Source organism: Dermacentor andersoni, chromosome 2, assembly GCF_023375885.2.
Source record: "Dermacentor andersoni chromosome 2, qqDerAnde1_hic_scaffold, whole genome shotgun sequence".
In the NCBI taxonomy this organism is placed as follows: domain Eukaryota; kingdom Metazoa; phylum Arthropoda; class Arachnida; order Ixodida; family Ixodidae; genus Dermacentor; species Dermacentor andersoni.
The window spans coordinates 90,471,892-90,543,980 of NC_092815.1; the positions used below are offsets into that span (position 1 = coordinate 90,471,892).

Below are 72,089 nucleotides of genomic sequence, written 5' to 3' on the forward strand. Positions count from 1 at the left end.
TTGTCATGTGACACACGACTCTCAGAAATTATCAATGATTTACTGATGCGTGCGGATAATAACCTAGACATCGACTGCATATTCATTGGCTTTTCTAAAGCTTTCGATCGCGTTCCCCATTGTCGTTGAATATCTAAACTTCCGTCCCTTAATTTAGATTCCTTAACTGTATCCTGGGTGAGAAATTTCCTTTCCTTCCTTAAACAATGCACCGCTACTAATTCCTTCTCATCTCCTCTTAGTGAAGTCACCTCCGGCGTACCCAGGGTAGTGTTTTGGGTCCCTTGTTATTTTAAATTTACATTAACGATCTGCTAGCGAGAGTCTCCTCTAACATGCGAATTTCCGCAGACGGTTACGTAATCTACAGTAAAATCTCTTCTTCAGCTGATCATCTCGCTGAAGGACCTGGATTTCGTAACTAATTGGTGCTCACGCTGACAAATGTTTCTTAATACCGATAAATGTAAGCTAATGACCTTCACCCGCAATAAGTAAGCTTCAGCATCTAAGTACACTCTCAATAACTGCCACGTAACACGCACAACGTCTTACAAGTACCCTGGCGGGCATATTTCACCCAAACTTTCTTGGACAACCCACATAGATAAAATCACAGCGCAGGCATCCCGCGCCCTCAGCTACCTTAAACGAAACCTTCACGACGATCCTACTTCGACCAGATCACTAGCATATCTAACATTCGTTCATCCACAACTTGAATACGCGTCATATAAAACCTATCTAATCAACGCCCTATCATTCCAGTGTTACTAATATTAAATCTTCTCTGTCCTTATCCTCCTTAGAATCACGCAGAAAGATTTCTCTAATCTGCTTATTTCACAAAATAACAAACCGTCAGCACCAAACCGCTCTGCCTCTCTCCCAACCGTTACGAACGTCTCGACGTTTGCAGAACAACCGCTCCTTCAAACGTATCTTTGGGCCCACAAACGCCTTCAGTTCATCAGGGTTATCACTAGCAATTGAACTATGGAATAGTCTCCCCGATAATGTTCGAGTGTGATAATAGCTCGAGTGCATAAAACTGCATCCCATGAAAAGCCATTGTCGGCGGTCAAACAAGTTCCCCTGCCGCTCCTTGGGCTTCGTGGCGAATCTGTGGGTCATTGACCGCGAATTCTTGCTTATTCTGTTGCTGGTCGGGCATATATGGTTTTCCAGCTGGAAATTAAGAGTCGCATAAGTACTTTTAAAACAGACAGGGTATAGTCATGTTCACTGAGCACAGAAAAGCTGAAAATATTGGAATTTTCACTTCATCCGCAGCAATATACTATAAACGAGCGGCATATGCTACAACGAGCCCGATCAGAGGTCTCGCAGTGGGAAAATTATTTTTCTTGTTAGGAGTGTACACCGTTCTTGCCTATAAATAACGCGAACACAAATACAACGTGATAAGGGACTTTTGGACTAGCAGGAAAGGACTATCAGGACTATCACGGAAATATATCTATTACAATAATAACGCGACTTTATGCTATTTGGAGAACGACGCTTAAAAGCGGATGTCCGCAGGGCTTCATTCAACGTTACTGCGAAGCGCCGTCGCAAAATGAAGTGAAAGGACCAGGGCTGACGCCTTTGTCGCTGTCGCCGAGGACAACGGCATCGTCCCACTTGACACCCACCAAGGTTATTGGACAAACGCCAGTACTGACGATGCCTGCGATACACTCGTACGCGCGCAAAGCCTTTCACGGATCGCGTGGTGGTGCACCGCTCGCTTGACGCACCTGCACAACAGCGCCGGTCGCATAGCTCAAGGTTGCGATTAAGACGCCGTAATCACATTGATACGCCACCAGCAGCGTTCTGAATCATGAGAAGAAATGCACGGCCTCACCCTACTCGCCGCGCTTGCTCGAGGCGAAGTGGCAGCGGGCACGGAGAGCACGGGGAGCTGGCGAATGCAAAATTAAAAAAAGAAAAAGTTTATTATTCATGTTGTAAACGAGAACAAAGCGAGAGGCGCGTTCCGACGTAAGAAATTTCTAAAGTAACCGCATTATATTCGTGGCAATTTTCTACTTGAGCGCAATAAGCAGGTTAAAACACGTTGGCGGGCTAGTTGGTTAGAATCCATGGTAGGTAGAGTGTATAAGCGCGACTGGACGAGGACGTAGAAAGAAACTGTGTATCTGTGTCTGTGTATCTGTTTCTTTCTACGTCCTCGTCCAGTCGCGCTTGTACACTCTACCATGGACAATAAGCAGGACAATTCAGAGGAACAACACTCCCGCGTTAAAGCTTATTAAACAAGCACGAGGCTGACTATTCATTTTGATCAAAAGCTACTGTTAGCGCAAAAAAACCCTCGCTTTCCACTAAAAAAATGCACCACTGAGGCAAATTTCGCACCGCACATGATATACAAGCAGACACAGGAAATCGTGACAAATAAAAAGTTAGACGCCATTTAATGAGAGCAAACTGTTATTCGTGTTCTTACCCATACATTCCCATCGTCCATGAATTGAAGGTGAGTTGCCGCAATATATGTATCACGCCCATGCAAATGCTGATCCCGAGCCGTCAAGCAGCGGTTGATATTCTCTCGTAAACTCTGCACAGTCGCACTCTGTATGCGATGCTTGCACCACCCGCGTAGTACGCCAAGAATGTCCGTAGAATCTTAGAATAGACACAAACTTTGACAATTACACGGAAAGCTGTGTTATGCAATGAGCGGACGTCCTGACAGTCCGCCGGAGAATCCGCACCAAAAAATGGCCGACAGCAGTCTTCAAAACACCACGGTTTTCGTAAGCATCCCCAAGAAAAAGTTTCGTATTCCCCGCACGGCGGTGAGATGGCGAGAAGGCGCAGACCGTTCTTCTTTATTGCTTTCGCTCCGTGCAGATCGACGGCTTCCCTATTATGATTTGCATATGCACGATGGCAAAATTTCGAGGACGCTTAAGCTTTGCCTTTAACAGTGGAACGCGATAGCATTCAAAGATCCGTGACTGCTTCTCGCCAGGGTTGCCAGGATGGTCCCAACAAAAAATAGACAAATGCTCTCAAAATATAGCCAAAAAATAGCCAGACCCAAATTTTTCGTGAGGGGAAAGTAGCCAAAAGCATAGCCAAAACGTTTGATGATGTTCTGCAGGTGTCTAATAGATGGCGTAGATGGTGTCCAAATCTCCCCGCGTACTTTTCCGGCTCCGAAATTACATCCGCCGCACGCAACCGGCACAACACTGTCCTCGAGATCTGCGTAAAGAATTCTAATGAGGCAACCACTCAGACATGGATTTAGACACCGCTTATTGTTACAATGAACTTCTTTTCCGATTTATTCATGACGTTATTGCTATTTACTCAGCCACGTTCTGAGTTAACTTTAGTTCACGCCTCGCTTTACCCTAGGCACTTTTCTATAAGAGCCGGGCAAAATATTGCCAGTTCCAACCTCGAGGATCAGATTCGGCTGGTCACGATCGAGTGCCCAAGAGGCGGCCCGAACTCAAGGCATTAAAATAGGGATGCCTGTCCTATAGGCCTAATTTATAAAATAAACATGCTATTTATCTCCAGATCTCTCGCCTTCTCTCTCAATTTACTCGAAAGCAGCTCGACGTTGAGTTAGCAAATGCTGCTACTTCGAGGCACACTGGACTCCGGATAAAACTTGAAACCTTCTCGCATTTTCTCTCGTGTGAAGAAGCGGCAGCTGTGACTGCAATTCGGCTTTGAATGGGAACAAACAGAACGACCTGCTGGCCCATAACAGAAGAGGGGAACTAAAGTTTATAGTTTTAATTGCCAACTGGATTACGGCGCAGCCAATAATCCAGGTGTTATCAGTGTAGAAAAGAGTTGAACTGCGCAATTTGTAAACATGGGTTCGCTGGCAAGATTCGCGCAACGTGAAAACGTGTACGTAAGTTTGTGTGAATGCAGGCACGAATGCGTGTGCTGCCATATTTCCGAGGGTGGCTGTGTACGTTACTTTGAGTGTGATTTAAAAAATAAAGAAATGTAATTCCGCTGGGGAACACACAAAATCTATTTTATGGGTCGTGTAAGGCTCTAATTAAGTTAATTACAACTTAAACCCCTTTGTCTAACAAATTCGAGCACTAAAAATCAGAATAGGAAGTCAGTAGAACACGATATATACCTTGCAAGCTGGCAAGAACTCTTTGCCCAGCCACCACTGCGATGTGGGCAAAAAGAGTAAAATATGGGCGTAACAGTACCACAAGCACCTATTATGTATATCGAAAATAGTTCATTTTTTATTCATCACAGCTCGAAAATGCGCGTGAGCAAAGTACAATCTAATGAATAGCAAGACGAACAAAGAGGAATTACGATGGTTCATAAAGTACGTGCGCATAAAAAGTAAGCCATAATCGCAATCACTCGCACGCTCATAGTTTAAAGGGAAAAAAAATGCCTGAGGAGTACGGTATGAAACACGACATGTTATCATCCTCACGTTAAAAAGGCAATCACTCACCGACCTTTGGTGAGCAATTGCCTTGCAATCTTCACTATGGACGAACATAATTTTTATGTATTTACAAAAGTTATTGTAATGATATGCAACGTTCAAAAATTACCATGAAACAATCGCAACTTTCAGTAATACAAAGCTGCTTAATTGACTAAAACAAAGAATGAAAAAAAGAAGACATTGCGTAGAGTCCCAGTTGAAGGGGCACCCCCTTCACCCTCAGAAGGGGGTGCCCTTCTCGTGTTGTAATTTCGACTGGCAGCGTTTCCAGAGGCTCGAGGTTCCTAACGCCCTGCCTCGACTCTCTGTAGAGGAGTCTGCATAGATTGCGTGGCCTCACGCTTGTGCGTGCTCACGCTCGCACAAGACTGAACCGAGCCACGCTGTCTTCTCCTCACGCTTACATGGAGGAATGTCACGCATATTTTCGGTCACGTGGTGCTTGAAACGTCATCCACGCCTCATTTACATGCGCGTGACGCTTAGACTTACACTCTAGCGTGAGGTTAAGCGTAGGATTTTTTAGAGTGTAAGGATAACAATAATGCTTGTAGCTGGTGGAAAGTAGCGAGTTTTTTTTTACCTCTTAGCGTCTACTAAAGTTGATATTGATACCTAAGGAGCAAGACTACCAAAGATAACCTAACAGTATTTATGAGCATCACACGCACGCACACGCACGCGCACGCAAAGCTAGAAACCAACTGTTTTCTTTTGTGGAAGGAAAGCTGGTCTACAATCTAAGCGTATTGCCTATATCGACGTATTAACGCGTTGTCGGGACGATATATGAAAAATGCACCAGGGATGGTATATGAAAAATGCAAAAGGAGCATATTTTTCTGGCCAAAATGGACACGGAGAAGGAGGAAAGCGCGAGGAGCGGCTTCCGAGCCCCCCACTTAGCTCTTGCTTGGCACAACTGTTCATATCTTCTCTCGCACTTTGTACCGTACATGTCACTTGACAAGAACAAACGAAGAAACGAACAGACAAGCAAAAAATAAAAATTAAATAAATATGAAACGAAGGAAGGAGGAAAGAGTGGAGCAAGTTTTACCGTATTTGTTCTCTATAGTCCTACGGTGATTTCGATCCCATTTTATCAGAAGAAAAAAATGTGTTTTCGTTCGCCGCACTCATCTCATTAAAAGAAGAAAAAGAAACACGTAACTGGGGGCTTGGGGAGTTCTAGAGATTATTCTTGCGAAAGGAGTTCAGCTTGCCGGCGTTCTCCGCGAAAGTACCTGAGAGGTCCACCAACGTCACTTGTTAATCCCGCGACTTCTGCCAATTTCCTGAGGACCTCCATCTTTTCAAACAATTAGAAGAGATCTTTTTTCGACGGAGGGATTACGAGTCTTCCTCTTATTGATCGAATGCGAAATGTACCGTACTCCACGGACGTTACTCACCTTCACATGGCTTAGCAGCGGATGTCTGACAGGGAAGCTGAGAACCAGAAAGTCTGAGACGTATCGGAATGTTCCGAGAAGTCCACAGTGGTCAAGATGGCATCATGGTAGTAGGAAAAGAAGCAACTGGAGCCTCTTCCATTCGAGGCGTCCGGTCAGCTACAAGTATACGCGTCTCAATGATGGTGATGCTCAAGATTCAACCAAATGTTAATTTTTTCATCCCAATTACTGTCTTTCGCTTAGCTGCCTCAGCCTGTTCAAGAACCTTCGCAGTATCCGTTATAAGCTGATATCATATTTAGATGCTGAACTCTGGTCGTTCTCGTGATTCACTTTCGCGCGGTGGTGGTGTAGCCCTTTTTGTTCATAACAGTTACACCTACTCAGCATTGCCCAATGTCTACTGCAGCACATCTGATATCGAAGCTTTATTTATCAAACTGGACAACTCTGTTATCATAGGTGTCGTGTATCGACCACTTAATTCAGCTGTAGCTTTATTTCTTCAAAAAACTTGAATCTGTATTTTTCACTCGTGTCACGACACAAAGGTGCGGTTATAATTAGTGGTGACGTTAACATAGACACCAGTCATACAAACCATAGTGACTATACGTATCTGGTAGAGTCCTTTAATTTTCAAAATCTGTTCACTGTCCCCACTAGAATAACAAGTAGATCCGCAACTGTCATTGATCATGTTTTAACTAATATGACCTCGAATATTAATGCCCGGGTATGCAACCAACCCATCTCAGACCATCTCCCCACCTATGTAACGGTCAAAACCGTCATAAAACAGAAATTAACGCCCGCCAAAGTAAGTACGAGGATTGACTACGCTTTGCTGAGATCGAATATCCAGTTAATCGACACTAGTACCATATACCACGATGACGTCGACATAGAATTCTCCAATCTAATCGACATCCTGACTTGCGTTAAAACTAGCAGCAGTATTAAAACATATGTTCGCTTATATAAGTTGCCCGTCTCACCCTGGATGCGGAGCAGATCTTAGCAGTATTGCAGCAGAAGGACTTTTGGTATCATAAATGGAAACAGCATAAGGATAACAGCTATTACTTGGGTCAGTACAAAAAGGTACGCAATAAATGTGGGGCAGTTATGCGTACACGAAAAAAAGAATACTATACACGTTTAATCGAACAGAGCTCCGGTAACACTAAAGAACTCTGGGAAATCGTGAATAGTGTTATAGGCAAGCCACATAAACGTTTCCGGACGTGGTTGATCAGAATGTTGTAAACGGCTTTAATTCATATTTTACTACCGTTGGAATTTCTTCAGGTACTAATGTAAATAATACAGATATAAACTCTTTGTTACCAAGCCCACTCTCAAACTCCTTTCGTGTGGATGACATTGAACTTAACGAGATACGCTCAACATTAGCAACTATGGATAATAATAAAGCTGCAGGTATAGATGAAATTACAGTACGTATGTTAAAAGAAAATATTGATATTCTAGGTCTAATATTATGCCACGTCTTCAATCACTCACTTGAAACCGCCACGTACCCAACGTCACTAAAAAAGCCCGAGTTGTCCCAATATACAAGGACGGCGATCGCTCATGCCCTTCTAGTTATCGACCAATATCCGTGCTCAGCGCCATTAATATACTTTTCGAGAAAATCCTTGCGAATCGAATCAATAGCTTTGCACACAAATACAACATAATTTGCCCACAGCAACATGGTTTTCGGCGAAACCATTAAACCTCATCAGCGGTGCAGTTTTTAGCCCACATTATAAACTGTGCTTTAAATAACAACAAACTTGTAGCTGTAGTCTTTCTCGATTTAAAGAAGGCTTTCGATACGGTCGACCATTCCATCATTTTGTACAAGCTAAAGCACTACGGTTTTCGGGAATGGATTTTCGACTTGTTTTCTATTTACTTTAATGAACGTCGTCAGAGAGTTGTCATAAATAATGTCTCATCGTAACCACAACGTATTCATACAGGCGTGCCCCAAGGGTCTGTTTTGGGACCCATACTTTTTTCTATATACGTTTCCGACCTTCCACTTGTCTTAAAATTCGGAGAAATGCTGATGTATGCAGATGACACCGCTATAATAATTACAGGCAATAGCATCGAGGAAATACAGTCCAAAGCGAACGTGGATTTGGCAAACGTTTCTAAATGGTTTTCAGCCAACAAGTTTACTGTAAATGTCAAGAAAACAAAATATATTATATTTCACTCCCGTAGAAAACAAGTAGATGCCAACTCTGTAAACATTAGTATTGACAACTCTCTACTAGAATATACTCCGTGTTTTAAATATCTTGGCGTAATCTTTGATAGACACCTGCACTGGCAAAACCATTTATTAGCAGTGGGGGTGAAGGTGGCATCGGGTTGCTATAAACTGCTTCAAGCACGTGACTTTTTTGACACAAGTACATTACGTATTTTATATTTCTCCTTTATCCACAGTCATCTCTCATACTGTCTGGAATCATGGGGATGGACCTACAATAGTTATCTCTAGCCAATCAGAAAATTGCAGAAACGATCATTACGAATCATAACGCAATCTAAGCAGGATCACCCCAGCAACCCATTATTCCACGACCGACGGATATTACCTGGAATCTTCGATATAGGTATAGCTCCAACGTCTACGGTAAAGCTATAACGTTAAAAACCAGAGGCTACAGAACATATTATTTTGCCATTAACTATCCACGCTCTTTCTTCATGGGGTTATTCGCATTCATCTGAAAGAAGAAGAAGAATGGTGGCCAGCACGCTAATGCGCTGCCACGAGCACGCATTCTATCACGCGCAGCGCCTTAGCCCGATAGCTCGGCTTGATTGCCTTTCTGCGCACACGTTTTCGCGAGTCTGCTCACCGTTACCAAAATAATCATGTCGGAAAAGCGTCACCCGAACTCGAAGAGAAATCTACTGGCCAAACTGAGTGAGATGTCTCCGGCGGCCAGCGGTCAGGGGCCGAATGAACATTCTCAACACATCGCTCAACAGCAGAGTGACGGTGCCCGCGAGCAGTCCGTCGCTACCATCTCGCCGGCGAGCGACAGCGAAGCACCCTTCAACCGGAACGGCATCTCCAAAACCAACACTTGCCGTCCCGAGCTCCCATCTACGGAAGCACCGCAGCTACCGCACAGCGGGAATGACGTAGCCGCCAGTCGCTCGCCGAGTACGTTGGACCCGACGCTCACGCTGGCCGTGAGACACCCTTCGTCCGCGACAGCAGGTGGCGGCGCGGAGCGGAGTACGAACCGCTCCTCGAGCGTGTCACTCAGCGGAAATAAGGCCAAAGCGCTCAAACAACGGTGCGATAGCGAGTCATCATTGACGTCTACGGCACGGCGTGCCTTCAAGCCTCAGGTCTTCGTCGTTGAGTCACCCTCCTTGGACAACGAGCAGACGCAGGCAGAAGGGAGCGACCCAAAGGCGACGCACTGCTGCAAGACTTCGCCGAAGCGAGCGCGTAGTGGTACAACACGTTTGATGAGCGTGTCTGAGCAGCTGCCGTTACCCGGTCCTTCAGATGTGGTACAGTGTAGTGACTGTTCCCCGCCCGATTCACGTCTTGGGCAACAGACAACGGCCTCTAAACGAGAGTTCCAAATCTCGCCGGCCAGAAAAGTTTCCCAAACTGCGTCCCAAAACGCGGCCAGTCCGTCATCCACTAGGCGCCTGGACTTAAAGCCTCCTATAGTACAAGCGTCTTTCGGACGCGGAGTATCCGTGAATCGCCAGAAATTGTACCCACATAAACCATCGAAGGACGGAGCCGATAACGCCGCCGCCGCTGGCATCGCCTCAACGCCGCAATCTCAAACGGCCTGTCGAACGAACAGTCGGTCTAAAATGGCGCCCGTGTCTCTGAAGGAGGACGCTGCGTACGGTACTCCGCTCCTGGGGCCTCGATACATCACTAAGCGCCAGTCCGCAGCCAGCCTTCATTCGCTTGCACCTCAGACATCCGGCACGACCAGGACGCAACTGGAACTTTCGAAAAGTGACCCCCGAGCTGGTGCCGTGGTTGCCAGGGAGGATCCGTTGCTGAAAGCCAGTGCGGTGTCTGGTACCGTGAAGATTCTTTCGCCACCGCCTTCGAGCCCGAAAAGTGTCGCGCCGTTGCTTTCGTGTTCGCAGCTCACGCAACAAGGTGAAGCCGGAAGTTCAAGCACCATACTGAACTCGGAAGGGGCGCAAACCGACGTACGCGTGAGCGTGATCCGGGAGCCAAGCCTGCGTTCTGGCATCAGTCTAGGAGGGCCCGTCGACGTCTCCAAGGCAGGATGCTGCATTTATTTGGCCGTTAAATGCATGGGTGGTGGCACGTGATGATTCGTGAAGCACGTGGTCAGAATTAGGCGCATGCGTGAGTGAACTACATTGGCACGCTACTGAAAAGGCCGAGAAGAGTATCTTGATGATGAGGCCTACTTCGCTCCTGCATACCCTGCCTTTAGTCAAACGCGTGTTACGTCCTCGTATTGTGTAGTGACGTAGCGATACAGTTGAAGTACGGTGCTGTTGTGCGACAGCATATTTTTACTCTTCGAGCTTGTAGCTTATTATGATACCAGGACGTTAAAATGTCAAACCTATCTGTTTAAGGACGAGAATCTGCTTAACACTTATGCTCAGGTAAAGCCAAACGTTCAGCTTCTGGCAATGTTTCCTGGTTGAGTACAAGGACGCATGATTGGATTAGAAGTAGTGTGTCAAGGGTTGCGTGCATATGCACTGTCTCTGACCGAGGTGCACCACCTGCGCTTTGTGAGCCATGAACGATTAAAATATTACATTGTTACAACAATACTTTTGACATGCACATCTCTGAGAAATTATTGCTGCGAGGAGTTAAATCGTGTATGGTATTCTAATCAATGACGTAGAGAGCCGCTGTTTTCTGATTTATTCAGTGACACGGAAAAAATGTCATGGAAGCTGCATGCTGGACGATAATTTTGAAAAAATCTTCAATAGTGTAAGTCGACAGCGTTGCATTCTTCTCGTAGCTACAGGGTGATAATTTTTAAGTTAGTCGGAATCTTAAAAATCGCCTGTTGCAGATAATTCTAGCCTTTGAGCTTGATTATTCACAGGCGGACATTATCTGCAAGAGAAATCGAAGAACATGTTCAAGTAATGAACAATAGTTCACTAATTTGACTTCTTAATTACTTTACGCACATATGACAATTTACGAATTGTAGCCAGTGAGATTGCAAGACGTATTCACTTAGAATGAATTTCCAGAATGACTCCAGTTCGGAGATATGCACCACCAGAATCGCCGTAAAAAATGCACTGTTGTACTACTTACTTTTTTAACACGATATTTTATGCATTGAATCCCAGAAATAACTGGAACGCCCATGTATGTTGTCGCACACTTTCGAAATAATATACCAAAACTGGTGTCATCCTGGAAATCCTTTCAAGTGGATATGTCTTGAAAACACACCAGCTACAATTCGCAAATTGCCATATGTGCGGTGAAGTAATTAAGCTCATCAGAGAACTTTTGTTAATTATTTCAATATGTGTTTCCATTTCTCGTGCTAATAATATCCGCCTCTTCGAGTAATCAAGCTGAAGGACAATAATTATGCTAACTTCCACAGGCGATGCTTAATGATGCAAAATTTAAAAATGATCACCCCGTATATAGTACGTTACCCGCCGTGGTTGCTTAGTGGCTATGACGTTGGGCTGCTAAGGACGAGGTCGCGAGATCGAATCCTGGCTACGGCGGCCTCATTTCAATGAGGCGGAAATACGAAAACACTTATGTACTTAGATCCAAGTGCACTTTAAAGAACCCCAGTTAATCCAAATTTCCGGAGTCCCCGCTACGGCGTGCCTCATAATCAGATCGTGATTTTTACACGTAAAACCGCATAATTTTCTTTAGATCGAGCACGTTGAGTGATACTTTAAGACAGTTTTAATTTCAAGCCATATATTTTTTTACGATATTTAAGGAGGTAACAAGTGCTTTGGTCGTCGCAGAGGCGAATCACCGTGTTCCTATCACGTTAAGCTCTTCAAAGTTTACTAAGCGAAAAAAAGTACTTGTAATCCATGGTTACCGGCAGCAATTTGCTCATTAGTGCTCCTATGAAAGATCTACCTGCCGTCGTTCCTAAAACCAATCCAATGCTAAGAGCAATTAGTCACTTCAACACATTGCCATCAAATTCATTGACGGCAATTTCTATCCTCGTACACATGTCCTTCGGGTGTACGAACTATACGTGCCCGCCCCATCAATAACGCAGCTGTTTTTGTGCCGATACCTCTCCTGCTTATATGCTGCGATAGCCTTGACGTCACGCTATTGTTCACGGCGGGCGTTTTAATCTCTTCCGCATTTCGACATCTGCGCCGCAGCACTGCACCCTTATGGGTTTGTTTAAAACCGCTAAGTCCGTTTCTGTTGCTGGACGCCGAAAAAAACTACGGAAGGTTAAAAAACATTAGATTATGGGGTTTTACGTGCCAAAACCACTTTCTGATTATGAGGAACGCCGTAGTGGAGGACTCCGGAAATTTTGACCACCTGGGGTTCTTTAACGTGCACCTAAATCTAAGTGCACGGGTGTTTTCGCATTTCGCCCCCATCGAAATGCGGCTGCCGTGGCCGGGATTCGATCCCGCAACCTCGTGCTCAGCAGCCCAACACCATAGCCCCTAAACAACCACGGCGGGTTACGGAAGGTTAGTCATATACAGCTTTCGCTGTAAAATTCACCGGCTATTACGATACTCCCTAATGTGAAATTTGAGCGCAGCTCTATACGTGTTTCCATTTCGCGATATCTTGACTGGCGCGGACGATCTGTCTCGTGCGGCATGTTGCAAACGGAGCGAAGTGTGGCGCGATTCACAGCAGCCGCCGCCGACACACCTCGCAGGCGACGCGCGCTACTCTCGCGCCATCTCGTAGCCATCGTCGCCGCACTACGCCTTCTTTCTCACGCTATCGCCATACGCTCTTCCGCTTTCCGCCTCATGGTTTCGCTGCACCCGCCTCTCCGCTTTCCTACTTGCGTTTTTCATCCACCGCTGCTCTCCGTGTTCGCTTTCATCTTTGTGTTCTTTCGCTTGGTTACGCCACCACCGACGCCGACGCAGGAACGGGTGCCTAAAAGCTGCGCTCTAAAAAAGTGCATGAGAGGCCAACACTTTAGCAGTGACGATGAACTCATGCAGGTCACTGAGTTCACTGAGCGGGTCAGCAGAGACGACGATGAGGTTCATAAATGCGACCCAAGGAACAATATTTCTATGCTGCCGGCATCTATTGGCCGCTGAAACACCGGAATAAGTGCATCAGTGTCAAGGGGATTTAACTTCAAAAATAGTGTCACTTCTTCATGTCTAAACATGTTTCATTATACTCAAAAGCAAAAGTCCATGTTTAACTTGAGCACGCGTCGTATGTGGGTCACCGCGTACTCTATGGCTTACTCGGAACGCAACTGTGGGTAGCTGTCACTTGATTACGGCGGCTCGCTGATGTCGGTATGCCGAACACACGCGAGATGCCAACAGCATGTTAGCTTGGGCCAGTTGGCGATTGCCGAGACTCATTTTCTTTGGAGCAAAAACGACGGCGTGCTAGGACACAAGAAAACACAAGTCGTCATTGGAAGTAGTGCATCGTCCGTTGTGTTCGTGTTTTCTTTGTGCCTCCGTATTTCGTCGGTTTCACGCTAAATAAACTTTCAGTGATATGTAACAATGTCACATGCGTAATCTTGAGCACGCTTGAGTCGATATAAGTGTAACTAAATCCAGATCGAGCGCTTCGCCACATCCTTTTCCAGCGTGCTTGCGTTCGATCATGTTGAACGCTTTGCAGGGAAAGGAAAATTCGTCCTGCTACTGGAATACAACCTGGCACCATCAACGCCTTTACGTGGCAGTCGCTCACCATCTGAGCTCACTTCACACACGCCCAACTGCGGCGCTCGTCCTGTGTTTCTTCCACCCCGTCCGTCGTATTTTTTTTTTTTTTTTGCACTGTAACCACTATGGGCACACGATCACGCTAGCTACGCCCGCATTTACGGCCCAACAAATGTCTTTAACCACTCTGGATTTCTCCGTGCCATCCGCTTATGTAACTGTCTACCGGACTCCCAGTCTAACTACGATAGCTTCCGTCAAAATCTAGAAAGTCATATTGCAAACCCAAACGACTAAGCACCCTACATGCTCACCGTGATATCCATCGTAGCTGTATAATATTTTTTTCATCGAAGTGATGGTATTGATATTGTTATCCTTGGTATTATATTTTGGCATTATATAACTTTGTTGCTGTTGTACTATTGCATCATATAACTTCGTTGTACTTTACTACTCTCTTTACTGTACTACTACTGCACCATTCTCGCTTTTCTTCTGTACTATATTTCCCCCACATAATTGCATGTATTGATGTTAGATGACTAATTTGTTATTATACTACAATGAAGGACCTTTGCAGCTGTTTTACTTAATTCAATTGTATGTAACATATTTTTTTTGCTCGTACGGTCTCCCTTAAAGAATGCCTCCCACGGAGCCTGTAAGCTGTTTTAATAAATAAATAAATAAATAAATAAATAAATAAATAAATAAATAAATAAATAAATAGGGTACTATAGTAGTTGGCAGCCCGCGGTCCAACTGATCGACGTTTCGAAACGCAAGAACAGTTAACGAGCAAGTCAGACTTGCAGAAACCAGCAAGATGGAGGAAACGTCATGGAAGAAAAAAAAAAATGTGATTCATCAGAAGATACAAATTGTGCATTTGTATATGAAAAGCGCACGTGCTTCAATCGCGCTCTCGAAGTTCCAATGGAAGACCAAGCTCAACGAGCATAAATTATGCCCGCGTAGCAGCCGCGTAAACAAGTTAGCGTGGTTGAGACCCGTCTGGCGCGCTCTCGCAGGCTGAGACGCCGGCCTCTTTACTGTGGGAAGGCGGGCCGGACTCCGTGAACACCTGTTGCGGCTTGCCGATGTTGCCGACACCGGTGTCGCTGCCCACACCAATCGCCGTGCAGGCGCCGGGCCTCACCAGTCCGACTACAGAGAAAAGCGTACGTGCTCCGCCTGAACTTTCTAATACGGTTGCTACCTCTGCCAAGAAGAAAGAAAGAAGCAGGAAAGAAAGAGCCGGCATCTAGGGAGCAAGTGGAGAAGGCGCGCGCTTTCTGCGACCAGAACTGCGTTTAAAAGCTCAAATTGGATTGTAAAACTTTATTTGTCCAACAGATGTAGGGAAGGCTTTAAGCCTTCCCACCTAGACGACGGCCAGGAGTCCTTGGACCCTAGCGGCGGTTTCGGCCAGTTGGACAGAAAATAACAAAATGAAGTAGCAATACGCTGAGTGAAAATCGCGCCCGATTGAAGTTTATTGATAGGATTTATATATAGAATCTGGTACATAGTTACAAATATTAAACGAGACCAGCGGGTCAATAGCCCGCTGAGCGGCCCGAAGAATGATCAATGTGCCTCCATTTAGCTCACGTGGCCCAAACTGGTTGGTTCAGCTGACGCGATAAGCGTCGACGGAGGGCGTCGGAGAGAAGCAGAAGTAGCGTGCGGACTCGTAGGAGAAAGCTCAGAAAGAAAAAAAAAAGTAAAGGATGGACCGCTCAGTCTGGCAACTTGGAATAACACATATTACGGACTGCTTTCAGTTGAAAAAATTAGGAATGAATATGCTTGTTACAATTCAATTGTTTGCTATATGTATGAACGCCCGACAGAGCGCTTGCGATGCAAGTCATGTGCCGATTTAGAGAGAACTGAAAAAAAAAAAAAAACGGTAATTGGCGTGACAATGGAAAATGGCGTGTTGGAGTCGAACCGGCAGCCAGTACAGTGAAGGAAAAACCGGCCAGGCCCATACTTTCTGAGTTCCAATATAAGACCAAGCTCAGTGAGGACCAATTCCGCCGGTGTGGCAGTGGCACAAGGCAGCGCGGCCGAGGCCCGTCTCACGCTCTCGCAGGTGGTGTCGCCGGCTGCACCCCTGTCGGAAGGCGGTGCGCTTGGCGGACCGGACAAGGCCTTTTCACTCCGATCCATGACGTCATGTTACCTAGCCCGGCTGCCATAGAATACAATGGGGATGATCCCGAGTAGGCAACAGTGATTTTAACGTCACCGCTTTCGTCACCCCAGCCTTGTCAATGGGAATTTAGGGCCATGTTTGTGACGTCATGGATCGGAGTAAACAGGCCTTGCGCTATCTAGGTGGCATTGGCCGGACCCCGTGGACACCTGGCGCCGCTCGCCGAAGTCACCGACAGCGCAGACGCCGCCGTCGCTGAACACGCCGGCCGGCGTGCAGGCTCCGGTCGACACCAGTCCCGTAGGAGAGAAAACCGTACGGGGTTTGATCGCGTCTCGTGAAGTTCCAACGAAAAGCTAATTTCAATGAGGACTGACAGTGCCAGCGTGGCAGTGGTACATCAAGGCAGCGCAGTTTTGCTGGCGCTCTCGCAGGTGGCGTTGCCGACCTTTTCCCTGTCGGTAGGCGCCCCGCCTTCGGGCGAAGCTGGCTCCAGGGGCACTTGGTGCGGCGTGCCGAGGTCGGCGTCTTCGACCACTCCGCTCTCGCAGCACACGCCGAGCGCCGCGCAGTCTCCGGTCATCACCAGTACGAGCAGGCAATGGCAGGCGCGCCAGCACAAGGTGCTCCACGGTCTCCGAGAAATGGTATGCATCGCGGGCATTCCCAGATGGTGAACGTCGCCTGATGCCGTGCTTAGGGCCAGATGTGTATTTTTTTTTTCCAGCGTTCGCTGTGCATGTGCAACGTGTTTGTGAACCTGTGTCCTTAAAGCGAAGCTCTCTTTACCTCCTTCCCCTGGCTTGGCGTCCGTTATTTTCTTGTCGAGTAGACTGGGCCGATCCCGCAGACGGCGTCATGGTAAGCTGGGCCGTTCCTGGAAACGATATCTACCAAAACTCGGCTGATCTCGGAAGTACTGCAATGGGGGGCCCCATTCTGATACCAGTGCACAAAGTGCCTTTCTACTTGTTTTGATGTGGTTTGTTACGCGAGCCGATTCTGAAGGCAGTGCAACGAAAAGCCGTGGGTGAGCCGATCCTGACAACGCTATCCCATTGCAGTCACTCAGCTGCAGCATGTGACATAGGCTGTGGAATTCTTCGCCTCTTGCTCCCGAGTTCGGCGTCGCGTGCCCCACCGAAGAAGCGCAGCAGTGTGTCTCGCACAGCTGTCACGCTCGCGTTGGAGTGGCGAGGAGCAAACGTCTCGTGGTGCGGGGGCTTCGTGGAAGGTTGGGGGACGGGGACGGGGAGTAAAGAAAGAAGAAAAACCAGCGTCGTAGCGCCTTTGCAAGAATAGCTCTGAAGGTGGCCTGAGTGAGCGTGGCATAAAAGCACCTGTGTAGTGGCTTATTCTTGTGCAGCGCTCTCAATTATACGAAGGACGAAGAAGGTACACACAGGACAGGTGCTGACTGTCAACTAACATTTATTTCGGAAAGCGTGAAGAAGGGAAGCAACCCGTATGTCTTGAAACAAACAATATGCAGATAGCTTACGCTGCCGCACGGATATACGGAAATATCCGTGCGGTAAAGATAAGAGCCACTGATGCGCTTCAAAATTGAGAATGTGCCCAGAAGACAGCAACGTTCCGGGTGGCTTCGTCACGTGTTTCAGTATACGCATTGCTTTCTTTCTTCATGTTTTCCAAAATAAATGTTGAGAGTCGGTGCCTGTTCTGTGTGTATCGTCTTCGTCCTTTGTCTAATTGCGAGCGCTGCGCTTTTTGAAAATACACCATGAGCGCTTGCCACCTCGCCCAGTTTTCTATCCTAATCTCGTAGTGGCGCTGATTTATACGTAGCATATCATGTTCGAATATTTATTTATTTATATATATTTATCGATTTATTAATTATTTTATCTTATTTATTTATTTATTTATTTATTTATTGTATCCTCAGGGCATACAATGTATGCCCTGAGCGTACAATATGTATGCATTGTGTACACTGAACTATGCATACATTGTATATTTCAGTGCAATCCTAAAGGAGGCTTACCAACGTCTCTGTAGGCAGGTGCAATAGGTCATGCCTCTGCAAGAGGATTTGTTGATTGAAAGCATATTTTATTGTCACTTTTGGGCTGTTGGCTGCGGTGACCTCAAAATTCTGAGAGGAAAGGAGAGGTGGAGAAACGTTAAACGTCAAGCGTTGCGTTTCGTGCTTCTCAGTACCCATACTTGATATTATGTCTTCACCGCGAGACCGACACGTCTCGGTATTGAGAGAGCGATGGAAGCCATCGCGCGAATAGATATGCTCGAAAGTGAAGCAGGGACCCTCATCCACTTCGTTAAAGAATGGAAAAAAAAATTCACTCTCGCGTATTGCTTCAACATAAGCAACATCATCACATGCAGGACATCAGTATAGCATTTACATAACGTAAACATGACACATACATAACATAGTACGCCCCACTGATGTAACATCAAACAACGTCAACACATTTAGCACTATTACAAGTATCTGCATATAGGAGCTTCTGCATAGTCTGCGTTAGAACCGAACACGCGCCGTTGCAAAGGGGCTCTCGAGTCCCAAGGAGTAGCGTACGGGAGAGAGCCCAGGCAGAGAACGACATGTAACGAACAACAAAAGTTTAATTAAGTCGATACCTAAAGAGCGGTCAGCTCGACTACATGGCTGCTTGTAATCAAGAGCGAAGGCGAAGGCTCATGCTGTTGCTTGTCATGGGCGCTTTTTATTAAAACGCGTTGAATAAGAGGGCTTTACTCTTTATTAGCCCCGAGCACTACCTTCAGGGGCGCTGTGAACATCGTGCAACTATTATATGGTGCTCTTTGTTAGCTCTAGTTAACTGTACTGGTCGTTTCAAATAGCTTTTTAGCTTGTTTTCGTTCGTAAAAATTATAAGACGGGCTCTATCCTAGACAACATTCTATTTCTCAAAAGTGTCCAGTGACATGCATTACCTCTTCAGACGAATGCAGGAAGCGATAACTTTGCTATTGGCTTGAAATCGCCAAGCAAAAATTTCCGCCATTACTGTGTGCGCTCATGCGTCAGCGCACACACGGTCAGTGTGGGCTAACTGTCAGTGTTGAGTGGCCAGTGTCGACCGAACCTGTCGGGAGCGGCGCTGATTGTCGTTGCTTCGACGCGGCGCCTGGGCACTGTTCGAAGCCTTGTCTTCCGACTGACGTCGACCGCCACGCTGGACCAGGCGGATGCTGCAAGAAAGCACGTTGCTGCACTTAACTCGTCTAAATGCAGCCTCTCACATCGTATAGAGATGGTGCCATTACTTGGCCGTCGCCAGCCTATTCGTGCCGGTGGCGGCACACGTGCATGGAAGTTTTCCTCCGTGGTAGATCTCAGCCCACTACGGTGGTGCGGTGTCGTGGCAGACGCTGAAGGAGTGATCGAACCATCCAACAACCCGTTAGCGGTTGCCGCCGCAAAATGAACTTTGCGAATGAAATTTTTTCAGTGCATTTGTAGCGACAACTGTACACTTTTTGCACAACCTGACTGCACAAAACGTGCTTTTCCGCGCAGGCTCAAAGCGCACTTCAGCTGCCCGGCGCCCTGTCACAGCGCTCTGGCGATCAGCTTGACAAGGTTGCGAAGCAGTCGCCGGGCGTAACTGTCCCGCTTTGCTTGATGCTCATTATGGTGCTGGTAGCGGCGCTGGTCGTATTGCGGCTTCTGTGGTCCTCGGCTGGGCTAGTGCGTCGCGGCCAACGCTGCGAGACTTACGCGTGCCGCGAACACGCGTCCCAACTGGGCGCCCACCGTGAACGCGAGCCCACGGCTGAACCCTGTGAGGACTTCGGACGCTTCGTGTGTTCTGGCTGGCCCCGCAAGTAAGATACCGGCCTTAAACGTGTTCTCAGTCTTGCGCAACAGGAACCGTTGGCAATTGCGCACCCATGCCCCAAAGCAAAACCTGCTGAAGGGGTCGCATATTTGCATAATAGCGTTTGGTCTTAAAGGGAAGCTGAAACACTTTTCGAGAAAAAATGAGTTCCCTGCGGCATTCTACAGTTTTGAGTCCACCGAACACGAATATCTCGTTTAAAAAGGGCGGAAACAAACGCAAGCGGCTGTTTTTTGCAAGAAAACGCGCACCAGCGCCTCAGGGCATCGCGCGAACGCCGCTGCTGCCCGTTATTGGTCGGGACCGCTTTGACGTCATTCACGGGGATCGCCGGCCGGCGCCGCCGTTTCAGAGCGTAGCACGCTGTTCTGTTCTGGCTTCATAGCTGAGTTGTAAGCATTATGGAACGTTCTCGCTGTCTCGGAGAGCTTGTATTTTCGCCGTACATGTTCGAACCGACAGCCGATACAGAAAACGATGGCGGCAACGGGGGCAACGACGATGTTGAGTGTGCCAACAGCGAGAGCGATGTGTGCACCTTCTCGCGCGTTGGAAATCTTAGCTGGTACATATGTCTTTTCATGAAGCTGCACGTTCCAATGACGGGAGAAAAAACGCGCTAAAGTGTCACTGGGAACTTGCTGCTGGAAGAATGCCGAAGCACTAACATCTCATTAGATTGTAAACACGGGTGCAATTCCGCGATGTCATGCAGCTTGCCGCTGCTTGTCTAAAGTTCCGTGGTTTTTTGCCTGTTGATACACGATCGCGAACATAAGTGCCGCGTTTGGCTACTTCAAACTCTTCAACATTATTTGCCTGTGTCACACTGGCTGCTTCAACCTCTTCGATTGGTGATGGTAGTGGAACAGGTTCATCAGGGGCTCGGTTCTCAAGGTGCTTTGCTAGAACCTGAAAGAGTGCAAGGCATGGATGTCATGAATTTCAGCATATCATGCATATCAACAAACATGACAACAGTTGGATTACTTACAGTAATTGAAATACTTTTTCAGTAATTTATGTGATGGATTAGTTGTCTAGTGATATAGTAATGTGAATTATTTGATGTCTGTAATTTTATGGCTAAAGTAATTTATTAATTGCGTTAAATATGCACCAGTAAACTGTGTACGGCGCCAGAACTTTGGTAGTGTCGTGAGGTGGTCGTGGAGGCACATGGGGGGGGGGGGGGGGAGGGCATGAAATGTTGGCAAGTGTATGTTACCTTGAAGAAAGGTTGGCATCCCTTTATACTTTGCTTTTTGTCTCTTGTATGCATGAAAACTTTTTGGAAGCAATCGTAAAGTAATACCATTACTTTTTTGAAAGCGGTAATTGGTAATGTAATTCAAATCAATGAGCGTAATAAGAAAGTAATGAGTAATGTATTATATTTACTTTCAAATAATAATTTTACCATGCGTGATGCATAGCTAGTTAAAGACGAGAAAATATTTTTTGTCCAGCAGCGTTGCCTGTATTGGGCTAGACCACGTAGAACGCTGACAAGTTCAATACCTCACAACGTTACTCCATTATTTGAGCCCGTTCACCATGCCACGGGCGCGGCTGAACCGACGCTCGTTTTTGCGGCATTTCGCTGCTGGTAGCAAGCTATGAGTGCGAAATCTACGGAACGAAGTTTTCACACGACGAGTTCAACTACTCTAACGCGAGCACAAAAATATTACCGTAACGCCTTATGTCGTGCGATTTGAACACGAATGCTGAACAGCTAAACCTGCGGGACGTGGGAGGACGAATAGCAAATATCACTGAATGCGCAGGCGTACCCCTGGCCAGTTATTTCACCGTACCAAAACAGCGCCGAACAAACAGCCGTAGTACAGTGTTCCGTGACAAAGCGGACTGGAAACACAGGATGAAAACGGCAAGCACTTTGCCCGCATGTGCATATTCCCGGCTGTGCATCCACCTCGCTTCGTCATAGGCCGCTGTAAGGCTGTTTGTTCGACACTCAGGTGATCACCCGTTTAAAAAATTGCCCGTGTGCACATTAAAACCCTTACCTCGCCCTTTCTCCCCTTGGCGAAGGCCGCTCTTGGAAGTGGCGAAGTTTTTCTCTTGCGGGAGAATATAGACGGAACAACGCCGGCCTTCAGTCGCGTCGATTTAGTTGGAATACCGATTGCCCGCATCGTTGTCAAGCTCCGATGATAATCACTGTCGCGGAAATGGTCCGAACACAGCACAGTTGATTTCGTCGGCAAGAAATTATCTCTCCACACCGCACGGACCCACTGCGATGCAAGTTTCTTGACCTTCGGGAACATGTGAAACACCACATCGTCACGCCCGCCTGTGCTCGCACAGCCGAATGCTGCACAGAACGAGGGCATGTTGGGCACCCTTGGCTGTAGGCACTCACGCAGCACAGAAAGGAAGCACAGTTCACGAAAATCGCAAAGGAAAACAAACGTGAGCGGCGGCAGATCTCTCGTAGCGTCGTTTAGTAAAGCGCAGGACGGAAAGAAACATGCCAGCACGCCGGTCCGGCAGTACGGTCCCCGGGAATGACGTTACCCTCGCTGGTTCTCTCCTCCGGCTGCCTCCTTACCCGGCGCTCCGGGAAGCGACGGGGGCGTGTCTGCGGGGGGGGGGGGGGATTTAGAACGCGATTTCTGCCCCTTATATTGACAATACAAAGAAAAAAACATTCAGAACCGTAAATTAATAGGTCTGTTCTTCCCAACCCTAGCAATTCATGGAAATTGAAAACCGTTTCAGCTTCCCTTTAAGAGGAAGCTTTAGCTCGGGCCCAACTCCGACGCGGCCTATTCAAATACATGCAAAACGCAAAAACGTTTTTCTGAGATGATCCCTAGACCGATCTTAATGAGAATTGTTGCATTTGAGAGAGAAAGCTAAATTCCAGTGACTGTTGGCAGCGTAATTTCGATTTAGGTCCTGAATTTTGTTAAAAAATGATTTACAAAAATTTGAAAGTTTGTAAAAAATAGAAGGACGAAGTTTACAGATTCATAGCTCTGCATAAAAAAACAGATATCGCGGTTCTGTGAACGGAATCCATTAGACCATCGAAAGCGGACAAATTTGATACGTCATTTTATATCTTACGTGAATTTGTTACGTTGTTTACAAGGGCTCTGCAAGAGCTGCATTTCCATATTATTAAATTTTTTGAGATTCATGTGTAACATATCAATTTTGTCCGCTTTAGATGTACTATTAAGTGCAATTCACGGGATTGTATTATCAATTTTCGTTGCTGAGTTACAGAGTTGTAAACTTGATAGTACCGTTTTTTTTGAGAATTTTCGATTTTTGCCAATTTTTATTAAAAAATTGACGACCTAAATCAAAAATTCGGAACCAACAGTCACTATACTTTAAGTTTTTCTTTTAAATGCAACAAGCCTTGTCAAATTTGGTGCAGTGGTTGCCGAGAAAAACGAATTCTCCTTTTACATGTATTCAGATGGGAGCACTCGAGCTAAAGCTTCCTCTTAAGTATATATTGAACTTGCATATCTCTACGATACAGGGACGATTATGAACAGCGCGGGCTGAAGCTGACGGCGTAGAATTATGTGCCAGGGTTTCCTATTCCTGTCCACACTGATGAAATATTCCCCAATCGCTCCAATTTGAGATAAATAAGAATTTTGCAGCTAACCAGCATATAGATAGCGTAAAGTGGCGCAAGCGCTTACACCGAAGGAAAACAGAAGCACGTCGTGATGTTTGCTGCGCTCTACTGTTACACAAAGAACAAATACAAGAAACTGACACACATGTGCGCACATGTATATCAGTTGCTTGTATTTTGTACTTTGTGTAACAGTACAGTAAAAAGAACGATGTTACAACAACTAGTCCCAGTCGCAACTTTATTGAAAGGGGCTACGGGAACTTTGTGGATGTTAGCTTAGGTTAGGCGCCGGTATAGGTTGGGTTAGGAGGTTAGAGTTATGCCAGTTGTCCAAGTGACTCACCGTGTATTGTCGTGCGCCAGTTCTTAGTACACTTGTCCCCTTTAACATGAACGACGTGTTCTCGAGTGAAGTTCATGAGTGGGGCGAATCCAATACCGCCAGGCCATCGTTGCGCTCGAAGACGGTGCTCTGGATAACACTTGCGCAGCTTGAACTCTCATCGTCGCTCTGCGGAGACCTGCAGCGCCGTAGAGTTAGAGCATGCGATCGCCAGACGGTACAGTACAGGTGACATCTGCAAGTGACAGTACCTTGTCCTATGACAAAACGTTTGTTCACAGCTCACTGCGAAGTGAGTTGCTGTCAAGAGCGCGAATCACGTAACGTGGGTGAATTTATACAGGGGCAAAATGCTTCGTGTAAGCAGCCCTATCGTCACTCGCTAAATAGCTTGCCTTTAAACTTTCGACTAAGAGCAGGGTTCGTTTTAATTTGTTGTTGGCTTCTAATCTTCGTAGTCGCACTCACGCGCTGCCTGCGATGCAGATACGAGATTGCGCAGTCTGTGCGTGAGCAGGCGATAATTGAGTGGATGAACCGAGTCGGCGATCCAGCACGCTCGTATCCGTCGGACGTCAACAAGACGCGGTCCGTTACCTACCGGGCCCTGGCCATGGTTTCCGCGTGCATGAAGCCCGACAAGCTCGAGGACACAGACATTATGGTGAATTTCATGCGGACCCAGGGCTTCGCGTTTCCCGACGAACAATGGCAGCTGAAGCGAGCCAGCTACCGCGAGCAGCTGCGCACGCTTGCTGTGCTGGCCGTCCACTGGAGGTTGCCACTCTGGTTCGACCTGAAGCTCGTGACGTCATCCCGAGGACCAGGCGAAACCAAGGGAACGCGAATCATCTATGTGACGCCGTCGAGCCTGGCCTACATATTCAACCGGTGCGTACTAACTAAGCCGAGGGGAGAAGGGCTGTTTTGGTCTAGTTTGCAGCTTATGGTAACAGATTAACAGCGCGAGTCAAAGGTAAGGACAAAGAAAATGACAGGTCGAGCGCTGACATCCAACTGTATTCTTTAGGACTACGTCGCCGTCGCCGCCGCCGCCGCCGCCGCCGTCGTCGTCGTCGTTGTCATCATCATCATATTTTATGTCCACTGCATGACGAAGGCTTCTCCCTGCGATGTCCATTTACCTCTGTCCTCTGCCAATCGATTCCAATTTGCATCTGCGAATTTCCTAATTTCATCGCACCACCTAGTCTTCTGTCGTCCTCGACTGCGCCTGCCTTCTCTTGGCACACATTCTGTAACCCTAATCATCCACCGGTTATCTAAGCCACACATTACATGGCCTGCCCAGCTCCATTTTTTCTCTTTATGTCAATTAGAATATCGGCTTTCCGCGTTTGCTCTCTGATCCACACCGCTCTCTTCCTGTCTCTTAATGTTACGCCTGTCATTCTTCGTTTCATCACTCTTTGCGCGACCCTTAACTTGTTCTCTAGCTTCTTTGTCAGTTACGAAGGAAGCATCAAAAACTATATACAAGATTAACATGTAAACACGCAAGTAGAACCAGCAACCGAACATACAAAATGACATTTTGTTACAAGGTATCCACGTGTGACATTGAAAACATTCCGGCAGAAACCGTCTCAGGATGATGGTTAACGTTAATGTGATTAGCATTTAAGCAATGTAGCGATAGACAATATTGCCGCCTTCAATATGCATCATGTATCCAAACTGCAACCGGACTCCTCTATCGCGATTCTCTCTGGACACGCTGCGCCATCCAGTGATACCGCGGCAAAGTACACGCATGACTGAATGTATATATAACGTGGGTTCGATTCCTACCAGCACTGGATAAATTTTAAAGGATTTTTTTTGTCGAGCTGCACATAGCTGTTGTCATATATCCAGTGATCCATGTAACTCTCAGCACAGCAGCCCGGTGCTCTGCCCATTTACAACCGTGGATTACCGAGTTACCCAAGTTCGAGTGAAAGTGGTTAGATAGGGACAAACAAACAGACAGATAGACATACGGCAAACTGGTTTAAGTTACCGAAGAATGCTAATCACATTAAAAGTTGTAAGTCAGCTCTTGTCCTATCGTTTTCTCTGTCCTTGTCTCATGCTCACGCTGTTAATCTGTTACTCAGAACGTGTGTTGAGGCACGATATTAATACAGAAACAAGGAAGTATGGGGAATAGATGACGAGCTAGTGATTGGTGTTTAATGGAGAATTCATAGGAAAAAGCTGACATGGCAAGACAAGCGATGTCTGTGGATGGATGTTAAAGTCAATGGACTCCAGGGTAGGGAAACGTTGTCGCGGGTCCTCGCATGTATATAGTGCCGTCTTCCGTCGCGCGCAAGGCGCCGGGGGGAGGGGAGGCAGGGGGGGGGGTGTCGTTCGTTCTACTGCAGCGGCTGCTACTGACCCTATCTTAAAAGCGATCTGCGATAGCGACAGAGTTTGGGCGTCTGGGCGCACCGAGGCCCGATAGCTTCGTGTGCACTGTGTTCTCGCCGCTTAGAGTTCGCGTTGAAGCGAGAGGCAGCACGAAGGTCAATTCGCTCGCTGCTGCTGCCGCACTTCCTCACTTCAGCGTCTTGACAGCGAGTTTCCGCGGTCATCGAATGAGATGTGTTCATGTTTTCTTGTGCACGCGTGACACCATGCTTCTTAATTTAACTGGTAAGTGAATGTTTACAAGTTTATATTGCCGATAAACCTGCTATCCTTACTTCGTATACCTGTCTATTAATTTGCTATCGCAATCGATGCTATGCCTTTTGGGCGAAACTGCGACTTCTTTTTTGGGTTCTACAAGTTTTCAGTAAAATCCCCGTAAACGGACGACTTTCTCAAAACAAGTGCTACTGCTATCATTCTAATAATCATTCGGTGATCAATGAGTACAACAGAACGCACACGATCGTTGTTTTTATTTTCGCACGAGCGGGAAGGGGCGTCCTCATTTTGCATCGTCCTTGGGGTCTTCACGACTTTCCCGAAAATACTGGACCCACTTGAACACAGTTCTTCTCTTAAGGGCATCCTTTCCGTAGACATCTTGTAACATTTGATAAAGTTCTGTACCATTCTTGCCCAATTTTGCAATAAATTCGATATTGACTACTTCCTACATCTGTTCATCGACCTGCATTTGAACAGACGAAAGTTAGGCTCCTCAAAAAGTGCAGGCATAATTTCTGCCTTGTCATACAGCAGTCTGACTCTTACTATAGAGGTCAAACAGGTCCTTTCGAGTGAAGAGAGAGAGAGCGGCAACACTACACGCTCTCCCACATTTTTGCTGACTCACTAGAGAGACTAGTTAGTGCTTCTTCGTAGCTTTCGCAGCAATGCCAGGAACATTTCTTGCCTAGTATAGTGAAGTAATTGAAGACAAAAAAAAAAATGGACAGCAAAGCGTGTACATAAACGAGGCGCCGTTTCCTTCTGTCTGTGCCGCGAAAGAAAGATAAGCTTGTGGTATAGGTACGGGGAAAACAAGCTAGATGGGGGGGGGGGGGGGCGAGTAGTCGGGTCGCAGTACGTTGTACTTTCGGCAGGTTGCGAATGTATATCCGAAATTGCCATGCACTGGACAGTTGGCGTTGGTACTGACTCTAACAACACCTTCACCTGCGGTTTTCTGCCACAACAGTATTGAACTGCGTATTCTAAGACGTGTGTCTCGCCAACGATTTCGCAACGTTGTCGCCTGCTTGCTGCTTGACACCTGCGCGCTAGCGTACATGCCCACATTCTACATCGTGCGCGTGGTGCGGGCTCACGCAGGATGCATGTTCGTTTGATAAAAGAGGCCGTGCACGGCAGGTACGCCCGGATAGTGTCCTCGGCGGTGTTCAACAACGAGACTTGGCAAGGCGGTCTCTTGGAGCGAAGCATGTACGTCCAGTCGAGCATTCTGGGCAACCTGAGCAACGCGGCCGTAGAAACGACGCACTCTACGGCGGAGCCGTGGTTGGGTGACGTGAAGCACCTGGCCAGATTTGTGACTCAGCTGGACCCGGACGACTGGCGGTACGCTTTCCAGTCCGCCTTTGGCGCCGCTGGCTCACCGCCCATTAGTTTGGACGACCCGGTCTTCGTCAGCGACGTCAGGCTCCTCGACACCATCGAATCGCTCTTGGCGGCGCACTCGCCCTCAGACATTGCTGCCCACACGAGCTGGTGGTTTGCCCAGGTAGGTTCATTGCAGTTGTAGAGAATTAAAGTGACTGAAATATGAATTAAGGTGACCTATGCGTGGCGATTTGAAGGGTATCTCATTTATTTGGGCTGCTTCGTGCCAACGTCATCGTTGTCGGCGCAGCGGCACGATCGAATCATTCAATGCTTGAACTCCGATGGATGCGGACTGGTAGTTTTGACAGAGAGAAATGGTACGAGAGAGTTCAGAAGTCGGGGAGGATGAATTCCAGAGGCTGAGATGTGCAGAAGATCGGACTGGACGCCAAGCGGCACACAAATTATAGGCGTAATGGTTATAAAATGCGAGAGGTGAGGGTGAGATAACAATAACTATAATAAAAAAGACAACACACTCCAGCGATTCCTTCGGCTTTCGACTCATTTACTGCAACAGCAGCCTTCTCCCACAGCAGTGAACAAGTGGCTAGAGGTTGTATAGGGCTGTTGGTTGGGGTCAGTGCGGTCGTAAAATATGTTAAAGTAAGGATTTGAAATAAAAATGACATATTTAGTATCTGAGCGACAATATATATATATATATATATATATATATATAATATAGTTATATTACAGAAAGAAGAGTGTTGTTTAAGTAAATATGCTGTGTCTTTGTCTTCTCTGTGGTGCACTAAACTTCCTTTCCATATTGCATAGCAATGCATTTTGTGGAATTCCAAGTGTGTACAACGGGATCCACTGTAAAAGGAAACAATCTAATGTACGCCTCTCAATCTGCGGGCGCTGAAGCTGCAAATGCCTGCTGAAACTACGCCAATGCACTGCGCAGGTGTGTACGGACAGATACCAGCGTCACCAGTCATAAGTGTACTGCTGCAAAGCTAGGGAACTGTGCACTTGCCGAAAGGAAAAATTCGCCCTTTCTCTACACTCATGTGTTCCTTTCAAGTTTTGAAGCTTTTCACGTTCAAATAAGGTATATTTATTTACTTGAAATGTACAGTTTTGTTGAACCTTCTGTTCGCAGCTGTTTGGCCAAAGGCTTGTGGTATTCTTTTTCGAGGCGTTTCAACATTTTACTATCTCAATATGCGTATAGGATTGCGTTGAACTAACCACCTGATTGTCAGAGTATTGTGGGTATGTGCTGTGTCCGGGGGGGGGGGGGGGGGGGAGGCTGATCCCCATCATTGTCAGGAAGACGCTTCCTTTGTGCCGCCGACGCTGTTTGCACGAGCATGACGACGGATAACTGCAGGCCAACGCAGCGCGATCCTTTCAAGGACAATTTTGATGTGATGCACATAGTGCCATCCTCTTCCGATGCAGTTAGGCTTGTTCCGGCCTCCGAAGTACACCCGTGAGCAAAGTATACGGACAAGGGATTGCGTGATAAAAATAATTATCTGAATGCAACTTGAAAGTAAAGATTGCAGTCCAAACTTGGCATTACGAATTTTCTAGTGCAGTCGTCAGTTTCCGTTTACGCGTGTTAATTACGAAGAAATTCTGTTTTCTTTTGGCGACCCTGTGGTCCGCACACTTTTGCTCATGGGTGTACATGCGTAGGAACCATCGCTCTCAGATTATGTGTGGGGGCGTAACACCTTGCCGTACTGGCGCTGCGCTCTGATTGCGCGATAGCGCAGTGGGCAGCGAGCCTGACAGTGGAATGCACATTACTGCAGTGACACGGGTTGGAATCCCAGTTATGGCCATCGGGGATAATGCTTTATTTTGATGCGCGCTGTGGCGATGGTGACGCTGGGGATGACGAGGCGGCCTGACGACGAAAAATTAACTTCGGTGACGACAACGGTCCTCGTCAGCCTAACAGAACAGACAAGGCAAATCTAGTTTCAGACATTCAACTGCTATCGTTGTTAAAAAAAAAGCGCGACCATTTGTTTGCAGTTGGTTTATGCATCTTGGTTTGTTTATTAATACTATTATTATTGGCTGAGTGCTTGAAGCCTGCTTTGCCTCCGCCGCGAGTCGGCTCCGGGATTGGCCCACGCTTATCTTTCTTTATTGACTCAAAATCACATGGAACCTTAGCTGTGTACAGATTCGCCGCAAAAAGGACGTTCGTTTCGTCCGCCCCAATATCCTTGCAGGTTCTGTCTCCCTTGGCGTACCAGGTTGTAATGGACTCCGTGCGCTCTACCGAGTTCCTCGGCGCCATGGTGCACGTGATTATGTGCGCCATGCAGGTCGAGTCCGTGTACAACGTGCTTCTCGCCGTGCTCGAGCGCAACCGCCTGACGACGGAGACGCGCACTTCGCTCGTGCTGCTCTTCGAGCGACTGCGCAGTGTGGCGATCACGAAGGTCGCCTCCTCGTGCAGGCTCGACGGCGATGCGCGAGCCGCATTTGCCGAAGTCGCTGAGGCAGCGCAAGCCGTCTTCTGGCCCGAAGAGAGCAGCGATGGCCGGTGAGTGAAGCGCTTGGGCGAAAAAAAAATTGTGGAACACCTACTCCGCAGTTGCTATCCAAGAACGTGTTAGCATGCTTTGGCGAGGGTTATTTGTGGCACTATGTTGCACTATGCATTATGGGTGGCGCTCCCTTTACCATTGTGCCTCGCTCGTATACGGAAACCAGCCGGTACATCGAGCGCCACTTCCTGAAGGACCTGTTAGCAACCTCGTGCAGCGTCTGCGACTACCTCTCGTCGCAGGCGCAACGTCTCTAACGACAGCGTCTGCGTTTGCGACAAGATGTGCAGCGTCTCAACGACAGCGTCTCAAAACGCTAGATTACACGAGGAAAGAATGCGACAACGCTCCCCCTACCATCGGTACCACCGCTAGGTGTCACGGTGTGTTCTTTCACTGCCGATACCTTAGCAGTGTATTGCACGGTCATGGATTTTATGGCAGCAACAAAGGTGCTTGCTCTAAACAATCTGTCACCTCAGTCATGCTGCTGACTCAGTAGCCACACTCCAGCTCTCCGAGATTGCCTACAACATATTTACAATATTCTGCGCTCCTCTGATCAAGTTCACTCTCGACAATGACCTAGCTGGAACTAGGCGATGACAAGAGTGTCCAGGTCAGGATTTCCTGCATTAGCAGAATCATTCGGTTTGTGGTACCGTACCTCCATACGGTGGTACCGGTGATAAGGGAAGCGTTCTTGCATTGTACCACCGTGCTGTTTTTACCGCTGTGTCAAAGTGCGCTGTCTTACGAATTGACCCACAATAACGGTTAGACAGTTACAAGGAAATCGCGGTTAGTTTCCTTAAGAAAGTTACACGTTTTGAAAACATATTTTATGCGAATATTTCTTTGCCTATTTCCCCGAAGCTTGGCGTGGCTAATCGGTGTTTGATTTCTCACAGATTAGCATGGGGTCCGATTCCGAAGACATTGTAGTAGTAAACAGGGTCGATCAAAGAGATGTAATCGGTGCTCGCCCGATCCAGACTCTCTGTAATCAAAGATGGTGACTTGGTCGTTCGATGTTGACATTTGGGTGCATGTGTCCTCTCTAGGGTTATAATGCGGTTTGTAAAGCGGATCGCAAGTGTGCGCCAGTTGGTATTCCATTACCTTTTGCTCACATCAAGAAAACTCGGAACCTCCTGTCTAATCTTGTTCTTACTATTTTTGCTTCACTCACTGTGAGTTGCTCTAACATTAAGAAAAAGTATTGTAAAGGAGGCAGCGTGGAAACTGCGCTCTAAAAGGTGTGGCTGGATGGATCCTGATAAGGCCATCGCATTACAGCTGCTTAGGCGCAGCATGTAGACTCAGCTTCCTTTTTTTCTCCAAGTTTGGCTTCGGTGTCCAGGCGACTACAGACGTTGTGCAGTGCCTCTCACACGTCCGTGGCGCCGGCAACCAATAACATCAGTTAGAAACAATACACAATTGCACGTATCATGTGCCTTTGGACTGCATTTAAGTGAAAAAGTTCGAGAAAGCTTCGCTTAATGGAGATTTCAACAAGTGCGTTGGATCTGCCGTAATTTTTTCTTTCCTGCATGGTGAAGACAAACGACGCATGCATTCTTGCTCTGCCAGTGCCAAGGCGCGTCACACGGCACGCCGCATCTGATACGTGCAGTTGCTCTGGCGCTTGTTTCGTGGATTTACAGTGTAGAAATTGCCTTCAAAATTTTTGAAACAAGTTTATGTTAAATGGCATTGTTTAGTGTTGGAAAGATAACCGACACAAGAGAGTGCCATAGCAATTTAAAAGAGTACAGGCTTCAAATGTTCGGCTTTAGCTTCTTGAGTTTAGACCACGGAGGAGGCTCATGCCCAAACATATAACTCTGTCGCATCGTACATTTTTATAAGGAACGTCCTATACTACTTGGTCTCGGATGCGATTTCTGGAGAGGAATTTTTCATAACATTAGGGGTGATTGAAAGTACCTCACGTTATTTCGTAGTTTCAGAAATTTGCGAAGACTGATCGCGTGTTGCCTCTGTGCGCAAAGCCAGCGCGCGAGCCCTTGTGAAGAGTTTTAACGCGTCACAGTTAGGAGCCAGCCAGTGAGACTCAGAAAACAATTATGGGGTTTTACGTGCCATAACCACGATCTGATTATGAGGCCTGCCGTAGTGAGGGACTCCGGATTAATTTTGACCACCTGGGGTTCTTTAACCTGCACCTAAATCTAAGTACGCGGGGGGGGGGGGGGGGGGGTTGCATTTCGCTCCCATTGAAATGCGGCCACTGTGGCAGGCATTTGATACCCCGACCTCGTGCTTAGCCGAGCAACACCAAAGCCACTAAGCAACCACGGCGGGATAGTGAGCCTCTATGTCACAACCGTTGGGCATTGGACGCCTTGCGCCGATCACATCTGGCTTAGATGATGGTTAAGGGAGAAGATGTCAGGAGAAAAGAACACTGTCATTATTTTTGGGCGCGTTAGCAAGTTTCGCGTCACGATTTATAATCACTACGTACTGAATATTATAAACAAAATAAACGCAGGCTCAATTAGCCGGCTACCCCTCCAAAACGTCGCTTCACGTGCTCCGCAGACGGCGTCCAAGTCAACATGACGAAGAGCGATAATATTGGAAAATGAAATGGATTGTTCGAAAACACGACCCTTTGAGAATCTTTGGCCTCGATAGGTACAGAGTACGCGCGGCATTTGCACCAAAGTAAGCTGAAATACGTCAGCATTGAGTATTTGTAAAGTGAACAGTGAACTCACGACAAAGGATTACATTGTTATATGATGGGAAGTCCTTACGCCCGTAAGGACTTCTTTATCTTCATTTCTCCCCGCAGGAGCGTCTGCGTCAGCAGGCGTTTGGTGTATTGCGACACCACGGACCTGAGCACAGTGGGGTCGGACTTTCCCACGTCTAGCCGAGCGAGGCTTTGCCGTGTCCGGGGAAAAGGGTGTCCTGGGGGTTGACCCGAAGCCGAGTGTTTGGACCTTTAGGGCCCCTCGGCGAAGGCAATACACCTCTTTGGCCTCAGCTTCACGTAGACGGTACCGTCGGGCTGACCCAATCGGGTCCAATCGGCCGGTCGCTTTTGCTTTACTATCCTATTTCTACAATCTAGCCTGTCATCTTCTCTTTTCCCCAATTTCTTGATTATTTTTCTGGGCGGCCTGGGTTAACCTGGTGTGATATAACCAACCTCGGTTGTAGCATATGTGGTTATAGCGACAATGTACAGTTGGAATGGCAGGGCTTGCTTCACCACAACCCCGGTCGTGACCCCTTGTTTGGCTCGGTGGTGGGTAACTGGCATCGTCGCCGAACAAAAATTCTTCAACTCATGCGAACCTCCAACCCTTTCTCTACTGATCGTCCTTCAAAAAAGGAGGCGCACTGATGCTACATATCAATTCTTTCTAAAGAGCAAAGAAACATTTCCAAAATTTCATGTAGTTCATGGCGAGGCAGCCGACAAGAAAGCCAGAATCCCTTCTCCAGTCCTTGTCTCTAACCGTCTCACGAATACCATTGGGAGAGGCTATAAAGCCATGAAGATGGCCAGTAGTGATCCACCAGTTGAAGTCAAAGAAAAAGCACAGTAAGCTAACTAACCAGCATTGTTGCATTCGGGAATATTCCTACAACCATAACAGCACACCAAACGATGAATACTGTCAAAGCTATAATCTCAGAGGACGACCTGATGGATTTGAGCGATGAGGAATTCCTGGAAGGATGTAAGGATGAAAACGTAATCAATTTTCAAAGAATGAAGATCAGACGCGACAACAAGGAGATACCACCTAAGCACCTAATAGTTACTTTTGGCTCTAGCACATCGCCGGAGACACCTGAAACAGGTTACATTAAAATCAGGGTACGACTGTACATTAGAAACCCGTGACGCAGTTTTAAGTGCCAAAGGTTTGGTCATGCTACTCAGAAGCTGCCGAGAGTGACTAACCTGTGCAAAATGGGGCAATAAAGAGCATTCTGCAGACAACTGTGATGCTGAGCCCCATTGCATCATTTGCGATGGTGATCACGCTGCATATTCCAGATCATGTGCATTATGGAGTGAGTGAAAACATTATTCGAAATGTCCGGCGATTTGGGCGGGTTGCGGCCATAAGCACCCCAGCCTACATGATGGCCTCGTGTCCTTGGACACGGGCGACGTCCTCGGCGTGCCAGAGGACTCACAGTTGATCGGCGAGGTCGTGGCAGAGCAGAGCCGCCTCCCAACGCGCCCCTCCGTTCGAAACTGCCATGTCTACCCCGTGCAGTATGGAAGAAGGAACAACAAGAAAAAAAGAAAGGAAGGAAACGGGTAAAAGAAAAAAAATTTGGTGCCTTTCCACTCTGTGCAGAAGGATGACCAGTGAAGCTGTGAATGTGGGAATTTTAACTGGCGAACTGCACCTCCACCGCGGGTCGGCCCGGCTTTGCACTACCTTCGGGATCGGGCCACGTATGGGGAATGCTTAACGCCTGCTTCACCTCCACTGCGAGTCGGCCCGGCATCGCACTATCTTCGGGATCGGCCCACGTATGGGGAGTGCTTAACGCCTGCTTCACGTCCACTGCGGGTCTGCCCGGCATAGCACTATCTTCGGGTCGGCCCACGTATGGGGACTGCTTAACGCCTGCTTCACGTCCGCTGCGGGTCTGCCCGGCATTGCACTGTCTTCGCGATCGGCCCACGTATAGGGAGTGTTTACGCCTGCTTCACGTCCGCTGCGGGTCTGCCCGGTGTTGCACTATCTTCGGGATCGGCCCACGTATGAAGAGTGCTTAACGCCTGCTTCACGTCCGCTGAGGGGTCTGCCCGGCATTGCACTACCTTCGGGATCGGTCCACGTATAGGGAGTGCTTAACGCCTGCTTCACGTCCGCCGCGGGTCGGTCCGCCATCGTACTATCTTCGGTATCACCCCATGTATGGGGAGTTTTTTGTCTACACACGGACACGTTCCCGGGGGAACTAGCCCTTAACAGCGCTGTAAAATTGGTTACGTCTTTGTGTTAATTAATGACGACGACGACGAACGCGGGAGCACTGGCACGAACGCGTTCGCGCGGTAGCGCCGAGGGGCGCCAACGAGCCAGCTGTGGAAGAAGACGACGACGCTGGAGCCAATGCTGATGATGATAGTTTTGTGTCTACACACGGACATGATCGTGGGGGACCTAGCCCTTAACAGTTTCGCTGTAGAAAGCACTCGTCTCTAGCCTACCGAGAGCAAATCCCATTACATCCGACAATGCTTCTTGGAAAAGCGCTGCTTTTTGACGGCAAAGCTGTTTTGAGCTTTTTTTACGCGATGCTAATAGACTGCGTCTAATAAAGCCAAGATATTCATAGCACATACTCTGACTGGAGGCTGCAGCTATGAAAATACGCGTCTGTAGAGCACGTGCTTCCAGGCCCTTGCGTGCAAGGGTACTGCTGCGGCATTTGTGCTATTGGCACCCGTATATTTTTTATATCATTCCATCGTTGTATATCTTTTACGACCATAGCACATCTCACGGCTCAAGTGCCATTATCATAATTTTAATGCTTAATATTTGATACACTTTCGATATTTTAGACCTCTATAGAACGGTGTTACGTCTAGCCTTCGAAATCCACAATTAATGCGCCTTTGACCTATGCCTTGACACTCTTTGGCCGCACCTGACCCTTGCGCCAGGTACATCCAATACTCATCATTTTCTTCATTTCATCAATATGCTGGAAAATGTGTCCTTTCTAGAAACAACCTGCGGCTTTTCACTGGTGATTGCTTCTCGCTTCAATATTTATGGCGGCGCTCGGACGTGCCATCGTATCTCTCGCGCACGCCTGAGGGACATGTCGACACGTGCTAATCAGTCTCGAGAATGAGCCTATGAAGCGTGAGATACAACAACGGTGACTGCAAGAAGAAACGTCTGGGATATTACTGCTATTATAATTCTTGGGCTAGTGCATGCAGTTCTTGCCCTGCGACCAACTAGGTATCTAACAGTTTTCGCCGACATCTTCCATAAAGAATGAAAACATTTAAAACGTGGGTTCGAATTCACGAAGAGGAATCAAAACCACGTCACGCTTGTTTGTCAAGAACAGCAGCTCGACGCTTTGCAAGCTGCGCCACAAATGCCTTTTATGCGCAAGTGTACATGCCCCGTCTGTGAAATCGGCGAGATTATGTGTGGTGGAAGGCGCCTGGAGGTGGAGAAGAGAATCGCGTGCCGGGGAAATTCTTGGAAAGTAAGGAGGAGTGCGCTGAGAGCACTGCAAAGCTACGCCAGCTAGATGAAAATCTAGGTGGCGTTGAGCGAAGCGGAGAAGGGGAAAGGGGTGACGCATAGCAGAGGAGGAGGGTAGGCGGAGGCGCGCTAGGTTTACCACCTCTGGCAGTTGCTACGGGTTCTGTGTGCGCCATGGACGTACCGGTTTCGTCTCATGATCCAGAGCCCGAGCGCGGATCGACAAGTAAGGAGCAGCGACGCAAGCGGCGACAGGTCGAGCGTGAGTCGACCGATCCCGAGGTCGTCGCCAAGCGCCGGGCTGAACAAGTCCGGCAGAAGGCGCGGGCTTGGCGTGCCCAGGAGACTCCAGAAGAGGAAGAAGGGGAAAATTAATAGTGCGAATAGCACATTACTAAATTGTTAGAAATAATAAAGGCTGTGCATTTCCTTACAGTGCATCACAATGTTTCCTAATGACACTTTACACTTTATAAATATCGAATAACGAACAGAAAACATGCAAAATAAAAAGTAAGCCTTGAAATAACCGCCACATGTACAATCAAAGCACCTGTAAAACATGCTGCGCCTAATGCACAAAAAATGAATAACACCCATACGCTTGAGCGTAAGCCACGTTCACGAAGTGAAACTTCATAATAATTTTTTAGTTTTTCGTTTAGATTGAAGAACTCTGGCGGTAGAACTTTTCTGGGCGATGTTCTACGGGATCACTCGCTCGCTTGTCATGCAGTGTGGCCTTCGGCAGGTAGTACCGAAGATAACGCTCGGAAGCCAACTATATCGCTGGCACTGCTCTGTAGTCTGGAAGCGCTGCTGACTTTTATCTTGTATCTTGCACCAGCGCTGCCATTGCGATCATGTGCTTCGTCCAGTAACGTGTCTGCTGCGCGCGTGTGGCCCCAGCAGCGAGGATGTGCTGTTGCGGGACCTGTACGGCGACGCCGAGCCCCGCTCTGACGACGACTTCGTGCAGCGTTGGCTGTCCAGTCGCCGCGCCCTGCGCCATTCTCTCGGCACGGCGGCCGGCGACATTGCGACGCGCGTCTTCAGCGCCGATTACGTCAGCATGGCGTCGCACGACCCCTTCAGGCGGCTGGTCTCGCTGTGGACGGCCGCGCTGGAGCCGCCCTACCACGCCGAGGGCGGCACCAGTGCCATGCGCTTCGGGGGCCTCGGATTCCTCCTCGCCAGGGAGCTGTTTCGGCTCGCCGACGTGGTAGCGGCAACCAGCGTCAACGACAGCAGCGTGACGAGACCTTGGAGTCTGTGGGAAAACGAAGGCGACAACTCGTCAGCGCCGGCTGCGGAGTGCCTCGAAGAAGGCGTCTTTCCGGACCTCCCTGCGCTGGAGACTGCCTACGAAGCATACCTCCAGAATCGCAGGTACACAGAGGGAGACGTGGAGACGAAGCCCCTCAGTTGAGGTGGTTTACGAAGAGATAGCTTTCGATGGTACCCGGTGCTTGAGCACAGAATGTAGTTCCCAAGGAAAAATGGCGATTAACAGGATACAGGCAGAAAAAAGAAAGCTTAGAAGCCTCAAGTGACGATATTGAAGCCTTTAGCGTTAAATAAATTGACCAATTGGAAGCATGAAGGAAAGGGGGAAGCAACTTAAAAGGGAGCATGGCGTCAGGCAGTCAGTTTCGCAAGCCAACCACCTCCGACACCTTTATCTCATTATTAAGCCGTACGTTGCTTGATTCGTGGTAATTTACAGCAACGCTGGTCACCTGAGTTTCCCAGTCCGAGCCTCTCTATCCTCTTCGCGCATATTTACTAATTTCAGGCCTCAATACCTAAAACCATTGTCACCGTTGGAACAGAATACTTACTCCGGAGCGTTCGCACGATCCGCCGCGTGCTACATCTTCGGAGCTGTGCAGCACACAAAGAGGCGACAAACCCAGTGCAGCCGCGTGGGAGGACTAGAAACGCCCGCTTGCCATCACATGCTTCGGTGCTTTTCCCACGATTCCTCCTTTTCTATGTTTTTTTATAACGGCTTGAACATTGCAATGCTATATGCTCCCTCTCGATTTTTTTCTTTTTCATCCATGCTGCAGAACGGCACAAATGCGTCCTAGCAAGTGACCAATTCACGCGAATGACAAGCGTTAATTTCTAGTCGTGCAGTTCTATCGGTTGCGTTGATGAGTTCCGTGGTTGATTCGTAATTCCTCGCTGCGAGGAAGCTATCCGACGGCCGGCACTCTTAAAAATTGCCACGAACACAGCACTATAAACGCCTGGACGTTTCTTCCCGGTCTGCTCTATCATTACTCAACTTATGCTGGTGCCAAAAAGGCGAGTGAACAAATGGACGCAACTGGCGTCGCAGGAGGCTGTCCCGTTGCTTTCTTACGCATGTTAGTTTTAAAGCGAAGCTGTTAAAGCGACTACAAGCACTTGAAATCTTCATATGCCAGTTTTCAATGTTCTGAGAAAAAAATCCATAACTCACTAAGTTTTTGTTTTGAGAAAATGGGGTGGACAGTAGGGTAAACATGCAGGCAGATTTTGAAGTTAGTGTGTCAATTGGACGTAAAATGAAAATTGCTTAAATTCGTTATATGAAACGCTTCAAACGTTTCTCTTCTTGCTTGAAAAGGGCAAAAATGACAGAGTCCATATTTTCAAAAAATTCGGGACCCAGCCTATATGGTTGACGTACACCGAAAGTTTGGAGTGTGTGGATTAATTATGTGCTTTGAAAATAATTACTGCATAATACCGTTAAACCAATTTTCATGCGTCACAAGGCAGGTAGTTGCATTTCCCCGGCCTTCTCGGCGAACTATGCGAGGTACGGTGTTTATCATTTCGTTGATGTATGAAGCATGCTGTGATCGACAAAGGATGAGTATTTAATCCGTATAGGTTATTTAGTCTTTGTAGAAAGTTACCTATTCAAGCATTTGAGTGTGTTTCCCAAAACCCTAAAACAACTGTACAAGACAAGTCTAAATTCTGTGAAAATGGGGGGAATGTAAAGTCTGATGTGGGGGTGAAAATTTCCTGTTTGTCTTGAAATGATGCCTTCTATATATTTACTGAACTTTCCTTTTTGGTATTTCCTAGCTTGGTTCGATGATCTTAGTTTCTCCGGTGTCCTCGGTGAACTACACATAAATTGTTAAGGACAAAAGGCAAGTTTCCGTGCCAAGGTTAACGTATGTGTATCAAATACAGGTTTTGTAAAAAAAAAGTTCTTTATCAAGTGCTTGAAAATATCACGTTGGCATTTACAGCTACGTTTCCCATTTTCCCCAGATAACTCTGCGTTACACAAACATTTCATTATGTAGATATGCGGGGCAAATTCAATGCAATATGTCCCGGAATTTCAAGTTCCTGGCTTAATTAGGAGCATTACAAATATTATTTAAACCTTCATTTTTTTTCGTTTTTTTTTCCATGCCTGATATGACGTTCACCTGGTGTCCTCGGTGAAATAGACGAGGCAGTTTCTCTGCTTAGTGACAGCAAGGGCCAGGTAAAGGGTGATGCGTAGGAAAAATTGAAAGTGGCACGGTTTAATTGGGTCCTTGGCAATAAATAACGCATACAAGCAATCAGGGGCTTTATAATTGTGTTTTACGAACAACACATAATTTATGCCGCTTTCCTGGTAGAACTCGGAATCCTACCGAGATAAATTTATTGAAAGTGGGGGACGAAAGAGGGGGTGGGGGAGGGACCCTACGGACAATTTCTTTAGCGAAGCAATTTGTGTGTAGATGAATTACTGCCTTTGTAAAAAAATTCTTAACAGGTGCTGGAAAGCGTTGTATGCCGGCAGGGTTTCAAAGGAACAGCCATATACGGGCAACGTTTTCAAGTATGTGATTTAATTACAGGCATCTGAAACTCGGCAACTGCTCGAAATAAACAGCTTCGCTGGAAATTGGGTGGTGATTCTTCAAGTCTCAGCAAGTCTCCTGTAAATTTTGCTTTTTTGTTTGTTTGACTGATCGATGAGGCTGCTTAATGTCCCAGAACACCACCTGGGCTATGATTAGTCTTGCTATTTAACAGATTGTCCCACTACGTCTGATTAATTTTAGGCATCCTTTAACTGCAAAATGACACCCTTAGCGGCTATAGTGGACTCTATAACCACTTTCTATGGTTTCACAAAATTTTAAAAATTATGGGGTTTCACGTGCCAAAACCACTTTCTGATTATGAGGCACGCCGTAGTGGAGGACTCCGACCACCTGGGGTTTTTTAACGTGCACCTAAATCTAAGTACACGGGTGTTTTCGCATTTCGCTCCCATCGAAATGCGGCCGCCGTGGCCGGGATTCGATCCCGCGACTCACAAAATTTTAAAGCGTGCTTTAATGGCACATTCGCAAAAAAAAAAGTTACAAAACTGGCTATTAGAGCCTGTCGATCAATGTTTCATTTGGAATGTCCGTCTGTTGCTCTCATTCGATCCCCGCATTGCATCTTGCCTTCGACGTAGACAAATGTGACATCACAAAAACGGGCATATGCCTGATTACTGTTGATAAGAAGTACAGTTTATACTTGCGCTATTTAAAATCGAATCTTGACTGTAGGTAATCGTTTTGTTGCTAGTGGAAATCTTCTATAGCAGCTTTTCTCGCGGAATTCAGAGAACTTCAGACGCCGTTTAAGTAAGATCTTTGCAAGAAAGAAATCAGTCGCAGCGCTCGGTTTGACATTGAACAGAGCGATGAATTGGGTTAGTATGTGTACGTTCATTCTTATTGCGCACACAATACAATGGGAACGAAGACGCAAGCTGACATGAAGAAGCGTTTCTTCGTGTCATTTTGCGTCTTCGTTCCCAGTCAGTGCGCGTCTTGTTCGTATCAGTGTGTGCAGTACATAGCGGAATGAACTTGTGACGAGCCACGCCTTACAGTGGATGAATGTTTACTATCTGGTGCTTTCTATAGGTTACCTAAGCACAGGAGCGTTTTTGCATTCCATTCCCGTACAAAGGCGGCCGGGAGTCGAACCAACAACTTCGTGTTCAGTAGCAGAGCATTGCTGAGCAAATTCAATTTGGGTTTTTTTTTTTTTGCCTTCGGCACTTTTTCTATATTTGTCTAAACGAGCAACACTGCCTTCGGTGAACATATCGTAATGGTATTTTGGGCTTTTCTCTTTAGTTACGAGGCGTTGTCAATCTCTCCAGGATATTTTGTGTAGTAAATATATATGTATTATGGGTACATTTGGTGTATAAAGCGCGTTTTCTTAGAACATGCAAGCATTTTAAAGAAAATATACGACAGTGAGCTTGTGGTTTGTGGAAGTTCTTTTATCTGTCAGGTTTGAGCGGTCGCCATTTGAGATCTTGCGAGCTTAGAAGGCACGCGCACTACGCAGTATACTTATCAGCCAAACTTTCGCAGTTCGCTTCATGCGATGTCGACTCTGACCGCTAGATGAACGCTCAAAAGGCAACGCATGTTCGTGTTGATAAGTGGCCTCAGGGGTTAGAAATTTCGTCATAACATCGTAATCAACTTAATATGTGCTGCTATAAAGGTAGCTTTCAAATAACCATTTTTCTTTCGCATAGCTGTTGTGCGTGAACACGACGCTTCTCGCAGGGATGAATACGACGCGCCGCTCTCTGACCTGGACATCTACACGCCAGAGCAAGTGTTCTTCATGACCGCCTGTCATACATTCTGTCGGGTCGACCGTGACGGCGCTTACGTGCCTGACCGTTGCACCGTAATCATGAAGAACTTCAGGCCTTTTGCGGCGGCTTTCAACTGCGTATACGGGTCTCCAATGTACCCCTCTAAGCGCTGCCAGTTCTTCTGAACTTTCTTGCGACTAACGACCATTGTGACGTCGCGTTTTATCACTGTTAATTCTATGTGTTATACGTTGCGCAAATTCCACACGGCGCTGAGGCCCTCGCAGAGGCTGTTAGCGCAGTCACCAAGTGTAATATTATGAAATGTTCATATTGTTGTAAGACGTCTTTTAGCGTGGCGTGGCTAAAATTGTCGCAGGTGTTGTAGTCTGGCCGTACTCGACACAACAAAAGCCCCTCCTGTAACTTTCCTGGGATGCGGAGGGCTCGCCCCAAGATTTTGCCCCTTGTAATGTAACCCAACTCCCGTGTCTAAGGATTAAGCACGGATCCTTTTGCTCCAGATAAATTGAAGTTGCATGCAATTTGGAGCGCATTTCGCCGCGTTAGAAGCCGTCCTCTGTGCTAATTACATTAGCACTAGCGCGATCCGTCACGTACGAAATACTGTCTCGTGTAGCTCATTCAAAGTAAATTTCACGAGCTGCATTCGCCCGTGACGTACGGTACACATTCTGTAAACTTGTACTGCTTCCCCGCGTTTTCAGTGCATAGCGCACGAGTTGCAGCTGTATATAATTGCATGTATACTTCCTTTCGGCAGCGCAGCTTGCTGTAGCAACTTGTGTTGGTATGCAAAATCTATCCGCAAATGTTTCTCCGCCAAACTTGTTACAAGAAAAGCTACGTCATTCCATGTTAGAGCCCAGTTTATTTTTTACGTATGTTCTGTCATGAGGACATTGCAGCGAACAAAAACTTACCCGAGAAGACTAGAGACTCTATCGACCATATTGATATCAACTTAGCAAAGCTAGGCAGGAAATGCAAATACGCAGAGAAGCATATATTTGTGATCTTCGCCGGTGCACAAGCGGGACGACTTTTAGCCGATTAAGAGATGAAGGCATCCATCCGGGCGTTTTCTGAGAAAGCCGTGAAAGGCACTGTGTAATATGCTGAGTGCAGGGGCGTTAAGTCGCAATGTTTGTGCTGCAAGTGTTGTATCGCTTTGGCATTATCCAGATGGCGTCGTCCAATGCACGTGTTCGCAACCCCGATTTCGATTTTATACTCCCTTCGGGTCTGGTGAGCACGCAAGTTTCTCAAGTGGAACGTGACCGAGACGTCTCATGTTGTCACGTCAAGTGCTGTTTCAGGAGACGTCGAAAGGGAGAGGGGAGTGTCAAAGGGAGCGGCCCAATCCTCAACGTGTGGCATGTAGGAAGTTGTGTTTTCTGCAGGTACTGTGGCGGGGACGAACAGTGCCATGGCGGGCATGCTATCGTTTCCTGTGCCGCAACTGTATACCTGCTCAGGACGAACAGACGAGCGCAGCGCTTTGCGGCGTCTTTACTCCGTCAGTCGCTGTCGATTTATTGTGCGCTGCCATCCCGTAGAGATGTATACCTGCTCACTGGCTCTTTCGGCAATGGACTTCCGAGAACGTCCGTGCCCTCACCCCATTCACGGCGCTCTAGGGAGCATTCGTGTGATGCTGTAGTGTACGCCATACAGCCGCACTTTCTCGTTTGCTGTCCTGCGACGCGACCTCGTCGCACAGCCAGTGGGTGCCATATATCGTGGAGCGTCATGCAGGTGGAATCGATGGCCCCCGCAGCTTCAGCCTGTGATATCGCCACCGTCTCTAGAGTACAAGAGGCAGGCCGGCGCTTCGTCGGTGGGCTGGAGCCTTGTACGAAAATCACAGCAATCTGGCCTAAAGCAGTTGTAGAGTAGTCACTATGCCATTTCGACAGCCATAATATCGTTTACGGCTGTAGAATGTTTTTTTCTTAAAACTTCATTCTTGTCACTCACAACAGGCCTGAGAAATAACCTTTAAGGGGGGACGTGACAATGAAAACTTTTCTTTATTTATAGGTATAAACTGATGAAATTCGGCGTGCAGGTGTTATTTGTTATGATGATATCAGGACTGAAATCAGTTTGGTGCTATCTATTATAGTTTTATAGTTACAGCACTTGACAGTTTCTAATGTTCATTCCCAAATTAATTAATTACATATAAGTTCGCCAACATTTTCACACCAGCATGTTTAAAAAGGCCCATTATGTGCAATAAAGCTATTGGTTTATTTTTTAAATGCCGAAATGCGCATAATTTTTTAACTTTCCTACGCATATTGTCTTACTAACAACTTTTGCAAAAAAAACCTATGATAAAATTCTTTTTTTTAAGTGCAGATAAGTATGGACAGCTTTATTGCACTTTTCAATATTTCAGAATCTGAGTGCAAAAGTCAGAATAATTTTGTGTTTATTCGCTGTAAAATGGCACTGGGATGATTGAAAGCAACTGCATAAAAATATGAAAGCTGAGAAAATGGTTCTGAAAGTTTCATCTGTCGTAAACATTTAAATCTTTACTTTGAGCACCTTAAACCCGCCTGGGATGTAGTCCTTTGCCTTTGAGGACTACATTGAGTAGCCTTTTTGATGCCTCGTGCATCCGCGCGTCGTGCAGAGGCGGATGACAGCGCATTGAAAGCGTCCGCTCTTGTCTCCTCTCGTTGCGCAACCTCTTCATTAGCGAGAGTTGGCCGCTGAAATCTGCAGCTGAATATTTGACGCGTTCCCGTCACGAGCTCCCGGTCGCGTCGTCAGCCCGGCATGCGGATGCGCTTTCTTGGTCACCCACGTGCGCCGGTCGTATACGTCGTCGACACGGTCGGCGGCCATTCGCTTAGACGAGTAGTTTTCTCCCTCTGTTCTACTCTGGTCTTCGGTACGCGTGGGCCGTTCGGAACTTGCTCCCTTTGGTGTTCATTACATAACACGTGCGTTACGCTGCCACGATCATAATTTACATTGGCCGAAACGCGCAGCTCGCTGCTGCGCAAATGCGCCCGACAGAGGTTCGTCAGCAATTCAAATATACAATGGCCAATAGGAGCGCGCCCTGTGCACCATGTGACTACTGCGCCCAATCGCAATGCCACTTTTGCCCTTTTCTCGCTCGCGTTTGCTGGTTCATTTTTCGGTGGAGAAATACGTCGCTGCGGCCATCTTGAGCTCCAATCTCGCCTCTTTACGATGATACCAAGATGGCGGCGCTGCGTCAACGGATAGCCGAGCGATCCGCGGTGCGATGGCGCATTACGAAGCCAGATTTTTTTTCGTAAATTTTATGGCAGCACTCTAGGAAAGTGGTATTTTCTCGATGTGTACCGCGTATTTTGTTATAATATTTCACGAAGCATTTTATCCGCGGGTAAATTACGTAAACATACAAATAATTCCGGCAAGAGAGAGTAAATTGCCGCATAATAAGTTTGGGCGACAGGCGTATATTTTTATGTAAGAAATACATCTTTGTCACTGATCAGTTCACTGCGCGACAACTTCATGTCAGCTACGCGAATCATTTGAACCACGGATAAACTTAATTATGGGTAAAATGACTTTGTGCAAAATTTCCACAAGTTCCTCGCGCTCTCTCGGGAGGCGACTGTGGTATATACGTCAGCCGCTCAGCCCTCAAAGTTTGTGGTAGAGGTAACGCATGCAACGAATTGTGTGGCAATGTTGAAGACGCCCTACGCATTACACCTTCTGGTCAACTCTATTTATTTCTCTAGAAACTAGAATATCGGCTACCACCATTTGATCTCTATTCCACACTAAGATTATCTTCCTGTACCCATGGCCGCTGTTGTGAAATTCGGGGTTTCCGTGCGGCCAACGAAGGTTCCATGGATGTGGCCGCGCTAGGTACCGGGAGAAAGAAGGGTTGCGAGCGAAGTTGAAGAGAATTAAAAAAGAAGTATTGTGTTAAAAAAAGGTACACGGTTCAGTGTTACAAACACGGCTCCAACTATCGGAGCACACTACATGCATGTCCGCGCGTCTCGCTTCACAGCCGTCCGGATCCGCTTTATATGCCATTTATTTCCCTCTTTCCTTCGTCGAGGGAATTCACTGGCCAATCACAAACGCCGAATCGTTCACCACCTCCTGTTCCCTATAACACTGTTCCCTATATGTTCTCTGTTCCCTATAATGAAGATCCTTTCGCCAAAGGACCCTTGATAGATAGATAGATAGAATAAACTTTAATGTCCAACGGATTAGGTGATCTACCCACCCCCCGACACGCAGGGCAGGGGGCGAGTGCCGCCGCCTCAGATGCAGGCTGGGAGGTCTTGGGTCCCAGCAGCCTCTTCAGCCAGTTGGACGAGCCGGAGCTGGAGCTCAGAGTCCGAGCTGCGCAGCAGGGTCTCCCAGGCGTCTCTACTATCTATTTTGTGTATTCCCCCGGGAGAGTACGGACATTCCCATATTATGTGGTCGAGGGTCCCTCTCGCCCCACAAAGATTACATTTATCGCTCCTGGCCTCGGGGAACATGTGGTTCGCCATAACCGGGTGCGGATATGTATAAGTTTGTAGTCGTCTCCACGCGACTGCTTGTGTGTTGTTTAATTTTGGGTCTGGCGGGGATACCAGTCTACGAGCCAATCTATAATGCTGCGTGATCTCCCCATATTTTAGCATGCGCTCTCCGCTCCCTCGGTCATCGAGGGGCCCCGTAGCGGCTCGGCGGTAGAGATCTCGAGCCAGCTCGTGGGCCGCCTCGTTGCCGGGGACGGCTTCGTGCGCCGGAGTCCAAATTATTTGAATTTTTCTATCTAGCTTTCTCTGGCCTAGGATTCTGGCCGCTAAGGGCGAGATCCTTCCCTTGCTAAAATTTTGTATGGCAGTTTTGCTGTCACTGATCACAAATTTCGCGTCGGTTCCAGCGCAAGCTAATGCGATCGCAATTTCCTCGGCAACTTCTATGTTGCGCCCGCGCAGAGTGACAGCCGTCACGGGAGTACCCCGGCCGCTGACGGCCGTTGCCACCGTAAAACTGCCGCTACCTCCCGCCGCGTCTACATAGGCCACCTCATGTTCCGAGATATTACCGAATCTAATTTTTAATGCTTCGGCTCGTTTATGCCTCCTGTCTTTGCTATGTTCCGGGTGCATGTTTTTTGGCAGGGGGGGGATAATCAGATTTTTTCTAACTTCCCTATCTACTTCCACCTTTTGGGTGGGGCCTCTGTCCGGATTTATTCCAACTTTGGCCAATATGGCTCTTCCTGTCCTCGTGGTGCTAAGTCTCTCAATTTGAGAGGTTCGCACCGCTTCCGCCAGCTCTGCCCATGTGTTGTGCACTCCTAGAGCCATCAGTCTCTCTGTTGATGTACACATGGGCAGTCCCAGCGCTCGTTTTACGCACTTTCTCATTAGAGAATCAATCTTTTCTCTTTCCACCACTTTCAAATCGAGATATGGCGTTGCATAGCTCACCCGGCTGAATATGTACGCCTGTATTAGTTTAATTAAATTTTTCTCCTTTAACCCTCGGCCTTTGCTGGCCACCCGCCTAATTAGGCTCAGGGTCTGCATTGCGTGATTCTGCAGCTTCTTGACGGTCTCGCCATTGTGGCCGTGTGACTGGAGAGTCAGGCCCAAGATTCTAATTTGCTCGACTAATGGTACCTCTTTACCCGCCACACTAATTTTGATCTCCGATGGTGCCTTGCACCTTAAGTGTTTCGGATTGTATATGAACAATTCTGATTTCTGCGGCGAGCATGCTAGGCCTCTCTCGGCCGCGTAATCGACTATGATGTCGGTGGCGGCCTGGAGCAGGCTTTCGACGGCTGAATCACTTCCCCGGTTGACCCAGAGGGTGATATCATCCGCATATATACTAAATTTTAATCCCTCGAGCTTTGCCAATTGCTCGGGGAGTTCTCTCATAGCCACGTTGAAGAGTAGGGGAGACAGCACTGATCCTTGGGGCGTACCCTTACTCCCTAGCTCAATTGTGGGGGATACCAGCGTTTGGAACTTCATGCAAGCAGTTCTTCCCGTCAGAAAGTCCCTGATGTATCGATATGTCCTGGTACCTACATTAATCTTGTTCAGCCCTTCCAGGACCGCCTCATGCTTTACGTTGTCAAAAGCCTTCGTGAGGTCCAGTCCCAGAATTGCTTTTGCATCTTTAGACCTTGAGTCTATTATATCATGTTTGATTTGGAGCATGACGTCCTGCGTACACAAGTGAGGTCGGAACCCGACCATCTCATGTGGCCACAGATCGCCCTGCTCCATAAAGCCCATCAGTCTGGTCTGGACGACGTGCTCCATCAATTTCCCCACGCATGAAGTTAAGGAAATTGGCCGTAAGTTTTCCAATTGCGGAGGCTTCCCGGGTTTTGGTATTAAAATAATGCTTGCCGTCTTCCACTGTTGTGGGAGCTCGCCTTTTTCCCAACATTCCTGCATGTACGTCGTTAGATAACTAATGGAATCATCGTCTAAGTTCCTGAGCATTTTGTTCGTTACCCCGTCAGGGCCCGGAGCCGACTTCGTTCGGAGTCTTACAATCTCTGCTCGCACTTCCGCTTCTGTGATGGGGGCGTCCAACGCCTCGTTAGGCGCTCCACCATAGTCGGGTAGTGGAGTTCGCGATGTTTCCCCCACGAACGTCTCAATTAATTTCTTCATGAAATAATCATCGTTCCCTACGAACGCGTGCCTAGCTTTTGCCAATCTTATACCGGATTGAGTTTTCGAGCTTGCGGGGTCCAACAAGTGCCGGAGGATGTTCCACGTCTTCGAGAGGTTCATGCTCCCCTCCATTTCGTCACACTTGTTGGCCCAATTTTGTTCGCATAATGTAAAAGTATAATCTTCGATTTCCTTATTATGCCTAGCAATCCTTCTTCTGAGGTTGCGGTTCCATTTCTGATTTTTGAGACGACGCTCCATGCTTTGCTTAGCTTCCCACATATGCAGAAGACGGCTGTCCGCTATCTCTGGGGCGTTATCCCCTTCGAGCGTTTTTGTCGTCTCTTTAACGTCTGATTTGAGTGCCGTCGTCCATTCCTCGATGTTACTGATGGGCCCTAGTTCCTGCGCTCTCCTGATATCTCTAAACTTATCCCATTCAACGACGGCCGGCGCGCGAACCCTGTGCGTTTGAAGGCCTTCTTTCAGTATGGAAACAATTATGTAGTGGTCGCTGCCAAAATTTTGATCCGAATTATGCCATTCTAGATCTTTAATGTTTTTCGAGAATGTCAGATCTGGAGATGTATCTTTACTAACGCTATTGCCCACCCTCGTTGGACTCTCAGGGTCCGTGTGCAGAGTGAGCCCTATGTCATGCGTATCTTCCCACAGCTGTCTGCCTTTCGGGCTTTGGTGCGGGTACCCCCATTCCTGGTGATGTGCATTAAAGTCCCCCACTATCAACAGTGGCTGGTTGTTTGAAATTTTGAGGGCCTTGCGAAGCAGAGCCCTGAACCTCACCTTCCTTTGCCTGGGTGAGCTGTATAAATTTAGAAGGAATAAACTAGGGTCCTTCTGTTTTCCGGTTAGAATTTCGACAAACACGTTCTCGATCTCTCTCGACTCTAAATCGTGTTCAATGGCCGCGATATTTCTTTTCACGAGCGTTGTGACCGAGGATTTCTCCCCCCTGCCACTATGAAATGCCTGATAACCTGACAGTTTTGCGGGTCCTCCAGTTTCCTGGAGGGCAATCGCCAAAGGAGTCTCATCTAATAGCGGAAGGTACTGTTGCAGAATCGACCGCTTGCGCCGGAAGCCGCGACAGTTCCACTGCCAGATTTGATTTTCATTTGCGCGCCTGGCCATTTTGCAGTTGCGTGACGATCTGCTCCATATTCTGTTGCCACCCGTTCATGGCGACCATCTCAGTCCTTAGCCTTTGGCATTCCTCGGCCTGTTTCTGAACTGCCCCGAGGACAGCTTGAATTTGGATGTTGATATGGTTCATGAATTCATTCATCTTGGCCTCTAACCTTTCCAAATTTTCGACCCTTTTCTCTATAGCCTGAATAGGGTCGGCGTCTTGAATTTTGCGTTTCGTTGGTGGCGGGAGGGACGCCTCTGTGACCATCTTATCCTCTCCTTGCGGCTGTTGACGTGCCGCTGGGGGGGTCATCTGTCTAATGGGTTGTTGCGGAGGAGGGGTTGCCTGCCTCTGTGATTTCTTTAAGTTTTGGATTTCGGACCGTTGCGAATCGACTATCCCCGTTAATTTTTCGACCATTTTTTTTAATTTCTCAATTTCCTCGTCCCGTTTATCCCTCTGATTATTTTCCTGGGAGACCTTGCCCGCAAAATTCACACCCTTACGCTCCTTGCTCCTACCTCGTCTCCATGGGTTGGCAGGGTCCCTTGAGCTGGAGCGCCCCCTGGACTGGCTCCTGGCACGGGAACCGGAGCGTCCTTTGGGTGGCGGCGATGGTCTGCTCTGATTTGCTTCCAGTTTTGGGAAAGAGTCCTCACGAAACTTGAAGTCTTTGCCCCCTTTGGGTTCGCGTTGTCGACTCTGATGTCCCCCACCAGTCGTCGTTGCTTGTGCCATCTTCTCCCACTGTCGCTTCTTAACTTCGTAGGGAGTGCGGAAGAGTTCTCGGCACATGGGATCTCCTAGGGCGTGGTCTTTGCCGCACAGCTGGCATTTCAGCTCACACCTGTGGTCACTTGACGGGTTCTCGAGGCCGCAGCCACGGCACTTGACGTTCGTCGGGTCCGGGCACACGTCAGCGCGATGCCCGAGTCGGCCACAGGCGACACACACTTCGTATTTTTTGCGGTACAGCTGGCATCTGTGCGGTGCCCCGTTAAGGTAAATCCACCTTGGCACTTCTTTCTCCTTGAAGAGAATAAAGATCGACTGTGAATCTTTGCCCAGCCTGCGGACGCCTCGAATCTCGGGGTTATCCTTGCGGTCTAGGCGGTACAGAATTTCTTCGATGGAGTATCCGAGTGGAACCCCGTGGATGACTCCCTTTCCGCAGTGCTCGGGGGTGGCCACGTAGGCGAAAGTCTCCACTTGTTCACCGTCGAACATGAGGTGTTTCACGCTCGCGTACTTCAGCTTCCTCTCCGCACTCGTAGTGATGACGAGAACGGAGTGCTGCTTCATATTTGGAGTTATTATATCTTCCTTCTCTTCGCGTGGGTTAATCCCCGCCGACATTTTGATGATGTCAGTCAGATATGCTGTTCCATATTTGGTAAGCTTAACTAAGCCGCCACGTGGTCGGAGAACAATTTTCTCGGCGCCGTCTGGAATGCGCGTATGCTGACGCTCGATCGACTTGGCCGCCATTTTCCTGCCTGCTTGCCTCTGCCGGGCTCGCTGTTTCGCAGTTTTCTGTCCGCTCTTCTCTAGCGGCACGTACCTTCCTCCTTCGCTAGCGTACCATTGTCCTGGAACCGAAGATTCCTCGGGTGTAGTCGCTCCTTCCATAGTAGCCATGATTCACAACTTCCGCGCGACCACGAGCGGCAAACGATCCTCCGGTGGGGACGCCGCGGGCCCGGTCGGCCGCGGTAGCCTCAGCTACGTGCTGCGTTGAACACACGAAGTCCAAAAATGGAGGAAATAAGGTCCCACTTGCGGAGAAAGCGGTATCCTCGTGGTCCTCTCGAGTTCCGTCGTCGATTGAGCACAAAGCCTAGGAAAACAAGATCGAAAGACTGCCGAAAAAGGCCAAAATTCGCGCAGCCCATCGGAAGCGCGTTCTACCAAGAGTGCATAAATGCAAGATGACAAGTTCCAAGGAGTGACCGTTGTCAGCCACACACAATGCCGCAAGCGCCGCATGCAAGCCAGTCTCATCGCCATACTGTACAAATAAAAAAAAAGTCTGACAACCCCCTATCAAAAAGAAAACCCTGAAACACAAGGTTCACGTTGATCCGTACATGTACCAGGAAACTTCCAATTATGTGTCCTTGCAAATGGACACAAGCTGGTTTACGTAATCAAGCTAAGTAATAATGAATTAGAGCTTCCACAGACCAGGAAGGCGAAGGGAGAACTGGCCTTGGTTAATTCTTGTCCGTAGCATATAGTACAAAATAGCTACATGATCATTACATCATGCCAAACTGTGAAATAAACAAGAGGCAAAAACCATCTCCAACCCTTATCACGTTCCTAAATTGGCTCAGAAGGCCTCACTTATTCCGCTTTTTCTTCAAGGACAATGGGGCAAACACGAGGCAGCGTAATTAGAATAAATCGCCATAAAAGAAACTCCCCCCCCCCAAAAAAAAAAAAATCGTGCGAACAATTCAAAACAAGCCAGAATTAAATTTACACTGAGGCTTTTTATCTTCAGCCTACATCTCCGTGTAATGAAGATACCGAAAACACTGACGCTTTTCTTTCTCGAGCGTTCAGCTGTCACTTTTCTATAAAAGTAGTCTGATTACTTATTAAAAAAATCTGACATACCAAGAGCAAAGGAGACCAACGATGGCCTCTAACAAAAGATCCTAAAGCTTAAACGCTCACACAATTAATATTGTTGTAGAAATAAAAGCTTGTGAACGCAATTTACAAAACGTGCCTCCAAAAGAGCACTCCTGCCACATAAAACACGCCTCGTTATGAACTCCCGCAAAAGCATAACCTCTCCACTTGCGCAACTTGCGCGTGACCTTCCAAATTGTATGCAACACTGACCTCATTTGTCTCGCAATGCTGCATGTGTCGTCACGTAAAATTTCCACTTGAAATTGTTGATATAGCCTGAGCCCAAAATGCTAACAAGCTAACAAAATTTTGTTTTATTTCTTACGCTTCGCAAGCGCTCAACGCGCAACTAAATAATGTGCAACGCGTCTTCCTGATTTTTTTTTTTCGGGCCTCAAACGCACCCTTTCAGACGAGCTACAGAGGGTCGCGCATTCCGGGTTTCTCGCAAGGCGCGATCGCGAAGAAGGCCAAAGCCGCTAATCTGTCTGACGCACCTCGTAGCTGCAACTTTCGGACAGCCACCTCCAAGTATTAGGAGAGGGGTACATTCACAGACCTGCTCACGCATTGTCCCCTTATGTACTAGGCAGTTGCCTTCCTTTGGCTCCGCGAGTGACCAGCTCTTGTAGCAGCCTACAGGACTCGTCCCTTTGTCCCCCTGCTTACAATGAGATGCACGCAATGCGGTTAAACGACGGTTACTATGCCTGAATATTTCCAAAACTCTCCTTTTCGCGACGTGCGTCACGCCGACCCCCAATCTCGGCAAACGCCTAAGCTTGCGATTTACCGTCGTTCGCTTTTTCAGTCTCCGGCTGGATCCTGACGTTCGCGCATTTGCCTCTGTCACCTTGTCGCTTCGCACGCTTGATTCTAGACGCCTCGGCCGCGTCTGCCTTTCTCCTCTTAGGTCTATGCCTTTACTTCATCTGTTCTGACCTATTCGAACAGCCATAGGTGACCTTGTCTGGCAGGATGGCCAAACTTGCCACCTCCGTACGCACTTGGCCTAACGGGAACTCCGTTTCTTATGCGGGAAAACCACCACTCTCTACCACCTTCTCTTCGCTTCCGGCTACTAACACGTTTGACCCGTCACTGTGCGCAACGGCCTCGGGAATTCTTCCATCGTCCTCCGACCGTGCTCAATGGGGGACACGCCTATCAGTCTCCGAGTCTTCTCCCATGTATTTACCCTGAAAGCCCCCATATTGGAGAAGGGTTCTCCTCGCTCCGTCAGCGTTTGCTCCGACCCATTCGAAGAGACATAGCTGACTTGCTCTTGCAGGCTGGCTGAAAGTGCCGCCTCCGCACACATCTGGCTTTTCACTGAAAGCTGTCCCATATACGGCTTCAACAGCGGCACGTTCTTATCGGTGTCCTGAATTATGGCAAATACGTTCTACTTTTCACAGCTCCGGCCCATGTGACCTTTTTCTTCCGCAGTTGTAACACAACTCTCCTCCGCGCCTCCAACGCGCGTACACCGTCAGCGGGCGCCTTCGTTTCTTGCGCTACTTTAGGTGCCTCACCTTGTTTCTTCTGATGCGTGTCGGGGGAACTTGAAGTCTTCGGTTTAAAATTCCTGCGGAAAGACTTGTTACCCTTTTGCTTCCCGGAACCACATCCCGCTTTGTCGCTTGTTTCTTATCGTCGCGGCGTGCTGTGGAAACTTCGGCGCGTGCAGTAATGCTCGGTGAGTTCTGCCGCTCTCTCTTTTTGGCCTTCGAAGTCGGCGTGAAATGTCAGACCAATGTGTCTGTAGAAAGCCTTCTTAGCGCTATCGTAGTCTAGCGCTTTCTCCTCGGACAAGCAGTTCATGAAGCACTTAGGGACACCTAACGGGATTAACGCTGGTAATCTCTCGGTCTACGAGTCCCGGCTGACATCCTCACACACTCGTTCAAAACCGGCGATGAAATTAACTATATCCTCGTCTGACCTGAAAGTGTGGAGTTGGCGTCGCGCTAAATGCCGTCCAAGTATCTGACCTTTGCTTTCAAGTTCTGCTATCCTAATAGCATGCCGTTGCGCTGCCTCCTTCTCGGGCCTCTTGTGCCCCTATGCTTCTCACTTGCGCCTCTCGCACTCCTCTGCCTTTTGCTTTCTTTCAATAATGGTTTCCCAAGCCTCGTCAGTTTCCTTGATTTTTCACATTTTCTGCGTTCATGACGTCAAGAACTGCTCCTTTTGTTTTTGCGGAGCCGGCGGCAATGCCCAACTCCTCGCAGATTAGAATGATTTCTCCATAGCAAATTGTTTAAAAAAACAATTCCAATATTCACCCTTCCTTAAAACTGAAATTCGTTATTTAAAGAAAGTGAATTTCCCAAAACAGTGCCCACCAAAAAACACAAACATTACTCTCCTAGCATCTGCTTTCTTGTATAGAGAGAGTTCTGGCGACATGAAGCGCAAACATTAGGCACTAGCTAGCCCGTTGTTATCGCTACCATTAGGAGATTGCAGAATTTCTCAGCGCTCCTTCGTTACAAAATATTTTTTTCTGGCCCAATCGGCCTCCTCTAAACTCCTCTCCTCATTCTGCGAAAGCTCAGAAATGCCAAAATGCTCACGAATATTGAGTAGTTCTTGGATTTTGAACTTATCCATGCTCACAGTGCACCCTGTGTCTCTTCCGCACTAGTAATTTAGCCCATGATGCACTCTATTCTTAGTCTACGAGACAAAATCACTAACGACACCGAACACCATTGCCGACTGTCTGCGCTAATGAGCCTGGCGAAAAGAGAAGCAAACACGTAGCACTCGCCACACCGATGTAGCCAACGCCAACCGATCCCATAAGCTGCCAGCCACTGTTGTGAAAATCGGCGTTCCGTGCGGCCACCAAAGGTTCCATCGATGGTTCCGTGCCAAGTGCCAGGAGAAAGAAGGGCTCCGAGCGACGTTGAAGAGAATGAAAAAAAAAAGATTATATTAAAAAAAGGTACATGGTTCAGTTTTACAAACGCGGCTCCAACTAGCGGTTCACACTACGGGCTAGAGTCTCTTCATGTCCGAGCGTCTCCCTTCACAGCCGTCCGGAAACCCTTTTTATGCCATTTATTTCCCTCTTTTCTTTGTCGAGGGAATTCACTAGCCAAATACAAACGTCGAATCGTTCGCCACCTCCCGTTCTCTGTCGCCCCCACCGTCGCCCAACCTCAACATCCCACCGTCGCCCGCTATCAACGACCGCTCTTTTTCTCAATCTCAACGTCCCACCGTCCGCCAATACGAGGAACCACGTGGCAAACTATGAACCCGCTGTTGACGTCCTTTCCTTTGGAGTCCTTAACAATGACCCTGTCATCAATTAGTGGCCTCTTCTGTCGGCATATGGAGAATGGCTTCGCGGTAGTCGGAGGGCGACGTTGTTGTCTTGAAGTGAATGATGTGGCGTGAACGGCTCCCGTGGCAGCTGCATGTCTGCCAGTGAAGCGTCCTTTGCTCCGAGGGATCGCCAGGCACAACACCGCTCAATCAGTAGCGCTCCTGTATAACTTATCATTACGCTTACTACTTCACTGCGGTATAAATTGCTAGGGATGTGCAAATATTTGAAAAGTTCAAATATTATCGAATATTATATTTTTATCATTCGTATTCGATCCAATAAGTAGATATCCGAAAGTACGAATATTAATTTGGTTGGATACGAATATTCGAATCAAATCGAATATATTGCTGGCTGTGTGGTGAGAAACACGGTTTTTAGCATTCATTTCTACCTAAGCTAAGAATACTGTGGCGACCTTGTGCGGAATCTTGCGATGATTTTGTGCTGCCAGTGAAATTACGCCTCTAAAGCCCACTTAGCTACTAAACGGTTAAATCTTGCGGAAAAGCCAGCCTCTCAGTAGCAAAGGACACGGGTTTGCAGACAGCGAGGATACACCCTTTTTTTTTTTTAACTAAGCTGTTATACGCTAGGTTCTCGCGGTTTGTGTGCGTAGGCGAGAAAAAGAAAAGGTGGCGGTCACCTCAGAGCTAAAAGAGTTAAAGCATAAAGCAATATCGTATCGCCGGGTATGCCCCAGCTGTGTTTAGTCGCGAGAACTCTCAAAACGTATTGTGATAAGAAAAAATATCCTAATAAAACAATTAAAACAACAATAGACGCTGTTTAGTATGGACTGCGGTTTAACGTCACGTTCTCTATAGGCAAGCCACGTAACCTTATATCAGTTCGCTTCCACCCGTGCAACGATTCGGCCGCGCGCGGTGAGGACTGCGGAAGAACAGCGCGCCTACGAAGAACACCCTCGTGAACTCAGGCCGGAATGTGCGCGGTGACGGCGAGCCACACGTAACACGGACGGTGATCGTGCCGCCAACGCCAAGCCTTTGGTTGCATACTGACACCACTGCCATCGTAATTGTGAGTGATTTGAACATAGACGTGTCTCCGCCAGACGGAAAGTGGTTCGTGGCGTTTCTCCTGGAAAGGTTCGGCGTTCAATGTCACACAAACGTCAGTGTGTTCACGACGCGTGATCGGTTGTGTATAGCACTCTCATTGGCCAAGAACCTTTCCAGTGTCGCCACAGAGCTACTGGCCGTATATCATAGCGATCATAAAGCCATAGACACCTTGGTGATAAAATAATAAATCCAAAAAAGAAACAAATGAAGGTTAAATGTAAGAAAATGCATTGTGTAAACGATTGAGTACGCAATTTAATAAAAAAAGAAAAAAAAAAGAGATCGTGAGAAAACGAAATTCATTGTGGTATGTGTCTTTTATTTTCTATCAAGATATGTATCACCATATATACAGCTCCCCCAGTCATCCACCTTCACAAAGTGAAATGGCGCTGACTTTTTTTTTTTCTTTTTTTTTTGCAGCGCCACCCCAATTCTAAGCGTATTGCTTGATAGCAAGTGCGATGAGTGACGACTGGCTCAGGGTCAACTGTCTCCGACTTTACGGGCATTCGATGCGATAAAATAAGGCACAGGCTGGCGTGGACAGCTAGTAGGAATTGTTAAATTTTCCAAGTAAACATGAGCCAAATAAGCTTTATTGTAACGGCTTACTAGTCTAGTTTTTTTAATATTGACACTGTAACTGCAATGTTTCAAATAACAAGTTAACCCAGCTTGCTAATAAATCCATGTGCATATCATCGTTCGATTCGATATTCGAAGTAGTATTCGTATTGATTCTCTTTCGAAAAATTTTATATTCGCACACCACTAGCAATTACACAAATAATTGTGCAAATCCCACGCACTGTGGGCATCCATGTCATGCGAAGCATTTTGCAGGTACCTGGCTATCCAGCATTCTTTGGGGTTCCGCAAAACGATACCAGGCTTGACGTAATATTTCTCAAGAGTGGAAGAAGTAATTAAGGAAAAATGAGACATCCACCCAATCGTAGCAATTGCTACAAAGGAAACCCATACGAGTTCTTCGATAGAAAAGCCACGCAGTTGAAGAAATATTCGTCCTGGTCGCAACACACAGCGTTCCTGATGAGGAGCTGTGGGCATACCACACAATGATGCATACCATGTAGGAAGGAAAAAGACAGGAGGGAGCATACCGCAACGCGACTGAAGCCAACATGGTGGCCCAACACGTGATCGCACGTCAAAGTGCGCGGTTAGTTTTAGTGTTCCCGCTCCGCAGGCAGAGCCACGGAAGGGCAGCCGAACAAACGCGCACCGAATGAAAAGCTCAGTGCCCTTCCACTCTGTGAAGAAGGATGACCAACGAAGCTGTATATGTGGGCTCCTTAATGGCGAACTGCATGCACCTCCACCGTGGGTCGTGCGCCGGTATTGTACTATCTTCGGTATCGCCCCACGTATGGGGAGCGCTTAACACCTGCTTCGCCTCCGGCGCGGGTAGGCCTGGTATTGCACTACCTCCGGAATAGGCCCATGTATGGGGAGGTTTTCGCTTACCGCACCAACAACGACACGGAAATTTTCTTGGATGGTATAGGTATACAGCTTCTCTGTAAAACTACTGGCATAGCTACTGGGAACCGAACGCCTCAGCAAATCTCGATTCTTTCTCCCGTGATCTCGACGCAAGCGGTCGCATGTTGGGCCACCACTGTGGCTTCACGGAGCGTTCGCTTCCCAAGGCTGGCTGCGTGACTTAATGCTCCCTCCCATATTTTTTTCCTTCCTCCGTGGTGCATACACCGGTCTGAGTGGGACATATAGCAAACCTAGTCAAACGTCAAGCTAAATTGATTTAATGCTTTCATTCGGCGCTTTCATTCGCCAACGTTGTGACAACGCCTGGTTTCCGCCAGGCAGAAGTGGTCTTGCGTTCCGCGTCGCGCCTTGTCACCTCCTCGCATTGTTAGAACACCGTGTGAGGAGCTCATTGGCATCGTTAAACCTTGCCGCCGCTTTCAATGCTTCGCCTTTGGGTCAAACTGCCAATTGTTTTCTTTCCATCGATCGCTGCGTGGCCCTGCGATAAGACGCGAGCTCGCAATGGTATCGCTGTCACAATCCTCATGCCTCCCACAATCGCACTTGCTAATCGTATGCGCGGCGGCCGTTTCTCGTAGTCGTTATTTCTGGGTGTGCTATGGCTTGAACTATTATGAAAACGTGGTTGTTCGATTTCTTCGAGATTGTATGGTTTGGTGAGAGGGAGAGAGAGAGATAAATGAAATGCGAAAGGCAGGGAGTTTAACCGGAAGATAGATATCCTCTTCGATAACCTACACGGGGAAATGGGTAAGGGGAGACAGAAAGGTGAAGAAAATCACACATGCAGAGAAAAAAAGGGAGATGCAGGCGCTCCCTGTGATACTTTGGGAGCTAGCAGATGAAATCTAGATTTCTACACTGTGCGCTGCCACGTATACACAGGAGGAAGAAGGGTGTTGTTGCTTGGGCAGGCGAACCTGGTCTTGCAAGAGCTGCCGGCAATTGCACCACCCGAGCACTAGTTGATCAAGTGTGGTAGTGTCTGAAGCGCGTCACGTTGCATCTGGTAATACGAAGTCATCTGGTACAACGACGGAAACGGCGAGGGCGGATTTTGACCGGGGTGCGAGAGACTGCGAATCATCCATTCCACATCGACTCACACGGCTCAGCTTTCGCTCACTGTATCACAGAGAAAGTTGAGAACACCTCTTAGGCATATATAAGCTTGGAGATTACCCACCTTGGTTGCTCAGTGGCTATGGTGTTGGGCTGCTGAGCACGAGGTCACGGTATCGAATCCCGGCCACGGCGGCCGCATCTCGATGGGGGCGAAATGCGAAAACAACCGTGTGCTTAGATTTAGGTGCACGTTAAAGAAACCCAGGTTGTCGAAATTTTCGGAGTCCTCCACTACGGCGCGCCTCATAATCAGAAAGTGGTTTTGGCATGTGAAATCCCATAATTTAATTAAGCTTGGCGATCGTATGGGAATTTTAGGAAATTATTTGAAACTGTACGCAAGTATTACCTTCATCTGTTGATCTTTATGCGACCGATAACTTTCTTTCTTTGTACCTTAGAGGGTACACCCTGTCTCACTGTAGCGTTTACCAATTACTTCGTACGCTACTTGACCCTGAGATTATATTCGGTGGTGTTTTGTTGCGTTCCATGATGCAGAGCTTCAACTTTATTCCGTGCAACTTCAACCTTCAATGCATCCGCACCATTGTAGCATCTCAGACACAAAGATTGCATGGGGAAAGAGAGCGCCCCCCCCCCCCCCCCCCCAACAACCCCATCCCCTCAAAAAAAGAAAGAAATAAACTAATTTTCTGATTGTATTTAATGACGAATCGTACAACTGCAAAGCGAATTCCTTTCGTCCCAAATCCAATAACGGACACTCCGGACGAAAGAACAGCGGATGTACACATAAGTGGCTTTTTGCCGCAGGACCTCCGCAAGGCACCGGCGCACAAAGAAAGAAATGTATCTATTGTTTACTCAGGTACACAGCGCAATATCTGGTTTTTTTTTTTCATGCTATTCAACCAACCATCGGTCACGTCACTTAACGTGAAAGAAGATCGGCATGCGGCTTACCAGTGAATCTACGTTAAATGTGAAGAAGGTTAATCTAGGCTACGCTGGCATAACTGTGTTTGCAATGCGCATTCGAGTTCGTGGTGGTAGTTATCCTGCTGCCGCCGCCGAGAGTGGCCCTCTTAAAATTGCTTTTGTCTGGGCAGGCTTTGCTTTTATTTAACTCTTCGACGCCATCGGTTCTCGCTCTAAACTAGCTCGTGTACGTGTGCCTCTATGCGTGGGCGGGCGCAGAAGGTAAACGTGAATGTAGTTGCGGTGGAGACTAACGAGACGGCTGATATGTCGGCGGCACGAAGAAAAGGGAAAGCATGCAATGGCGCGGACTTTCCATTTTCATTAGTTTAACTTAATGCATAAAGATATGTAAATATTAAGATGCAGCGCAAGGGCACGAAAAATTAGCTTGGTGGCGTATGTCGCAATTTTTCTTCAAATGATATTTCATATCACCTGGATAAGTGTTCCACATCTTAGAGTCAGCACAAGACGAAACCGAGCAAAGGGAGGAAGACCAAAGAAGCACTGGTCCGATTGTCCTCTCATAGAGAATTTAAATGCATGAGGCGGAGTTTAAAAGGCTTAACGAATCGAGCGCAAGCGCATCTTGCAGCCCTCTTGTGAGCCCCGGCCCCAGCCCAAGTGCACCTGTTCGCTATTTATCATGCGGCGTAGAATTTTCCTTTCCGCTGTTCTAGCGCCATTACCTGTTGAGTAACTTCGTTTCCTGCAACGGCCTACAAGCGAGTGTCAGTTCCGCAAGAAAAGACTATCAGCAGTATAATGCCTACGTTTACTCTAACGGAATACAAGAAATGTGTCGCGTCAGCGTCCAATGGTCCCCGTGGAATTTAATTTGATACTAAAAAAAAAATTAAATTATGGGGTTTTATGTGCCAAAACCACTTTCTGATTATGAGGCACGCTGTAGTGGGGCACTCCGGAAATTTCGAACACCTGGGGTTCTTTAACGTGCACCTAAATATAAGTCCACGGGTGTTTTCGCATTTCGCCCCCATCGAAATGCGGCCGCCGTGGCCGGTATTTGATCCCACGACCACCTCAGCTCAGCAGCCCAACACCATAGCCACTGAGCAACCACGGCGGGTTAATCTGATATTGTGCAGTCAGACGGAAGATTCAGTCGAGCGCCTTTACAATACAATGACCTGATATAACGAAAGAATAATTATGTCCCGGTTCTATTGTGAGCCGCGTGGTGCACGACCATTCCTGCATAACGAATGATTGCCAAGGCCTCGAACACTTCGTTATAAAGGCGTCCAACTGTATGCCTTAAAAACACCATAGTTTCTTTGTTTATATGCGGAACATTCGTGCATGGTGAAATCCTCTCTATCGTCCAGCACATTGTGAATGTGCTGGACTCGCAATTGCCGCAAGTGTGGTTGCGTATGTCCCGGGCATACGAACGGTGAGAGTAGTTCCGTGTGGCAGTGCGAGAGAAGGGGATTTCATGATATGTGACTGCATAAAGGCACACATTGTCAGAGTATTTGGATCTGCTAGGCTGTAGTGAGTGCATTAAGTTTCTCGTAATGACCGAACTTTAATTTGTACATTCATACACGCTATAAATGGAAGTGCGCATTATCGAGAACAAGTTCCTTGCTATGCGACAATTTAGGTAACTGCATGGATAGACATGCCTGCATTACGTAACCGTCATCTTCATTCTCTTTCCATTCTTCTCTCTTGTTCCTGGTTGCCTGTTCAGTCGTCCTGCATGCGTTTCTTGTCCATGGTGGCACGTTCTTTAACCCGTCAAATGACTACACCCGAACTCTCGATTCATCCAGTGCCCTCCAACACATACTCTTGACAGAGTGTATAACAAGGAGTAAGGGTATAGTGTGTATACGCAGTGGTTACCTTCTGGTCGGTCAAGCTGTCATCAATTAGTCGCCCTTACCTGATGGGCCGTGGCGTTGCAGCCGATGGGCCGCTCTGCAGTGAAAGGAGCAAATGTGTATCGGCTTAACGAGTGACACTGCTTCAAGCGCCATATATGACTTTTATTAGTGAACTTGTTGACGATGACGATGCAAGCGCGTTACAGTAAGGCTGGTAAAACAAAATATGAAAGCTCGATTAGCCAAGCATTGTGGTTAGATGAGATTCGCGCACAACAGTGTATATACGTCTCCGTGAGTGTATTCTTGCGAGGAACTGCTCTGGACAAGGGGGAGGGAGGGTGACATTCCGTCGATGACGTCATTTATCAGACACATCGTCCCGTCCAGTGTCGTCGAAACTCACAGATATACACGCTACCACCACTTCTATGCCTTCTCGAACCATGATATCTGATTGAAAACGTGGCACTGCTGGCAGTAAGTATAGTATGCCCATAAGTGATCATGCAGACGCACTCACCTTCGACTAATTTCTCTAAAGCCGCCGGAAAATTGTCTTTTAGAATTTTCAGTCTCCTCTCTTCCTATGGGCTTACTCACAGTATCTTACTGATCTTACCCACTACCCAAAGTCGCTGTGCTGGCGTGAGGCTGTGCTTGCAATATAATCCTTGATGTGTGGGTGCGACCAAGTAAGGAATGAGAAAAAGTGGATAAGGAGCTTTAGCTCGAACCTGCCGTGGTAATAAAGCAATAACAGTTTTTTCCCAGTAAATGCGACCGTCTGCAGATGTAGAAGTTAGCAGTGGTCAGGAAGATATCGTTTCTTCAGTGTGCAAACTTTGTAGCATTGAGAGATTAGCTGCTGAAACGAATGATTCATTTGTAACACGCGCTAGAAAGACTATATACTTTATTCCCTTAATTTATCATATTATAGGCAAGACGTCCACTGCTGCTACAACAATAAGCTAATGTTAGGATCACGGTTGAGTCTCTACCTCATAATTGTGATGTTCCTTGCAGAATATTCAATCAGTGAGCAACGTGACTAGAAACTTTTCTTACACATCCGCCGGCTCTATCCCAGTTTAAGCAACGCCACCAACCACGAGCACTTGTAGTTCATTAGCTGTACTGATTTAGTATCGCACTTGATGACTGTGATGCCAAGGCTCCTCGCGAATGTATTCATATTCGTAATTGAGTTGTTGAGACATTCTGAGAAGCAGCTTTTAGGTTAACTTTTCAATGCAAGGATACTTTCCCGCTGTTGAAGTGTAAAGTGTTTGATTCAAGCAACCTTTTATGTTGTGATTTATTGCTGAAATCTTGGTTATATAAGTAACTGCCGAAAAATGTCTCTCGATATTCGGTGTGTATGATAACCTCTTGTCTTCCTACGACATCAAAGCATGCGAAAATATGTAACCTCAAAGCGGATGCGCTCACACAAGCACGGCGACTTCCATCGAGTCATTAAACGGAGCTAGAGACCAGATACGTTTCCAAGCTTAGCGAAACCGTGATTGAGGTGAGTGTGTGCAAACTGCTATCAGACTGAATGCTCCCTGCAGGTTTGTATGAACTTTTGACAAGGCCTCCAGTTGATATGGTGTAGTCACAGCTCAGATGGCTCATTTGTTGTGTCAGAACAGCTCCGAAGCGACATACAGTGGAGCTGTGGTTCCTGATAAAGCTCCTGATAGAATCCGGTGTTCTCCCGGGGAAGGTAGCCAGGCGATTGAAATTTTGGTCTTAACTGACGATAGAGAAGTCACCCCGAGGCAAAACATAGCGTAGTAATTAATCAGGGGAGAAAGGATCTCAACAATATATATATATATATATATATATATTTATATATATATATATATATATATATATATATATATATATATATATATATATATATATATATATATATATATATATATATATATAAAGATCCCCTGAAATTTGTTTCTCTGGCAGACATATAAGAGCAGACGTTGCTCAGATTACGCTTCCTTTCCGCATTTGCAGTTTTCTCTTTCTGTTATCCCCATAATTTCACCGAAAGTTCATACTTTACTCCTGATTACATTGACTTTCATCGCAGGCAGTTGAATACCAGATTCAAAGAACCAAGTGGCATCTCAAATTTTATACATTAATAGAAATGTTGCAGCTTAGCTCGTTATCTCTGGAGTTCGAGGTATAAGCGTCACGAGGGGAAGAAGCCCCTGCAGCGAGCCACCTGCAGTAAGTGTCACAGTCTCAGAACAACGACAGTGCAGTGTCACAAGCCAAGAGACTTGGGCTCCCATTTTTCTTTTCCCACATCAATGTGCAAAAAACAGGTTACATGGGCACGCTTACCACCAACAAGACCAGCGACATGCTCAACACATCAGCTAACCATTTCCATATATTGTAGATGTGTACAAGCTATACACCTCAAATCTGTACAGTGCGTATGCATACACATTATACTCGTACAGTGCAGTATATTATTAGCGGTGGTAGTAATGGTTGTAGTAAGTCTAATCACAGCACAGCCATCCCAAAAACAATCCCGAGTGCAGCGTAACTCGAGCGAACCGCGCACAACGCTTCCTTCTCGCGAAACGTGGGTGGTAAGCGGCGCGCGTGCCGTTCGCCTTCCTTACATATCATCCCCGCCATGCGGCGGTCGGCTCTCGACAAGACAGGCAGCCGCGTCACGTCTTTGCTGAGAATCCAGCGCGGCGCCACCGCCGGGTGACAGCCGAGACAAGCCATTTGCTTTTGTACATGGTCGAAGAAATATCGCCGCGCGGACCGCCAGGGTCGCAGACGGCTGTTAGGCACCTTAGCGCCGGACGCGCCGCCGAGCGAACCGCGTGCGACCGAACTGCTTCAATGTCACCCGGGGGAACAGTTGCGTCAGCGCACTGGGCCTGCGTTCGGGGAAATGGATAGGGAAGCACGCACACGCGTTCCTGCGGTCACGGATGCCGCCAACAGAATGATTTATGAGGAGGAGGGACGGTCTGCATCGACAAGTAAGAGGCGACCGACTAGAACGGGCCGTATAGTACAAGGTGCTTTAATATGCCGTGCGCGCTCTCTCCATCTCTGCGGCATACCTTCTTTGTTGTTGTTCTACGCCTACCAATGGTGCGCGCCGGGCAACTTTTCTCATTAGCCGAGCGACGACGGCTGCTTGGAATTTGATCTGGATGGGAGCAAACGCTGCTTGTCTGTGTTTTTCTTTTTTTTTTTGCCTTCCATGCCTGCACGTTGACGCGATGCCATATGTGTTTCGTATCAAATATAGAGAGCGGTGGTCACCGGACATCAACGCGGCACGTGGTTTAGAAATGTATGTACACGCGAGGAATCCTGCGGCCCCTGCGACGCGAGGTAAAAAAATCGAGAACGGAGGGAACGGGGCAATGGTCCGCTTCGTGACTCACATACATATGACAGCAGCCTGACAGCAAGCAAGCGCGGTTCGCGTAATGATCTGCTTGCGCCATTGTTAGGTTAATCTTTTTTGTTCGCCTTGGCGTATGCACCTATAGCACCCCGTTGCTGCAGCATGCGTGCAGGCACTTGCAAAATCAGCTTTGCGCTATGCCTCCCGCCGTTGCTTAAATAATTGCGGCGACGGTTGAGGGGCAGAGAGGGCGGAGGGGAAGGGGGAGGCGAGAGTACGCCAAAATAGATAACTTTTCGGGAAGCAACGCTGCAACAGGAAATTGCGTGTGTGAACGACCTCTGCGTCCGGAAAGCGCTGAATGAAACGGAGTCGCGAAAAAGAGCGCGTGGCTCGCTGTCTACTCCTGCGCACGCTCGGCGATCCCCTTCATTTGTTTGCTCTGGAGAGAGAAAGTGAGATGGCATCGCCTGGCTGGTGTAGCAGCGGCTCTCTAAATGCAGGTGTGAATGTAGCGTCAGCGTTGCACACTCAACTCAGACCAAAGTGGCAGCACCGTATGCAAAATGCGGGGTATCGAGCTTGACACGATTGTTCCCGTAGGCTCCATACTATTTCATAGTCGGGCAGCTACACGAAACGCAGTTGATTTCAAAACACAACACAAAGGTTTTGTTCGCAGCGCGGGTTGCCTTGCTACGAATCTGTTGGGACTCTTGGCAAGCGATCGAGAAGAAAAACTGCTACTTCTCTAGACAATGCTTAATGAAAGAAGCCCTGGAAGGGGGCTTCTTGGCGTGCGCATGTTTCAGGTGCGTGCTTCTTCGGTTGCCGGATGCCTCGAACACAAATACAAAGTTACAGCGAAGAGTACTGAGAGGGCAGCTGCGATAAGCACGTCACATTACATCACGAAGTACGTTACGCATGGTCCGGGGACGCTTAAATAAACATCCAAGCTTAATCAAAACAGCGCCGCTACCCACTCATTGTCTTTCGCACCTCATAGCAGCAATCATGATACCGTTCCGTAGCCGTTTTGTCTTCGCTCTTATCCCAGCTGTGGCCACAAGCAAGCGCTTATCACGGCAGTTACATGTATGTTTATATATTTTGGCACAACGCGTCGATGACAACATAATCACCCGTCGGCTACGCCCATCACCGAAAGCCTTCATCAAGCGTAACCATCCTATCGCTCTTTCTTCATCTGCGCTAGTCCAAGACTGCGTGGTCCCCATAAGCTCGTGTTAGTATGATAAAGATCACAAATCATGGCACCGGGACAACAACGCGAGGAAGATAAACAGCTATTCACAACGAACGTAGTAGAACAAGATTGCCTGCAGAGGCAGCGCCTCTGCGTGCTCACGTCAACAAGAACTGGAGGAATCCGCAAAAACGACAGTGTGCGGTAGTTTGCAGCTCCCTTCTGGATTCGTGCTGTAGTCGAAGCTTGTCACTGACTCCACAGAGAGTTCGCGAAAATCTCGCTGCTTTGGTGCAAGATAAGCACCATCGAAGGACAGAAAACAAAGGCATGCACCGCTTCAGCATTTAACAAGCGCCAACATGCTGACATTGGTAGGATATTCTCGACTCGCACGAGTAGCGAACACATCGTGTCACCAACAGCACAACAAGCACCAAACAAACAAACAAAAATTCATTCGCGGTATTGAACAGCTCTTAAGACGGCACAGAAACATCGAGAAGCTTTTAGCATACACGCGCAACTATGGAAAGAATCACGCCTACGTAGCGAGCGCCCCAATTGGCGCAAACAGCTTAGTACAAGTTCGCAGTGCGCGCGTATTGTAAATCTCAGTGCCTTTCCAGTAGGAAGGATTCACTTCGCGCGACTGCGCCGAAGAAATCGACGCCTATACAGCCTTTCACAAGAACAACACGCAAGCGCGGCTTTGCAAAGATGTCGCCCAAGGAGCGTTATCCTTGCGGAGCAGGGCTTGCGCAAAGAACAGCAAGTTTCCATAGGAGCCGAAGCAGGCCAACAATACTGTGATTGCGATTGTTGCCAGTATAAGTCTTTTTCTTCTAACTTCTAACCATGACGAGCTCGCCGGAAGTAAATAAAGGCAGCTGCTTGCCTACGTGAGGCAAGCTCAAGAATGCAGTAGACATTTTTCTCGCTACACAGCCTCAGCTACGATATCTTCTGTTATCGGACGCCGACAAGTGCTTCTTGATGAATGAGCTGCCAGATTCGGTATGCCCTACTGAATGTTTGTCGTGAGAGCCTGCAGCAGCATTACGAAAAGCAGAGCATCACACTTGCTGGAAACTGTCGCGTCACGAACGACAGGAAAGTACGAGTCTGACGGGGACTCCATACGAGGCAAGGCTGTTGGGTCTCGGAGCATTTCTGCACCACTGGCACGCTCGTACCGACAGGCGCGTGCGCTGGCCACAGACGAGCCGCACCGATTCAACAAGAATGGCCACTGCTTCCCGTAGCCTCCGCAGCTTCAGTCGCTGCTGGTGTTGACCTCGTCGAACTTGCGGACGAGCTCATCTTCGCAGTAGGAACCGGCCGGAGTCGCGGTCTCAGTGGGGCTGTCGCCGCCAAGGACGTCCACAGATCCACCGGGACTGCACTCTGGCGGTCCCTGCAGGACGGCCGCGCCCGTGCGCGCCGTGGACTCGGCGATCACCTCGTCGAGCCCCGTGGCCGGCACGGGCTTGGCGCTGCTGGACGACGTGGTGGCCGCGAGCGTCTCGTCGGGACTCAGATCCACGGGCGACTCTGCGGGCCTCGGGTGCATCAGCAGGAACGGCACGAAGCAAGCCATCTCGCCTCGCCTGAAGAGAAAAGAAAAAGAAAAGAAAAAACCCCGTTGTGCCTTTACAAAAGTGGCATACGACTTCCATTGTGTTTATATTGATTTTATGCTGGTTCAATAGAATTTATTTTGAATGTAATTGGATTTAGTGCATGGCTTTTGCGAGGGTGATGTGTGAACGTTCCCTGTTGAGAAATTTTGCGTGATCCGTAACCGTCATAGAAAATGTAACCATGGTCACTTGGGAGCATGGGACCGTGCGCGTATTGGTGAGCACGGTGGAGAAAACGAAATGAGGCAATTCGCGTAGGCTGCGATATTTATTTGAAATATATTGTGACTAGACACCACTGGAACAGTTGTGAAAGCAGCAACAAGCACGCACCATCCGAAGATTTTCGGGTTTCATGACGCGCCTTCGTTCATTGAGTATTAGTTTGTATACGCAAAAGAACGTTCAACGTCCACCTAAGCATACTTGTACATCGGAACGTTCAATAATCCAGTGACCTCTGGAATAGCAGAATGTTCGCCGGCCGGAATTTCTGACAGTTCTTTCCTTACCGAAAATCCAGGATTTTTGTCCGAAGCAGATTGGTTTTTCGAACTAACTCTGCCAACAACAGGTTCATTGGGGGTACTTATGAACCTTTCCTGAACGTCCAACATGATCCCCGCATTCCGGGTCAGAGCTGTGCCCGTGCATTCAAGTTTCTCGATGATGTAGGCTAATAACGTGAAGTGAGCGCACAAGTACGCTAAGTCACCTTCAAGTGTATTGTTGCGTACAACAATTTGAGCACTTCTCACAGCGATGGTCTAGTCTGCTTGCGCGTTATAAACAAAACGAAGTGAGGACAAAACACGGGAAAAGGCGTTTTTTAGGCACTGAAAATCCAGTGTAGGCATCAACATAGAAGTAGGAATTTATAGGCGTGATAAAAGTGCCAATTAAATGTTTCCAGACCCATAGTTTGTGCTTATATGTTAAACAGGCACAATAAGGTACCCTTTGGCGGGTTCCACGCAGCACCTGATATTTATTGCAGCCCCACAGCGCGCCACGTTTCATTATGGCTGCATTTTGCTTCTCATTCATTTACATGTTAACTTAGTGGGTGCTTGAGTAAGTCTTTCCTCCGTGTATGTATACACCGAGGTAATTATATTGCTTGCCGATGGGTATGGCTTGCTGCCGCATTGCTACTACGCATTCACTCGTCTCTTCATGAAAGACCGTAATTCCCGATTTCTTTGGGCTGAAATTCAGGACTAGATTTGTCGCTCCGTTGACACACATTCACAAGTCTCTGTAATCCTTTTGCGTTGTCCACTAGTAGCACTATGTCATCCGCATACATCAGACCAGGTACCCACTTTTGCACCCTTTGACCATTATGAATGTATGATAAATCAAACATAATTCATTGTTTCCCAGTCGTCTTTCTATGCCCTGGTGTTACAGCCAGAGACACTCACGGCCATGGCGATGAATGAGCTGAACCGTTCGCTTTCTTATTGTGCTTAGAAGGCACGATATCAAGCGCGCACATGTGCGAAATAGCCTTGATACGGTCGCCGTACTGGAAGTTACCGAGTCGCATAATTCATTGCAACGGAAGAGTACGTTGGCGTATCTAGAGGAAGGACGACTTTCCGTTCAAAAAAACCAGTTGTTTATAAACAATAATGAAGAATGTATGCGCTCAGCGAACGATCAAACAGAGGTTCACCATACAAGGTGATGCATATTTGTCACTGAAAGTATGAAATTAAGTAGTTTTTATCGCATTAGTTTAAGCGATATCCTTGTTCCCCCTGCATTTGTGCTATCTGTAATTAGCGGCAGTTCATGAACTTGTGTAAGTATTAGCAGCGTGCCTGTGAAGTGCTGTTTTTTTATTTATTGATATGATATAAGGAGACGTTGGCGCACAATTCAAGGCGCCGGCTGCTCCTTATATCTTGGGTGGTTCCGTCATACATCATACAGGGTTCAAGATTGCATATCTAATAATCTTTTCACACAAGCATCAGGACTTAACACGCAACGTTTCCACAGGAAGACTATGACGTGAGGAGCATATGATACATACAATATACGAGGTAAATGTCTCCACACTTATATAGATGAAAGTCTCAAAAGTACAAACGATACTGTCGCCTAATAACACATTGTCTAGTCAGCGAGTGGTACATACATCATGTAAATGCATTATCACATACAGTCACAACAGAACAGTCAACATAACATAATTCACAAACAGATGCATATATACAGTGACATTGAAATGAAGGGAACAATGAAAGCGCTAATAACGTCCAACAATGCCGCTGTCTTCAAGGAATGTCTTTAATGCTTTTAAAGCGCTCTTCTGCAAAACCGTTGTTGGCCAAGGGCCCAAAAGTTTCCTTAAACTGAAAGGTCTGCGTTCTAATTTAATTAGCGCTGATTTAAGTCGGCATCTTGGTGTGTCGTGATGTGGGCAATCTAGAAGGAGGTGATATATATCTTCGTCTACAAATCCACAATCACATTCGGGGGTTTCCGCTCGGCCAATTCTGTGTAAGAAATGAGTTGTGTAGGCAGTGCCTAGCCTTAATCGATGAATGAAGGTTTCCATAGTTCTGTCTAGTGACAATGAAAATTTGAATTCAATAAATGGATCAATATGGTATAAGTCCGACCTGTTAGAATTCTGGTCAAACCAAGTGTTTCAAGACATCTTGAAAGACGTTGTGCTTATAATGCAGCGTAATTCATTCTTTGATATTGGGAGCGGAGCCGTATCAACTTTGAGGTGCGCTCGTCGTGCTGCTTCATCGGCTGCTGTGTTGCCAGGAATGTTGCAATGCCCTGGTATCCACTGGAATGCTATTGCATGTTTCGCTTCGCTTGACTTTGTGAGGTTTTTTAAGTGTTTCATATATTATACAGTCGCTGAATGTTTTCCCCTTTGTGCTGCAGAGTGATGTTAGAGCCGCCTGTGAATTGCTAAAAATTACCTATTTTTGTGCATCTCTTACCGACATTATAAATTTTATCGCACATAGGATTGCGAACAGTTCAGCCGTTGTGGACGAAGTCGCACGAGATAACTTAAATGATTCTTCTTTGTTGAGGTGCGGTATCATGAATGATGAAGTTGAAGAGGTTGCTGTACTGGAGCCGTCTG

At 47.5% G+C, this 72,089-nt stretch overlaps 2 protein-coding genes across 2 annotated transcripts in view; one reads left to right on the plus strand and one right to left on the minus strand.

Annotated features, from left to right (window-relative positions):
- Nucleotides 1-14,954: 14,954 nt before the first annotated feature.
- LOC126541639 (membrane metallo-endopeptidase-like 1) lies at nt 14,955-42,501 on the plus strand. Its single transcript, XM_050188493.2, has 8 exons — nt 14,955-15,035; nt 16,453-16,665; nt 19,551-19,858; nt 24,339-24,743; nt 27,624-28,032; nt 30,116-30,432; nt 37,591-38,070; nt 42,282-42,501. The coding sequence occupies exons 1-8, from the start codon at nt 14,955-14,957 to the stop codon at nt 42,499-42,501; spliced, it is 2,433 nt and encodes an 810-aa protein (XP_050044450.2).
- Nucleotides 42,502-65,217: 22,716 nt separating this feature from the next.
- LOC126541978 (phosrestin-2-like) overlaps nt 65,218-72,089 on the minus strand; it is a 375,838-nt gene continuing 368,966 nt past the window's right edge. The window contains exon 12 of the mRNA XM_072286138.1: nt 65,218-68,932. Coding sequence (XP_072142239.1) covers nt 68,599-68,932 — 334 coding nt within the window. The 3' untranslated portion in view covers nt 65,218-68,598. The remainder of the gene's footprint in view (nt 68,933-72,089) is intronic.

What these genes read in the sequence shown, in the direction of transcription:
- LOC126541639 (XM_050188493.2), top strand. Translation starts at nt 14,955, where the DNA reads ATGTTGCCGACACCGGTGTCGCTGCCCACACCAATCGCCGTGCAGGCG. An exon ending in CTGGCCTACATATTCAACCG is followed by an intron (nt 24,744 to 27,623) that starts GTGCGTACTAAC and finishes GGGCTCACGCAG; the next exon opens with GATGCATGTTCGTTTGATAA. An exon ending in GAAGAGAGCAGCGATGGCCG is followed by an intron (nt 30,433 to 37,590) that starts GTGAGTGAAGCG and finishes GTGTGGCCCCAG; the next exon opens with CAGCGAGGATGTGCTGTTGC.